Raw genomic sequence first — 72,089 nt, 5'->3', positions numbered from 1 at the left:
TGCCAAAGAACATGACTAAACTTCACAAAAATATACATCATACATAATACAACTTGGTAATCATATATTTTTATTTTTCCAATCTCACACATTCCTAAATTCAACGTGCAACATGCAATACTTTTTCAAAGAAAATCCTTTTTCTTCCTACATATCATGCTAGGTTATTCCAATAATCTTATGCAATCTAGTTTCAAAAATGTGTTACTTGCACAATATAAGATATATTTTTAATATTGTTATCACAAGCTAAGAATAGATTTTTTTAGGCTCTCATAACCTAGTGGAAAAGTCAATCATCAATTAACTACCTCAATAGATAACTAAAATTCACATATTTCTTGCTTCACACATGCAAATAAATAAATACTTAATTTTTACTTAATTTTTAAGTGTGATCCAAACAATGTGTATATGATGCAATGACAAAAAATTAATCAATTTATGCAATCATACCTATTTGAGGTACTCAATTTACCAATCATTTCAAACATATTTTCATTTTGACAATTTTTAAAAGAATGTACGGTCAATCAAAAGGCATGACATACACAAGGAGCATCCTAAACTTTAATTTTATAACTAACCATAATAGGGAGACTCAACAATCAGTCCAAGGGGCCACTACATAGGAACACACATTAAGCTTGGTTGACTTATAGTTTGTACAACCTAGGGTAATGACTAAGCATGGTGAAATCAAGTCCCTAGTGCTGAACATAGAGCTTTGATACCATATGTAAGGACCCACCCACAAAAAAAGTGTCATATCAACAATCTTCATAAAACACAAAAAGTTCTACAAAAGTCAAGGTTATTTTGAATATGGACTAAACAAAAATTATAATTTTTATTCATTTTAAAAGAAATATAGATAGTTGGTATGAAAAAAAGATAAAGCGACAAGTTATGAGTTCAAAATAAAAATTTATCAAGATTTATGAACCTAATATACCAAAGAAACTATCAATTAGTTACCAAAATACCAAGATTAATTGAACATGACGACCTAGCTAATAGGAGCTCTAGAACCTACTCAAGAACACAAGAAGGCAAGAATATTGTAGGAGTTCTTTACCACCCTACCAAGAAACTATTAATATTCCCCAAAATATTTCCTAGAATGAAAGATACCTAACCCAACAATTAGGAAGTCTGAACAAGAAAAACTATGAGCAAATAATGAAGTTGTGCAAGTTATAAATCATATCCAAACACTAGAAAGTGTCATCATGATGATTAAGAATAATTATGAAAAATGAAAATAACTTCATTTTCAAGATAGAATGTAACCAGTTAAAGTCCTTAGTCCAATTCATATAGTATACTTCAAGAAATACAACAAATCATTAAGTTAAAGTTTCAACACTTGGATTTGGCATAGGAAAGTATACCCAAGAAAAAATATGCACATAGATTTGGCCAAATCATTTTAATACCATATTTATAATAGCAAGTAGAGTGAAAATAAAATCATCACTTCTAACCTTCCCTATCTTGTCCAAATTTGGTACCCCCATTGAAAGGTAAGTTTCCAAAGTAAAATGAAAAGAATTTAATGCAATAGGAAGAATGGTATGTTCTTCAAAAAATAGACTCCCTTATATATATTCTATCAATTTTTCCACATTGAACATGATAGGGAACATCACTTCACATCAAAGGACTAGCAACATAAAACATGCCCTAACCACCTCAAGATCAAACGAAATCTCAAAATTAAGTTTCACAATTTTTCTTTCAAAGTCCAAAAAGTAAATACCAAAACCAATAGAATTAAAAGAAAAAAAGGGTCATACTAGATAGATGATAGAAACTTTAGTGGCCTTCATCACTTCAAAGTTCATGAAAACTTAAAAATAACATAATCAATGGAAATCCAATTCAGGTAAAATAGAATGACTCTCACTTGTCACCAAAAGGGAGTAAGTTCTACGCACTACCTTGCATCCAAGAACCACTAAAGAACATGACCAAACTTCACAAAAACATACATCATGCACAATATAACTTGATAATCATATCTTTTTATTTTTCCAATCTCATGCATTCCTAAATGCAACATGCAACATGCACTACTTTTTCAAAGCAAATATGTGTTCTTCCTACATAGATCATGCTAGGTTATTACAAGAATTTTATGCAATCTAGTTTCAAAATTCTTGCACCAGATATGCAACATGTGACACTTGCACAATATAAGATATATTTTCATTGTTATCACAAGCTAAGACTAGAATATTTTTGGCTCTCATAACATGTTGCAAAATTCAAATATCAATTAACTACCTCATTAGATAATAAAAAATTCAAACATTTCTTGCTTCACACATGCAAAGAAACAAGTACTTAATCTTTAAGTGCGATATAAACAATGTGCATATGATGCAATCACAAAATTTTAATCAATTTATGAAATCATACCAATTTGAGGTACTCAATTTACCAATCATTTCAGAAATATTCCCATTTTGACAATTTTTAAAAGAAGGTAAGGTCAATAAATAAACATGACATACACAAGGAACATCCTATCCTTTCATGTCAAAACTAACCATAATAGGGAGACTAAAAAATCAATCCAAGGAACCACTACATACAAACACACATTAAGCTTGGTTGACTTAAAATTTGTACAACCTAGGGTAATGACTAAGAATAGTGAACTCAAGGCCTAAGTGTGGAGCATAGAGCTTTGATACCATATGTAAGGACCTGCCCAAAAAAAAAGTGCCATATCAAAAATCTCAATAAAACATGATAAACTTTACAGAAGTCAAGGTCATTTTGAATATTAACTAATCAAAAATTATAATTTCCACTAATTTTAAAAGAAATATATACTTGGTATGAAAAAAGATAAAGTATCAAGCTTAAATTTAAAATAATAGTTTATCAAGATTTATGAACCTAATATACCAAAGAAACCATCAACCGATTACCAAAATACCAAGATATTATGAACATGACGACGTAGCTGACAGGAGCTCCAAAACTTTCTCAAGAATACAAAAGGGTGAGACTATTATAGTAGTGTTTTACCACCCTACCATGAAGCTAGTAAGCTTCCCTAGAATCTTTCCTATCATGAAGATACCTAACCCAACAATAAGGAAGTCTAAACAAGAAAAACTATGAGCAATAATGGAATTGTACAAGTTATAAATCATATCCAAATACTAGAAATTGTCATCATAATGATCAAGCATAATTATGAAAAATAAAAATAACTTCATTCAAGATAGAATGTAACCATTTAAAGTCATGAGACCAACTCACATAGTATTGCTTCAAGAAATGCAACTAAACATTAAATTAAAGTTTCAACACTTAGAAGGAATCAAAGAATTCCTATGTCCTAAATATTATGTAAAACCAATAAAATCTAACATTTCTAATAGTCCACAAACATCCATTTAGTCCTAATAAATTTACATGTAATATTTGGTTCACATAATCTTTTAATTTAGGCTAGTAATTGTATATACTACTTTAGTATGTTAGAAACACTAAATTAAAACAATCAAAAAGCATTTGCATACTAATTTAACATAACTTCATAAGAGACAAAGTGAAGTCCTCAAATGAGAATATGAGCCATGGATAGGCTCTTTCAATGAGGATGATCAGTTGATGTAGAGGTGTGTCTAATAGCTAAGATGGCTTGATTATGTATGTATGCTCAAATGCTCAAATGGGCTTCAATGGAGGATTTTTGATAGAGTTTGGTGAATGGATTTGATGTAAAAAAAATGGCTTGGGAGAGGATTCCTTAAATAGGCAAAGGGCTTGAGGGATCAAGGGCTAGGATGCAAGGATGGGAGAAAGCTTATGGAAGGTTTAGATTGAATGAGAGGAGAGCACGTGGATTGTGCTTCTTTACAGCCAATCAAAGAGTGACACATGTCACAGGATCATTGGTTAGAGCAAGAGGGGTTGAGGGGTCAACAAAGGAGGCTCAAATCTCATAAAGACCCTCATAATGGCTTGTAAGAGCAATGAATGGGCTTGTAAGAGTCATTTATGGCTTTGTGGGCTTCATAAAGTTTTATGGTTGGGATATTTGTGAGAGAGTTGAGATATTTTGACTTGGGTTAGATTAAGAAAGTCTTAAGCTTGACTTAGGAATGTGCAAATGACTAAGGTTTGGATTAGGCTTGGGTTAAGATTAGATTAGGCTTGTTAGAGATGGGCAAGTGGATGGCATTTAATGAAGGTGGGTGAAGGAGGAGATATTTGTTGGCTTTGACTTGGGTTAGCAAGTCTTAACCCATGTTTAGGGAATGTGACAAGGTTAGGAGGGGATTTAGGATTAGGATTAAAGATAAGGATTGACATCTTTTAGAAGACTCTAGGCTTTGGATGAGGATGAAGACTTTCTAGAAGAGTTTAGAACTTCCTAGGATGAGGATAAAAAATGTTTTTTAGAAAATAAATAAAGTTTTATTTATTTCAAGGGTTTGGGTAGAGGAGATATTTATTAAAACATTTTTAATAAACATGAGGATTAATATTTAATCTTAATTAAATATTTTTAGTTGGGATTAGGGATAGGAAATGATGGGATTAGCCTTTAATCTAAATTAAAGAAGGATTAGAAGATTTTGGAAGAGGTTAGTGGTCTTAAGGAAATTGGCCAAGTTTTGGGCAAAAAAAAAAAATTATTTATTTTGGGATTTTTGGTCAATTTATTAATTAAATAATTAATAAATATGGAAATAATGTTTAAATAATATTTAAACATTTTTGGGAGGGATTCCTTAATTAAATATTTTTAATTAAGATAAAGGGATTTAATGGCATAAAAATAAAATAATTAATTAATTAATTAATGATGATGTCATCAGGGACTTTTTCAGAAAATAAAAATATTTTATTTTCTAAAGGATTTTTAGGTGTCTACATTTTGCCCCTCTTTGATGTGATGCCGCAAGTGGCATGACATCAAAGATAAGAAAATAAGATGCCCAAGGCTAGAGCAAAAGAGGAGAGAATGGACTGTGAGATGCCCCCTCAAGAAGGCAATGAGGAGAGAAAGCGAGGCTTGATAGCTTGTTGAAAAGTACAAAAATTTAGGAGGAGCAAGGAGACTCAGATTGGCAAAGAGAAGGGGCTAAATTAGCTCAAACTCTCACTACGGGAGAATGATAAAGGGAGAATCAGAGGCACAAGAGGAAGCAAGCTTAAGACTTTAGGGAAGGTGGAGGATGAAGGAGCGGAGCGCTATAAAAAGGAATCTAGGATAGGGAGAAGGATGAGGGGATTATAAAGCTAATGCAACAAGATTTCAAAGAGTCAAATTGGTGGAAGATGGGTTTCAGAGATCCCTAGGACTAGGATTGTGGATCTCGAAAGATGAGGCTTGGTGGATTGATTGGATTGGTGGATCCCTAAGACTAGAATTATGGATCCCTAAAGCTAAAAGTGAAGATTGATTCAAAGAGATACTGATGCATGAGCTGGGGTAGGAGAGACAGATGCTGGATATGGATGGGGGATAATGGAGATGAAGGGAATCTGTTGAAGCTTTTGGAGCAGGGGGATACTTCAAAGAGAAGTACCACCATGTAGTTGAGCACTAGATTTTCTATAGGACTATGGGTTAATTGCCAAGGTTACCAAGAACATCAAGGCCGTGTCACCAACCATCCAAAGGACTGACAGACTAACTCGAAACAAACACACAAGGATTGCCCCAGCATCACACATGGAACTTGGAGGAAATAGCGTGGAACCGACACTGGGTAACCCACAAGAAAAAAAGAAACAAATGAAAGACTTGATCAAAACCGTACGCTCAGAGTTCCCCATTTGTAGCATACCATGATATGGAAGATTGTGGCAACCTTGAGGAGGGAACAAAAAGATTGTTTGGAAAAGATATGTCAAAACCCAAAAGGGAAGATTCCAAATCAAAAGAAAGCAAAAATCCAAAAGAGACCCATTTGCCAATGAGATGGGTAGGACGAGGTTCCAATGGACCAAGATCAGACATGAGGAAAGCTATATCCTGCAAGGATCTATCGGAGAGCACCTAAGCTAGTGGATTTGGATTAGTGATGCGTCTGGCAAGCTAAACTAAGAAGGATAACACTTTGGTGGTAGGAGATCTAGCTAAAGGATGCATTGGAATAGCTAACCAAGAGTTGTGTGATGTGTGCAAGATGCTGATCAAGGATGAATTGACACAAAAGCTAGATAGATACAATGGTACTAAGCTAAAGAGGATGTACAAGCTGATAGACCAAGATATGTTACAAATGTACAAGGTTGTTTTGGACAAGATTGGATATACAAGCTATGATACAAGTGTTGGATACAAGATTATTTACAAGCTATACAGGAGCACCGAATGATAAGATAGTGGGATGCCTCAAGTTGGTGCAAGATGTAGAAGCTAAGGATGAGGTGATAGCGGAAGATATGGATTTGGTAGGATGCATCCAATGATGATGATAGATGTGCGACCAAGGATGGGAACAATGCTAAGGTTGGTGGTAGCTGAGCTGATAGATGGTGCTAGAGTGAATGGCTAATGAGGGGATGACATTGGATTTGCATGAGGATAGCCTAGAGTGAGATACCAATGACAAGGAAGGATGGACAAGACAAGATCTCCAAGGAATACAGTGTCCCCAGTCAAAAGATGACATGCAGAAGGAGGGCTTATGATGGATGTGATAGGATTGAAGCTAGGATGGAAAAGCTGAAGGCGTTAGGGAGATGGATGATAGCGGGGATGATGGGGTGAGGTTGTAGAAGATAAGAGGATAGTGATAGATAAAAGCTGGAGGATGAAAGATAGGTGGATAAATTAGAAGATGGAGCTGGATGGGGTGAGGTTGCAGAAGATAAGTGGATAGTGATAGATAAAAGCTGGAGGATGAAAGATAGGTGGATAAATTGGAAGATGGAGCTGGATGGCAAGATGTGACCAAAAGCATGAGGATTATAGGCTAAGCTGGGGATGGTTGGATTATGCACCATGCTTGTTTGCCAAGTTTTCATCATGGTACTTGTCCAAGGTGCTTGAATTGCCAAGTTTTCACTAGTGGACACTTTATTTTTCTTTATTTTTTTGACTTTTTGACTTTGGACTTAGCTGGAATGATTTTGGCTTTTTTCAGCTATTTTTGGCTTTTTTCGGATTTTTCACTAGCTGTTGGAATGTTTAATTTTGTTGCTAGCTATTGGTACATCAGATGTGTGATTTATGCAATAGATCAGATTAGATGGGATTGATGGTAGGAGATGGAGTGATGAAAAGGCTGGAAAGGAGCATGAGATGGGGATGCTTGCAGGATCAACATTGGCACATGTTGGGACGAGTGTGAAAAGAGCATATGGGGGATAGATGGTAGATGTTGGCTTGATCGAGGATTTATGGAAGCGCGCTTGGGGATATAGGCACCCAAGATGGAGTTAGGAGATGGGGGACATGAGTCACTAGATGGGGGATTAGCAATGGTGGATGCCATTATGCATTGGGTTTCAACTTTTTTCTTTGGGATCCACATGGTTCTAGATTTTCTTTTCATATGCTTTTGCATTGTTTTGCATTCTTTGATTGGATTTTACATTTTTGGAGTATGTCTTTTAGAATAGACATATGATTGCCTAGGATGTGGATTTTTAGCTTTATGCATTTTGAAGTTGGCATTCACATTGTTGTGGTAAGCTTTGGGAAGATGGTTAGGAGAAGCTTTGTGAGATGGAGAGGATATGGAAGAGCATGTACGGGGATGATGATGGATGATGTGCCCTGATATGTGCCTTTTTTGATCTTGCGTAGGAATGGAGGGAATAGGAGTTTTATGATGGCTGATAGGAGGATGGAGGATGGTAAATTTTGGGACATGGGGACCCAAAATGGATTTAGCAGATGAAGGGGGAATATGGTGAGTTGTTTTGGGTTGAAAAGATGGTGGAGGGTGGATGACATAAGATTTCTTGAAGGAGTGATGGGAGGCTAGCATGGTGGGCCTGGAGAGAGGCATGGTTTGGGGATGGCCTGTACCAACACTTTTAGATGGTGAGCCTTTGGATACATATCCAAGACCATGAAATTTTGGATTCTTTTGTGCAATAATAGTCTTTTTGATTCCTTGCTCTTGTGGTCCTAAACTTTAACCTTGATAATGCCATCGGTTGAGCATTTGAACGAGTTGACAAAACTTCTTGCTTGTAGAAAATGGTAGAAGTGCTTTATTAGATGTACTGCAATGGGGAGATATTGTTCTAAATTCTTCTGCTGAGAGGGGGCCACCATGGATGAATGTAAGTGAACCAAGAGAGTAGATTATAGATGGTGGAATGGCTTGGATAGGTGGTAAGATGGAAGCATGGAGCGGAGGAGATGGTAGGATAGGATCTTGATTTAGCTGATGGGATGACAAGATATCCTGCAGTAGAGGAGGTATGGCTTGAGGTTTTGAAGATGGAGGGGATGGTGACTACACTATGAATGGAAGACATGGTACGATGATATCTTCATTTATGCTTTGGGGGATGTCAACATGCTTTTGGGCAAGATCTTGATAGGATTGGATTGGAGTGGATGGTGCAATAGGAGGTGAAGGGATGGATTTTTCAAAGGCAGTGGATGGATAGATGGGAGATTCGGTAGTCAAGATGGGTGAGTAGAAGATGGATACATAAGGGTCATTACGAGAGATTTGGGAAATGCTTGGAGGTAATGTGGATAGGATTTGGAGGGATTTGATAGGTGGTGGGATTTTGATGCTTGCGGGAAGTGGAAGGATTTTAAGAAATTTGATAGATGGTATGGGGATGATAACTATGGGAGATGGAGGTGATATTATAGATGGGGAAGCTTCATTATTGACTACTTCACATGGTTGGATTAGATGACATGGCTTATCGACTATCAGAGGCAGCCTTTCTTGTATTTCCTCTAGCAAATTCCTAGGAGACTCGTGTGTCAGAGGTGGAGGTGGTGGATTGATAGGAATAGTTGGGGTGATGGGGGTGGAAGATTGGAAGCTTGGTTGATTGGGTGATGGAGGAGAAGCTAGGATATGAGATGGCATGACTAGATAGTTTAGAGGAATGCTTGGATTTCACGGGATGGTTGGCGGAAGGCATCTAAGGCTCTGAAGATACCTGTCATAATCAACAAGATTTTCATCATCATTGGAATAGGAGGTAGTGGGAGAAAGGACAATGTGACCAAACTCATCATGATAGGGTTGGGATTTCATGTTTTGATGATGAGTTGGATGGGGATGGGGTCTTGCATATGGATGAACATGAAAGCTCATGGTTGGATTTGGATTAAGCGCAAATTTTGGATTGGCTGATGAAAGATTTCCTAGGGAGAGTCAAAGCTACATGAAAAACCTAAGGAGGATTGGTTGGAGATTTTTGGCTTTCCTATGGATGGAAGACGTCAAGGGTATGCTGTCAAAAAGTGAGAATTTGTCTTTCCTATGTGCAGGATTGGTGTCTTTTGGTGTCAACTTGAGGATAGAAAAATGATCCTATGGGCATGATATGAGATTGACCACTTGTGGATCCCAACCTTTAGCTTAAGGTGATGAGGGATGACAAGTGACAAGGCTAGATTACCCTAGACAAAGCTCTGTCAAAGGGATAACCTTGGGGAGAGTGAGGGATTTGGATAGATTGATTGGATAGCAAACTCTGGTAGAGTAACAACAATTCCTTAAAGGCTTGGGTGATTTTGGATTGGGTTGCTAGCTGGCTGGGGGGATGATTTGGATGTATTTTGGATTTGGTATTGTTCTAAAGAAAAGAACTAGATAGATTTGGTTGCGGCGGGGGAGCTTGGATGATTTTCTAATAAGGCAGTGACTACGCTAAGTATGGCTTGAGCTAGGAGATTTCCACTTTTCTGGAATTTTGACCAAAGTTGGAAAACATTCATTCAAAAGCTATGAAAAAACAAGAAGACAAAAGTTTGGAGCAAGCATGTCAAACACACCAACATCCTAGGAAGCTTTCTACAAGGATGAAATTTGGTTTAGATAGGGAGTCCTCGATATATGCAAGGTACGTGAGGCCCAAATCCATAGATGAAACCAAAAAGATGTCACACAGCTGAGAGGAGTGGTAACCCACTTCTCCTCTTTCACTTCTCAAGGGTATAAAGTTCCTTGAGGCTTAGCCCGAGTGATAGAATTTTGATCCCAAGAGAGGTGTCTTTGGATTCACCTCCCGATCTTTATACTCCGCCAGAATGCTGGAGTTGAGGTCATCCCAAGGGGTAATGAAATCTCCAAGCAGGCCTCCTAAAAGTTAAGACAAGATTTTGGATCCTAATCTTATGCACCTAAGATGACCTCTAAAGACGACAAGGGGAGAGAAGACTTGGATGATCTTGGGCTAAAATATAGATAACATGAGGTGTAAATTAGTCTTTGGAGAGATAATAAAAGGTTTAGGCCATATGAAATTGATTCCAATTTCCTCCCTAAAAAATTTTCCATTCCAAGGGAGTATCATGAATGTCTCCTTTTGGTTCTTGCTTATCACCCATGGGACATAAGTAGCTTGATCTAGACAATAAGGAAGTTGCTACCAAAAATAAAAATATAGATTGGGTCAAAGAACTTCATTAACTATTGGATCTGCTCCTACAACAATGACACTAGTACAATTCAAGCACCCTAGTAACTCCATGCTTGATCTCACACAGTAAGAGGATGCAAAGGACTTTATGATTTTCATTTTTACCCATCTATTGGATGAGCTTCTATGTACTAACACCTTCAAGGTTAAATATATTAAGGTGGCACATTTTCATACTTTCCCTAATAATCTGGCTCTTAGGGACAATGGAAGAGAATCTTTGATTTGACCACCCTATTTTAAAATAAATTTTAGAATATATTTTGCACTCCCCCCTTTCTTTGATCAATGTAATAGAAATTATATGGGGAATCACATCCTATTTATTTTTGCATCAAATTTCTCCCAAAATTATTGTTACCTAAAAAAACCCATTTATTATCCACTATTGCATGAAAAATAGAGAAGAAATAGTGTTGTGATACTGCTATCTATTGGATACAATTGTTCTATTATGTGTTGTCTTTGATGTTACACAAATGCCATATCAGTTATCAAACTACAAAGTCTACTGAGCTCAGTTGGTCAGCAAAGAAAACTACAGAGTCTACCAAGCTTAGTTGGTTAGCAAAGAAAATTCCAAAGTCTACCGAGCATTCCTGAAAGTTACTCTATGGAAACAATTTCTACCGAGCTAACTCCAGCGTTGAAGGATTTTTTGGCTGAATTCAGTGTTAATCGAGCTCGCAAGGTTAACAAGGGAAATTCAATGTTTACTGAGTTCACTCAATCTCTAAAGGATTTTGCAGAGTTCACAATGTTCACTGAGCTTCAGTTGGTTAACACCAAAAATCATTTTTGGAGCAATATTTACCGAGCAGGGTCAGCCAATGATGGATTTCATTGTTTTGGGAAATAAAATTTAAATGTTTTATCTAATGAGTGTAGCCGACTGATGTAATGATTATTGGTAATTGCAACTTGTAAATGAGCTGACTTAACAATTTGTAATGTATAAATAAAAGGTCAAGTTATGAATTATAAAGTATGGATGAGTGTAATGAGCGAGCATGCAAGTGTATTGAAGAGGAAAGTGTGAGTGAATTTTGAAGAAGGATCAAATATCCTTGAGGAGTAGTAAAGTTGTATTCGATCAAAAGAGGATTTGGTAAAGTAGAACAAAGATCTGTATTAGCAATTCAGTTGCATCTCATTCAAGTCAATTCCTTGTTATTTTCTCACCATTGTAGCAGTGATTTCTAAATCTCTTAATAGAGTTGGTCTAACAGTGATTTTGTAAATCCTATAACAAGGTGATAGTTCTATTGAATTGTTCTAAATCCTCTAGCAAGGCCACTCCTAGTAGTGTGATTAAATCCTTTAACAAGGTCACACCTAACAATGTGTTTTGTAACCTTAAAAAGGGTTGGCTCCTAACAAGGCTCACTTCAAAAGAGTAAAAATTAGTAGCTAGTTAGTTGATGGTTTTTCCCATATTGGGTTTTTACATTAAATCTGGTTTCTCATGTGTTCATGTTATTTCTTTTATGCATGCATGTTAATTATTGTGAATGTTTAAGATCTATTAAAGATAACATACACTACATCTACCGAGTTACAACATTTTTCTATATAGCTACCAAGTGACAACAATAACTAGTTTTATAAGACATCTAAGGGATCTATGGATTTGTTTTTGTGGTAACTGATTCACCTCCCCCCACCCCCCCATTAGTTACTCCATCTATATTTCCAACAATTGGTATCATAGAATTTGGTGCTTGTAGGAAGGATTTCAAAGATCTATGCTAAAGATCAAGATGTCTTACAAGAGGGAAATTCCAAAACTTAACAAGGATAACTTTTCAACATGGCAAGGTCTCATGAGACTCCATTTGGCTTCCATTGGAGATACAAGATTAAAATACCTAGATCAAGAATATGTAACTCCTTCTGGTACATTATCTATCAATGACATTTCCAAGAAGAAGACTCATAACACCACGATGATAGACATTGCATCTGCCTTAAGCTATGAAGAATTTGATGATATCAAGGACTAAAAAACTGCCTTTGAAATGTGGAACAAGCTAAAAGATATCTATGGAGGTGATGACAATGTGAGGAGAGCCAAAGTAGAAAATCTAAGAGGACAATTTGATCAGATGAGGATGGGAGAGGATGAGAACATTGCTCAATATGTTGAGAGAGTCAAAGCAAGGGCCAGTGCAATTAAAGCTTCTAGAGGAGATATCAAAGAGGAAATAGTTGTAAGTAAAGTTCTTAGAACATTTCTTTCCATTTATGCAACTAGAGTTTCTAAAATTCAAGAAAGAAGATGTGAAGCAAATCATAAGATAAATTTAGAGGCCATAGTAGGAAGATTAATTGCATTTGAGCTAGATAACTATGACAACTATGTTCAAGCTTCCAAGAACATTGAATCAACATTTGAAGCCAAGCTTTCACTCAAAGAAAAAGGGAAAAAGATAAAGGATTCTCAATCAAAAAGTGAAGAAGAATCAAAACAGAGTTCTGACGGTGATCTTGAGGTGGTTAAAGCTCTACTTGCAAGGAAATATTCTAGAGGCAAAGGAAAATACAAAGGTAAAGTTTCTCTAATCTATTTTTCATGTGAGGAAATTGGTCATATTGCTACTAGGTGCCCAAACAAGAAAAACAAGGATGAGAAGAAAGGTCACAAGTGTAATGGTCAGAAAGAATTCAAATCATTTAAGGACAAAGGTAGAAAAACATGTTTCATGGCTAAGGATTCTAATAATAGTGAAGATAAAATTGTTTACATTGTTGTGAAAGATGAATCTGATAATGATGAGGAAGATAAGATGATACTTATCTCTCATGTAAACAAAAATGATACATGGATCATAGACAGTGGTTGTTCACATCATATGATTGCTGACAAAACAAAGTTTGAACATTTTGAAGACTATGATGGTGGTAGTGTGAGGTTTGGTAATAACGAGCCTTGTTGCAAAAAAGGAAGAGGAAGAATCTCACTAACCAAAGAACTTGTATGTGATAATGCCTATTGGGTTGAAGGATTGAAACACAATCTGTTGAGTGTGGCGCAACTAATCAATATTGGATTCAAGGTGGAATTCATGCATGGAAAAGTAAGACTATTAGATGACAAAGGAAAGATGATTGGATCAGGCATACAGACAAAAGGTAACTTGTTTTATCTTGAATTTAGTGAATGTTCATGTTTTATTGTTCAAGTTGAAGAAAGTTGGTTATGGAATAGAAGGTTATGTCATGTGAATTTTGATAACCTAGTGAAAATAAGAAATTTCAGGAAAGTAAGAGGTATTCCTAGTATAAAGAAACCTGATGTTGGTCTATGCAAGAATTGTCAGATTGGTAAGATGGGAAAGACTAGTTTTAAAAGTAAAAACTATCAGTTTGAAGAAATTTTAGAAATTGTGATTATTGATTTGTGTGGACCTATTGGAATTGAGAGCTATACTGGACAAAATTTTTTCATTCTTTTTGTTGATGATTACTCTAGAATGATGACTATCATGTATCTGAGAGAAGTCAGAAGCATTTGAGAAGTTCAAATGGTATTTGGCTAGAGTAGAAAAGGAAACAAGGAAAAGACTGAAATGTTTGAGATCAAACAAAGGTGGTGAATTCAACAACTTTTTCATTGAAAGAGGAATCAAAAGATAGGTATCAGCTCCTAGAACTCTCAAGTAGAATGGAATAGTTGAAAGGAGGAATAGATCTATCATGGATTGTGCAAGAACTCTAATGATTGAAAAGAAGATTGCTATCAAATACTGGAAGGAAGCTATCAGCATTGCAGTTCATACCTTGAACAAAGTATAGTTGAAGAAGGACTCGTTCAAGACTCCCTATGAGTTATGGTATGGCTATATTCAGAATGGTTTTTAGAGAACTAATGATAACAGTAGCTTGTATATCAAGGAAGGACCAGATAACAAGATTGTTTTGGTAGAAATATTTGTGGTTGATACTTTGTCTACAAGAAATGATGATCAATGCAAAGAATTTTCTGAACAAATGAATAAGGAATTTGAGATGTCTATGTTTGGTGAGATCAAATTCTTTGTTGGTCTTCAAATTCAGCAGAAAAAAATGGTATCTACATCACTTAATCAAAGTACATCAAGGATATACTCAAGAAGTATGGTATGGAAGATTGTAAACCAGTTGGAACTCCCATGTGTACTGGACTAAAGCTTACCAAGGATGATGAATCAAAAGAGGTAGACTAGACCTTATATAGATCAGTGATTGGAAAGTTGTAGTATGTAGTTCATACAAGGCTTGATATTGCTCTTGTAGTTAGTATAGTAGCAAGATTTTCAAAAAAACCCAAAGAGAATCACATGATGGCAATTAAGAGGATCTTGAGATACTTGAAAGGAACTAAAGATTATGGTCTATGGTATAAACATGGAGGAAATTTGGACTTGAAAGTGTTTACTAATGCTGATTGGGCCGAAAACATTGATGAAAAAAAGAGTACAAGTGGTGGAGCATTCTTTCTTGGAAAGAGGTTGGTTTCTTAGACAAGTAAAAAGAAAAATTGTACATCCCAATCTACAACAAAAGCAGAGTATGTTGCAGTAGCAATAAACTGTTGAAATATTGTTTGGTTTAAACAATTATTGGAAGGCATGAAGGTTGAGATCAAAGAACCAGTTGTTATGTTTTGTGATAATACAAGTGCAATCAACATATCCAAGAACCCAGTGATGCATTCCAAAACTAAGCACATTACAATAAAGTATCACTTTGTCAGAGAATTGGTACATGATAAGGAGATTAGATTGGAATATGTCCATACAAAGGAACAAATTGCTGACATATTCACTAAGCCATTACCTAAGGATGCATTCTTGTATCTAAGAGGTAAGTTAGGGGTTATTCCCCTAGCTGAAGCTCACTAAAATAAAGTTTAGTGATGCATCAATAGGAACCAAGTTGAAGATCTATTAGTTGATGTAGCATAGTCATGGGAACATTGCATATGAATTAGTACTCATGGTACATTATTACTCATTTGGTATGTGTTGTCTTTGGCATGTGTTGTCAAAGAGGGAAAGTGTACTGTCATATCTTTTTGAACTTTGAATTTTTTTGTGGAGAGGTTGTTGTTTAGAAAAGAAGCTATGTAATTCCTTCACAGAGGGAGATTACTACATAGAAAAGTTTGTGGCATAAAATCTAAGAGGGAAAAATGTTCTATCAGAAAAGATTTGTTTTCAAATTTCATCTGCTATGACATGTTGTGTTTCCATCAATGCCAAAGAGAGAGATTGTTGGATACAATTGTTCAATTGTGTGTTGTCTTTGATGTTACACAAATGTCATATTAGTTATCAAACTATGGATTCTACCAAGCTCAGTTGGTTAGAAAAGAAAACTACAGAGTCTACCAAGCTTAGTTGGTCAACAAAGTAAATTCTAGAGTCTACCGAGGATTCTTGAAAGTTACTCTATGGAAATAGTTTCTCCCGAGCTAACTCGAGCATCAAAGGATCTTGTGGCTAAATTAAGTGTTAATTGAGCTCACAAGGTTAACAAGGGAAATTTAGTATTTACCAAGTTCACTTAGTCTCCAAAGGATTTTGTAGAGTTTGCAGTGTTCACCGAGCTTTAGTTGGTTAACACTAGAAATCGTTTCTGGGGCAGTATTTATCAAGCAGGGTCACCCAATGAAGGATTTCATTGTTTTGGGAAATAAAGTTTAAATTTTTTATGTAATGATTGTAGCTGACTAATGTAATGATTATTGGTAATTGCAACTTGTAAATGAGCTGACTTGACAATTTGTAAGGTATAAATAAAAGGTCAAGTTATGAATTCTAAAGTATGGATTAGTGTAATGAGTGAGCATGCAAGTCTATTGAAGAGGAAAGTGTGAGAAAATTTTGAAGAAGGATTAGATATCCTTGAGGAGCAGAAAAGTTGTATTCATCTACTAAAGTAGAACAAAGATCTTTATCAACAATTTAGTTGCATCTCATTCAAGTCAATTTCTTGTTACTTTCTCACCATTATAGTAGTGATTTCTAAATCTCTTAATAGAGTTGGTCTAACAGCCATTTTGTAAATCCTCTAACAAAGGTGACAATTCTATTGAATTGTTCTAAATTCCTCTAGCAAGGCCACTCCTAATAGGGTGATTAAATCCTTTAACAAGGTCACACCTAACAGTGTGTTTTGTAACCTTTAACAGGGTTGGCTCCTAACAGGGCTCACTTTAGAAGAGTGAAAATTAGTAGCTAGTTACTTAGTGGTTTTTCCCATATTGGGTTTCCATGTCAAATCTGGTGTCTCATGTGTTCATGTTATTTCTTTTATGCATGCATGTTAATTACTATGAATGTTTAAGGTTTGTTAAAGATAACATACACTACATCTACCAAGTTACAACATTTTTTTGTATAGCTACCAAGTGACAATAGTAACTAGTTTTATAAGACATCTAAGGAATCTGTGGATTTTTTTTTTGTGGTAACTGATTCACGCCCCCCCACCCAGTTACTCCATCTATATTTCCAACACTATTAGGATTTAACTGTGTGGTTTTTGAGTCAAACTCATTGACCCATGTTTGATGAGTAGTGATTCAACATGAATCCATCTCTCATTAGAATAAATGGAACACTTAGCACTCATTGGATCCAGGTGAAGCTCAAAAGGGTGAAGCACTGAGACTTCGTGTTGAAATTATCAATATCACAATTAAATTAACACAATTAAAACCTCATAGCAATATCACAATTTGACTTTATGTGGAAATTATCTCCTACTTATCAACAAATAGTGTTCTTTCATTATTTAATATTTGTGGATGATATACTTTTATTCCTTCTCCTTGAATTGAAATCGATGAATCTAAACTTAATCAGATTTAATTATTTATTATTTTACTTCTCATCAAAATTGATAAAGAAAAAGGTTCTCAAGTGGAAGTAAAATTGTTGTTTTATTCAGGTAAGAAAAATGGGTTGTGATTGCCTTCATGAGTGTTCCCACTTCTGCTACACAATGGGACACATTTCCTTTAAAATTCTACATCTCCTCTGAGTGTATATAATGCCTCCTCCATTGTTGCACATGATATGCCTTTCCTTTGAAAGTCCACATCTCCTCTAAATGTGTTTAATGCCCCATAGAGTGTTGTAGAAACAATAATCACCGATATGTTTGCACATGAGATGTCCATCCTCTAAAATTACACATCTCCTATGAGTGTGACTAACACCTCCTATGAGTGTGACTAACACCTCCTCAATTGCTCAACAAATTATATTCAAATCATACACCCCCCTTGCCACTCCTTGGAAGGACAATCATGATGGCAAGCCTCCTCTCCTCTTTTGGGAAACAAATAAGTCAAGCCCCTTTTCTAATCAAGGACAAAGCTACCAAGCCCTAGCTTTATAGGAATGGAAATATTTGTTTCTCATATAATAATAATCTCTGAGTGAGAAACTAGCTCAAGATGATAGATGTCTTCCTGCCTCTATTGCTACCAACCTCATGTAGAGTTGTTTATTACAAACTATTAATTTTATGACAGTATGAATCTTTAAATATATTATCTTTTATAACAAAGATATTTGTAAAACACTACAAGAAATATTCAATATATGTATAGTCATTTCCTAAAGATGGAAATATTGACACCAATTAGTGATAGATGAATACCATAACCAATCTCATAACTTCAAAGTACTACTACACTAATACATTAAAAATTATTTTAGCGTTAGTTATTCTAACCTTCCAGCAACACACAAGGAGGCATGTGTAAGGTACATAGGGTTGACTAATAAAACATGTGAAGGAGCCACCCTTTATGACATCCTAATCTCTATCTCTCCTTTTGTTTCATTGTAGTGTGTAGCGAACCATTTATTACAAATAATGGTCATGGCATAGGAATCCACCAAGCTGGGTATTAAAAAACAAAGAGATCTTTGTCTCACATTATAAGAATCATCACCTTCTCTTGTCGGTGTTGGTGCTAATGAACAAGGGGAAATGATTTAGATATTGCTTAATTTCTCTTTGTTAATGTTGTTGTATTCTACCATTTTTGCTTTAGTAGGGAATTGTAAGACAACATCCAATGAAATGTACTTGAACTACTTACAACATCTCCAACATCGATTTTGATCAAATGCCACATTGATCACAAAGAAAGATATCAATTCCAAAACTTCACATGTGGTTGAAGTGACAGTTGTCTATGTGCAACTCACATAGACAAGAATATGATCTACTCTTTCATAAAAACGGGTCTCGAGACCAAAATTTCTCTCTAATACCAAATAACTAAACAAATGCAACTAATTCAAGAGAATTCAAAAATAGATGTATTCAAATTTACATTTGATGATCATTATGTTAATTAGCATGGGCTACAGAAAACCATTATTATGGTATAATAAGTTTTTATGAGAAAGAAACTTCACATACCTAATGAACATTGTTTATTAATCTAAACTATGTAACTAGCCTAAACTAATGTAAAACTCCAAGAAACTCAAAAGCTACTCTAAAGTTTTACAATGGGTCATGTGGAAACTTTAGGTAGCATTATTTTATCCATTGAGGTTTGTTCTAAGATTATAGAAGCTTTTCATGTTATACATCTCTCTAATCATTTTTCATGTTCTTTTAGAAGATTAATCATGGTTACATCAATACAAAATAGTTAGTTTTATTGTGTACTTATGTCTAAAAAAATTCATGGAAACTACTTTATCAATATCCAAAATTTGACTTTCAACAATTTAGTACTGAGGACACCACATAGGTAACATAGTAAAATGTTCAATATATTGATTGTGGGACAAACAACATACAATCCCAATTATGGATACATAGAGCTCTTTGAGTTTCACATAACAACACAAAGCATCTATGACACTATAATAGATCATGTGCCTTCTCTTATAAGAATCAAGGCTATGTTTCATCTTCTCACCTAAATGTCACATGCAATCTTGCCTCTTGTCAAGATAATTAACAAGGGATGCAAGCACCAGAGTTCTTGCCTTTATTGTGGTTGGTATTGTTCTATGAGTTGAGTCAAGATTTACATTTAATTGTGAACTTGGAATAGATGTTAGATGCCATTAAGGGCTTCAATTGAGGACTTTCAATTCACAAAGACCAACTTCGTCAAATTTATTTTTAGAAGTTCTAAGATTCTATTAATGTCAATATAGATTGCATAATTTAACTTTATAAAGTCATTTTAATTTTCTTTGAAAGTTTTCTAAGTTTTTTGAACAAATCCAATTTTTAAATATGTTTCAAAGAAAACTAACTCTAGTTTAAACTACATATTTAAGAATGGTATTGTGTATACAATAGTGGCATGTAAGACAGGAAAAATTAGTATTTTATGTTCTCCCAACTGAAATCAATATTTGAAATGAGGGGATGATAGATAGAAGAATGAATATATTTCAATTTAAAAACAAAACAAAATAAATTAAACAATCAATTAAAAGTAATATTTTAATTTATTAAATAACAAAATATTTATTAAATTGAATGTTAACTAATAGTTAAAGTCTTGACTAAATAAAATTTAAGAAATTAAAATCATAATATACTCAAAATTGTTGTGGCAATGAATATGTTGAATAGGTTGCAAGAAAGTATAACCACCTAAATTTACAATCAGGCGAAGTCATTTTTTATGATAATTATACATTATAATTTTTTTTCAAATATATCATGAATCTATAGTCAGTTGAAAGGAATTAACAATTAATTATGATCAAAAGAAGTGTAATTAACATGAAATGATTGATTCTTAAAGACATTGTAGTGTAGTATAATTATTTTATTAAGGTCAATAGAAAATCCCACTAAATTCATCAGTATAGTTACAAATATCAAAATGTGGTCATTCAAAGAGTGTTGATTGTGTCACCAATTTCATCTACTATGAACAATTATTTTCCTAGAATAAATACATAAGTTTAAGCAGATTTGTATTTCAATATATTAAAATTTATCACTCCAAGCTTTAAAACATAATTTTAAATAAATGTGAAGACCATTCTTTCTATCTTGAACTTGCATCTTACAATCATGCTAATTAAATTCAAATCTCATGAATTTACATCTAAGAATGAAAGCACTAAAAATCTTACTAACTTAAAGAAAAATGTGACGTACATCCCATAGTCAAATTCATTTTGCTTTTTGGAAGGTTTTTACATAGTTGATTGTATTCCAACCAAAGAAATTAGAAATGCATATTCATAGATTACATGGAGGTTCCAACTTCAGGAATCTTGAATTAAAATTACAATACTCTGAGATATGTCAGTTATCTAGTATGCACTTTAATGTGCTAGCATTAATCTTATTTGCATCTTTACATATTTATGCTGGCAACAAATCAATTCACTTCACATTTGAATGGTGATTTATTAACCAAGCAGAGAAGAAAAACATTACAAAAGAGAAGAACATGTGATGTTGTTCCTCATGTGACCACGTGCACATTTCTACTTGTTGGCCTGGATAACATTAGACTTGGTTACATACGCCTTCAACTTCTATTTCTAGTCCACATGCCCTCCCTTTGTGTCTACACTTGTGCAAAAAAAATTCAACAGGTCCTTAATGTGCTACATGACGTGTTGCCCTTTGTCACCTTTGCTAAATGATGGTGTTCATAGAGACATGCTATGGTTGAGTCTGTAGAATATATAAGCACGATCCATTTTTTTTTACTACCTTTTCTGATTTTTTGGTAGCTTTAGCTACTTCACTTGAATAGTTTGTGTATTGATCAACTCTACTTCAGTAATTGCAAGTTCTGCATGTCTGGGGAACCTTTTAATTTAGTGCTAGACATCCATCGAAAAGCTTTCTGTACCACCTTCAAGGGTGTTCTGCATTATGGTTTTCTCCTTGTCCCTCTTGGATTTTTGGGTTCAGAAGTTCTTCCTTCCTCTTGCTTTGGAGATGATGAAGGTTCACCCTATTTTGGGACTTTTGGAGGCTTTTTTAATGATTCTTCCTCATGTTCTTTTTTCATGATTCTTGTTCTTGTTCTTTTTTCTAATGAAATTTGAATAAAGATTTTATTTTTAAATTAAGGAATATAAAGGTGGAGGGATAAAAGAATTTTTCGGCCATGCCAATAGCAATTCCTTCAAAGACAGAATGAAAGAAAAGTGCCAATATCAACAATAAATTGTCTACTATAGATGTTGAACCAATCAATGCAGTTTTCACTTCCTACAATGTTTCAAATGATTTTTTTGTAAATAAATAAAATTTCAAACATCAATGAGCTCTAATTCGTTGGTGTAGTTATTAAATTAAAGATGTTATTGAGAGATGGGTACTATTTTGTGTCTATATCCAATTGACTTGAAAGCTCAATGTTGTGTCTCTATCATGTGCAGTGGATTACCCTTCATGACCGATTGTTGGCAATGGGATAATTTATTTTTTCTTTGATTTCTTGGCATAAATCCAAGTGACAACAAGATCTCCCAACATAGTAAACAGACACCCTGCAGTGCAGAGAAAGAATGTAAATAAAAATTTTCCATCAAATATTTGAAAGTCTCTGCAGAATCCCTCAAGAAATGCATTAAAGTCATCCCCAAGAAAACCCTCCCTACAAATTGAGTACCCAAAAAAAGAAACATCTAATTCCATGTGAAAAAATAAGGAGATATTCCTCTGAAAAAGTTGCCAAAGGAGACAATGATCAAACACCATATTTTAACCAAATGTAAAGATTTTTCTCTTAAGTTGGGCTTCACATTATCATCATTGTTGCCACCATCTAAGTCTCCTTATAAGGTGAAAGTTTTGAATGTGCAAGATAAAACAACAAATGAATATACAATTAAAGAAGAGAAATAAAGGACACCAAATTTATCTTGGTTCACCAAAAATGTACAATTAAAGAAGAGAAATAAATGACACTAGATTTATCTTGGTTCACCATAAATGTGGCTATGTCTAAACTGCAGAGTATTATATCAATATAAAATACTTGTAAAAATGAGTAGGAGCAGCATATAAATAATCTCCAATAACATTACAATTGAAAAGTCTCATGAAATGAAGAGACACAATATATGAAGGGAAAAACATCCATGACTATTAGCCTTCACATATCAACAAACTCCCACCTAAAGGACAACCAATGCTGCAACTCATCACCCAATACCCTACTCAAAAGATGATTCATCTTTTCTTCACAAGTCCAAGAGAAGTTCTAGCACATTCAAACTTCATGAATATCGGCCAAATTGATCTTGGTGCCAATTTTGAAAACTTTTAACTTTCCCTCTTCAATTGCATGATGAGAAAAGTGACCATGTGTATCAACATTCTTGGAGTGATGTTGTGATGAGTGATTATGTGTCATGAAGATCACATTGCGGCTATCACAAAATAGATTATATTCACTTTGATGAAATTTCAAGTCATCAAGCAAACACTCAAGCCAAATCATTTCCCTTGCACCTTCAAAAAGAGCCAAATACTCAACCTCAAATGAAGAAAGAAAAATGAAATCTTGCAACTTTAAAGCCCAATTGATCACATCTCTAGCAAACATGAAGGTGTAACCAGTGGTAGACCTTCATTTATCCAAGTCACCAACAAGATCAGAATCAATGTAACCTTGCAGTTGAACCTTATTTCCTCCAAAACATAATACACAATTTGAAGTGCATTTTAGATATCTTAGTATCCATTTCACGACTTCTCAATGAGATTTTATGGGATTCCTCATGAACCTACTCACAACTCCCACTGCATGAGCAATGTTAGGGTGGGTAGAAACCATGGCATACATAATGCTACCAATTGTTGATTTATAAGGAATTCTGTATGGATTCATTTTCTTCTTGTGTTTTTTGGCACAATTCTAAACTTAACCGAAAATGACCAACAAGTGGGAGCAATTTTTGCATCAGCCATGCCAAATCTCTCAACAACTTTGTCAATGTATTATTTTTGAGACAATGTGATTTCCCTCTTTTTCTATCCATTGTGGTTGTTATACCAAGAATCTTCTTAGCTGCCCCTAAGTCTCTCATTGAAAATTTTCTTGTCAATTTTTATTTTAACTCGTTAACTAATCTCTTATTTGTGCCAGTCATTAACATGTCATTGGCATGAAGAAGAAAAATAACAAACTTACCACTAAAAAATTTCTTGACGTAGATGCATGGATCTGATTCACATCTTGTGAAATTGTGTTCAATCATGAAGTGATCAAATTTTATATAACATTGTCTTGGGGCTTGCTTGAGGTCATACAAGGTTTGATTTAATCTACAATAAGATGTCCTTGTCCCTTCTTCATGAACCCTTGGCTGCTCCATATACAGTTCCTCTTCTACATCACCATGTAGGAATGCAGTCTTCACATCAAGTTGTTCCAACTCAAGATCCCATGTTGTTGTTAATCCCAAAATAGTTTAGATAGTTATCATTTTAACAACCGATGAGAAGATCTCATTGAAATTTATGCCCTTTTCATGATCAAGCCCCTTTACGACCAATCTAGCCTTGAAGCATTTTTTGCCTTCCACTTCTTCTTTTAGCCTGTATGACCACTTGTTTCTAAGTGGTCTTTGATTCAAAGGAAGAGAAACTAAATCCCAAGTTTGATTCTTGAGTAAAGAATCCATCTCCTCATGCATCGCAGTTTTCCATTGCATGCTATTTGGATTCTTGAGTGTGGCTTTATATGTTATTGGTCTTCAAAACTATGAAACTAGAATTGAAAACTTTGCCTCTTCCGCAAAAACTTGCAACACTAATGGCTGCATACAATGGTGCTTGGAACAATCACTGCTTCAACAGGTCAAAACCAATAAACTTCAAACTTATAGAATGATAGGAAGAAGCACGTGCAACTGCAAGCATGAGAACGATTCCTTCTGTCTCTGCAATGACTAATCTGCTGATCAACTTTTTCCTTCTTTCCTTGCTCTGCAACTTCTAAGCTCTTTAACTTCTTCTACTTCTGCTGGTCGAATGGAATAGAACATTCCTTTTTATCTTCTACCAAAAATGTTTTCCCCCTCTTTTCAAAATTTGAAAAACTCACCTACCTGTATTAATTTTTTTGTTTATTCTGCAATCCGTCAGGGGTGGTAGGTGGGTGTTTGGCTCCAGGGGTAAGACAATGACCACATTAAATTCCAACACTCCCCCTTTGTCCTGAGCCAAACAAAAAACAAGGATCACAGATGATCCACATCAACTACACCAAGACACTCTCTTAGGTGTACAAAAGTTCCAATGCCTAATGTCTTTGTAAATATGTCTGCTAGTTGCTGCTCAGACCTGCAAAATTCCATCTTGATATCCTCATTCTCCACCAACTCTCTGATGAAGTGATATCTGATTTTTATATGCTTGCTTCTCCCGTGGAAGACTAGATTCTTGGACAATGCAATTGATGAGATGTTGTCACAATAAATATTGGTTCCATCCTCTTGTCTTTCATTCAAAATCCTTCTTAACCAAATAGCTTGACATGCTGCTACATTTGCTGCTATGTATTCAGCCTCTACTATAGATTGAGCAACAATAGGTTGCTTCTTGGATGCCCATGAAATTACACCCGATCCCATATGAAACATGAATCTGGAAGTGATCTTCCTATCATATAAACTTCTAGCCCAATCACTATCAGTATAACTTACCAACTTGAATTCATTTGATGTAGTATACAAAATTCCAGATCCCTTGGTACCTTTCACATACCTTAAGATCCTTTTTCCCGCTTGCCAATGGGAATCTTTTAGTGTTTTCATAAATCTAGAAATCAAACTTACTGCATGCATTAGGTCTAGTTGAGTTGCACTTAAGTACATTAAACTTTCAACCATACTCTTGTATAGTGTTGGATCCACTCGTTCGCTATTGTCTTCTTTGCTCAACTTCAGACCTACTGCTGTTGGTGTGGGGGCTGCCTTACTGGTCTGCATTTTAAATCTCTCCAAGATCTTCCCTACACATTTTTCTTGAGAGATGAAGATGCCATCATGCATTTGTTTTACTTCTATGCCTAGAAATTATTTCAAGAGACCTAGGTTTGCCATCCCAAATTCATTTTTCATGGCCTCTTTGAACTCACCAATTAGAGCCTTGTCATTACCAGTAAAAATCAAATCATCTACATACAAGATAATAATTACCACATTTCCATTTGCTGCCTTGATGTAGAGACTAGGCTCACCATTGCTTTTGCTAAAGCCATTGTTCATTAAATATGAGTCAATCCTATTGTACCATGCCCTTGGAGCTTGCTTTAGCCCATAAAGAGATCTTTTCAATCTATATACTTTTTTCTCTTCACCTACAACTTCATAACCAGGTAGCTTCTCCACATATACTTCTTCTTTCAATATACCATTTAGGAAGGCAGACTTCACATCCATTTGAAATACCTTCCCTTTGTGCTGAGCTGCAATTGCTATGACAACACACACGGTTTCCATTTCCCATGTTCACATCAACCACATTTTCTTGTCCTGACTCATCATTTTGCTTCATCTAAAGATTAAAATTAAACGTTGAAGAGAAAATAGGTTGTCCTCGAGCCCCATGCCCATCTACCATGTCTGTGCATTCCATGAACGACTGACATTTATTTTTGGTAGGTAAGATTTTGAGTTTGGACATTGAGGGGGAAAATATGATTAAAAGGAAATGTTTTGAGATTGATTATTCAAAGTGTGTGTGATCAAGTAGATCAGAGAGAAGTTACAGAGCAGAGAAGAGAAGGAAGAAGAAAGAAGTTTGTGCCTGCAATTGCACATGTTTCCCCTATTCACTCTGTAAGTTTGTCATTCTTGGATTCAACCTGTTGAAGCAGTGATTTCTTCAAGCACCATTGTATGCAGCCATTAGTGTTGCAAGTTTAAGTTTATTGAAGTTTGAAGTTTTACTAGTTTAGGGTTATTTTAGGGTTTTTCTGGTTGAAGTTGAATGCTCCTAGATTTTTTAATAGTTTAAATCTCAGTTGAATAGTAAAGAAAATGGGCATACTTGAATCCATTACTCTTCCTTTGTTTATTGCATTTGACAAGTTTTGTCTGAAAGGTTAAAGCTTAGCTCTCTAGTTTTAATGGTGAAAGCATTCACATTAGAATTTTTTCTAAGTTATAAATTTTAGTTGGAGCCAAGCTCACTCAGCATCCATTGGTGCCGAGCATTTCCATTGTTGTTGAGCATTTCTTTTGAGTGTCGAGCTAACTTGGCACCTACTGCATTTTCTTTTGTGTGCCGAGCTCACTCAGCACCTGTTGCTTGTCACTCGACACCTTCAAGTGCTGATAAAATTGCCACTCAACACCTTCATGTGCCAAGCAAATTGCCACTCAGCACCTTTATGTGCCGAGAAAAACTGGCACTCAACAATAGTTTGTGCCAAGAAAATTTTTATGTTTAGGGTTGTGATTTTTTTGAAGTTGATTTATATTACTCACATGGTATCAGATCTTTGAGGCCCCACATCCATAGTGAGTTAGGGCAAAGTTTTTTCTTGGGATATTTGACATGGCAGTAGATATAGGAAAGATATGGCAGCAACCACTATCCTTCAATGGACAAAATTATGATACATGGGCAAAGAAGATGAAAACCATTATGGTTGCAAATGATTTATGGGAGTTTGTTATAAATGGGTTCAACGATGTGACAGACCCAACTCAATATGATGTCCTCACAAATGCACAAAAGACTCATTTGAAAGAGTCAAGGAGAAAAGATGCAAAGGCATTAAGTTTGATTGAAGCAGCAATGACAGAGACAATATTCCCCAAGATTGTAGTAGGAAATTATGCAAAAGAAGCATGGGATATCCTTGAGACAAACTTCAAGGGGATTGATAAAGTTCGTAATGTAAAGCTACAGAACATAAGGAGGGAGTTTGAGAACCTTCAGATGAAGGAAAATGAATCAGTTCCAGACTTTAGTTCAAGGACCTCCAATGTGATTAACTAATTGAAGTCAAATGGAGAAGAATATCAAGAGTAGAGGATAGTGGAAAAGATATTGAAGATTTTACCTCATAAATATGACAATTTGGTCATGATCATAGAAGAGGCAAAAGACCTCACTATTTTGACAATGGATGAGCTAATGGGTACACTTCAAACCCATGAGCATAGGATCAATAGATTTGCATCTTCTTCTTCCCAAGAGCAAGCATTCAAGGCTCAATAAAATCCAAGAGGAAGGAGGAGAGGAAGAAATGGCTCAAGCAGAAACTCTAGAGGCAGAGGCTGAGGTAATGGAGGACAAAAGAATGATGCAACAGAAAGCTCGGGAAGAGCAGATGGAGCAAGTAGCTCGCAAAATACCTCATGAGGAGGTAAGAAAAACTACAACTCAAATAGAAGTAATGTAAAATGCTACTACTGTCATAAATATGGGCATTATGCAAATGAATGCTGGAAGAAGCAAAATGATCAGTCAGGAAAAGAAAATGTGGCTGATGTGAACATGGGAAGTGGAAACAATGACACTACTTTCATCATGTGTAATTTTGGTGAAGAAGGAAGCCCTGAGGTTTGGTACCTCGATAGTGGATGTAGCAACCACATGAGTGGTAATGAAACCTTGTTTTCATTCATTAACAAGAGTTTCAAATTAGAAATTAACATGGGTAACAATGGAACCCTACTAGTTGTTGGCAAAGGATCTATTATGGTCTGCACCAAGAAAGGTGAGAAGAAGGAAATACAAAATGTGTATTTTGCCCCTAGTATGAAGCACAATTTGATGAGCATTGGTCAGCTCGTTCAAAATGGATACAAAGTGTTGATGGAGAACAATAGGTGTGTCATTCAAGAAAAGGATGGGAGTAAGAACTTACTTGCAGCAGTTCAAATGACAAAGAACAGAATATTTCCCTTGAGGATAGAGACATGTTTTCCATACCAAGTTGGTGTTACACCTCCCACACAATCAGCTCTAAGGAGTGTGATTGAAGACCCCTCATGGCTATGGCACCTCAGGTATGGTCATCTTGGCTATGCTAGTTTGAATTTGTTATCAAATAAAAGAATGGTAGATGGTTTGCCACGTATAGGAAATTCATGTGACAAGTATGAAGCTTGTATTTTGGATAAGCAACATAGGCTTCCCTTTAATTCTAGAAATTCTAGGAGGGCCAAATATCCATTAGAATTAGTGTATAATGACCTAGTTGGTCCTATGCAAGTTACTTCCATTGGGGGGAGTACTTATTTTATGACATTTATAGATAATTTCAGTCGTAGGACATGGGTGTATTTCTTAAAGAACAAATCTGACGCATTTGATAAATTTGTAGAATTTAAAGCCCAAGCTGAAAGAGAATGTGGACACTATATCAAAGTCCTAAGATCAAATAGAGGAGGGGAGTATACCTCCAATTCTTTTATAAATTTTTGCAGGAAACATGGCATAAAGAAAGAGCTCATAGGCAGCTATATACCACAGCAGAATGGAGTGGCTGAAAGAAAGAACAAGACCATTGTTGAAATGGCAAGGAACATGATGAAAGAGAAAGGTATCCCAACTGAATTTTGGGGAGAGGTTGTGGCAATAGCAGTTTACCTAATAAATAGGTGTCCTACAAAGGCAGTCTATGATAGAATTTCAATGAAAGCATGGTCACGAGGAAGATAGACAGTTGAACACCTAAGGGTGTTTGGATGTGTTGCATATGCACATGTGCCTAAAGAGCAAAGGCAAAAATTGGATGACAAAGGTGTGAAGTGCATCTTCACAGGGTACAACTTAGAATCAAAGGCATACAGATTGTATGACCCATTGAACAACAAGATGACTCTCTCAAGAGATGTAGAATTTCTTGAAAATCAATCTTGGTATGGTCCAACTGATGAGTCACTGAGCACTTCAAATAAAGTATCAATTATGAGTGAAGAGGATGTTGATGAACAAGAAGAAGAAGGAGAAAATAGAAGAAAAGGCAAGCAACCTTAGTCATTTTTGAGCTCCTCTAGGCATGATCGAGTGTCAGTGCCAAGTAACAATGAAGACCGAGCTAGTCAGCAAAGCAGCAGCAATGAAGATTCTGATCCCACACTCTCCTTCCTGTTACCAAGAAAGACCAAGAGTCTTAGGGAGATATACCAAGATGAAAGGTATGAAGATTATGATGAGAGTGTTAATTTTGCATTATTTTCTCATAGTGATCCAATATATTTTGAAGAAGCTATTAAGGAGAAGAAATGGTGTAAGGCTATGAATGAGGAAATAGATGCTATAGAAAGGAATGAGACATGGGAGCTAACTAAATTGCCTCCAAAGAAGCAAGTGATTGGAGTGAAATGGGTCTATAAGACCAAATGCAATGTTGAAGGCAAGATTGATAGGCATAAGGCAAGGCTGGTAGTCAAAGGCTAAAAATAGCAGTATGGAAGAGAATATGATGAGACATATGCCCCTGTTGCAAGAATGGAAACCGTGTGTGCTATCATAGCAATTGTAGCTCAGCACAAATGGAAGGTATTTCAAATGGATATGAAGTTTGCCTTCCTAAATGTTATATTGAAAGAAGAAGTATATGTGGAGCAGCTACATGGTTATGAAGTTGCAGGTGAAGAGAACAAAATATATAGATTGAAAAGAGCTCTTTATGGGCTCAAGCAAGCTCCAAGGGCATGGTACAGTAGGATTGACTCATATTTGATGAGCAATGACTTTAGCAAAAGCAATGGTGAGCCCACTCTTTACATCATGGCAGCATATGGTAATGTATTTATTGTTGTCTTGTATGTAGATGACTTAATTTTTATTGGTAATGACAAGGCTCTAATTGGTGAGTTTAAAGAGGCCATGAAAAGTGAATTTGAGATGATAGACCTAGGTCTCTTGAAATACTTTCTAGGAATAGAAGTAAAACAAATGCATGATGGCATCTTCATCTCTCAAGAAAAATATGCAGGGCAGATCTTGGAGAGATTTAAAATGTAGAATAGTAAAGCAACCCCCACACCAACAACAATAGGTCTGAATTTGAGCAAGGAAGACTCTAGCAATAGAGTGAATCCAACATTATACAAGAGTATGGTTGGAAGTTTAATGTATTTGACTGCAACTCGGCCAGACCTAATGCATGCAGTAAGTCTAATTTTCAGATTTATGGAAACACCAAAGGATTCCCATTGGCAAGTGGGAAAGAGGATCCTACGGTATGTGAAAGGTACCAAGGGATTTGAAATTTTGTATATTGCAAATGATGATTTCAAGTTGGTAGAATACATAGATAGTGATTGGGCTGAAAGTTTAGATGATAGGAAGAGCACTTTCAGATATATGTTTCATATGGGATTGGGTGCAATTTCATGGGCATCCAAGAAGCAACCTATTGTTGCTCAATCTACAGTAGAGGCTGAATACATAGTAGCAAATGCAGGAGCATGTCAAGCTATTTGGTTAAGAAGGATTTTGAATGATTTGAATGAAAGGCAAGAGGATGGAACCACAATTTATTGTGACAACATCTCATCAATTGCATTGTCTAAGAATCTAGTCTTCCATGGGAGAAGCAAGCATATAAAGATTAGATATCACTTCATTAGAGAATTGGTGGAGAATAGGGATATCAAGATGAAATTTTGCAAGTTTGAGCAGTAGCTAGCAGACATTTTCACAAAGCCATTAGGCATTGAAACTTTTGTACACCTAAGAGTGTCTTGGTGTAGTTGATTTGGATCAGAAATGATCTTTGTTTATGGGTCTCAAGACAAAGGGGGAGTGTTGGAAAAATTAAACATTGAAGAGCCAGCAAGTTGTCCTCGAGCCCCACGCCCATCTACCCTGTCTATGCATTCCATGAACAACTGGCATTTATTTTTGGTAGGTGAGATTTTGAATTTGGACATTGATGGGGAAAATATGACAAAAAGGGAATGTTTTGAGATTGATTATTCAAAGTGTGTATGATCAAGAAAATCAAAGAGAAGTTGTAGAGTAGAGCAGAGAAGGAAGAAGGAAAGAAGTTTGTGCTTATAGTTGCACATGTTTCTCCTATTCACTCTATAAGTTTGTCATTGTTGGATTCGACCTGTTGAAGTAGTGATTGCTCCAGGCACCATTGTATGCAGCCATTAGTGTTGCAAGTTTAAGTTTATTGAAGTTTGAAGTTTTACCAGTTTAGAGTTATTTTAGAGTTTTTCTGGTTGAAGCCAAATGCTCCCAAATTTTGTAATAGTTTAAATCTTAGTTGAATAGTAAAGAAAATAGGCATACTTGAATCTATTGCTCTTCTTTTGTTCATTGCATTTGACAAGTTTTGTTTGAAAGGTTAAAGCTTGGCTCTCTGGTTTTAATGGTGAAAGCATTTACGTTAGAATTTTTTCTAAGTTATAAATTTTAGTTGGAGCCGAGCTCACTTGGCATCCATTGGTGCTGAGCATTTCCATTGTTGCTGAGCATTTCTTTTGAGTGTCGAGCTAACTTGACACCTACTACATTTTCTTTTGTGTGTCGAGCTCACTCAGCACCTGTTGCCTGTCACTCAACACCTTCAAGTGCTGAGAAAGTTTGTGCCGAGAAATTTTTTAGGTTTAGGTTCGTGAGTTTTTGAAGTTGATTTATATTACTCACAAAAAGAAGCTCATAATCTGAAAATTTAGTTGGAATTCTTCTCTCTAATGGATTTCCTTAATTGAGGCTCTGACAATTTTGTTATTGAGATCATTGTTATGTTTGTAAAGTCTTCTATCACTGTTTGTGCAATTTTCTCCACAAATGTATTCTTCATAGGCTCCACCATGGGGACTTCTCTCCAAGATGATGCTTTGTTGTTAACAAGATGTGGTTTTGACTACAAGCCAATTGTGCTCTCTCATCGAGTCTCATCACAACTAACATGCATACCCATTTCGGGTGGATTGGCAATGTGATTTTGAACTCCACTGAGTGTCCCATGATGGAATCTATCATTGACCAGATGCGTTGGGTAGAGATGAGACAATGTGTGGAATGCTTCGTGCAAGTGTCATAAGGAACCTTCTTATCATAGATTATTCTTGGTGGATAGAGCACCATGCAGATTTACTAGTATGACCTCCATGTGAGTTTTAGATAGAATGTCATGTAAGTGGATTGCCGGTGACTGTCTTTAGTCTCACTTTGATCTGAGACATCGTAGCTTGGAAGGATTTTATGTGGTAGAACATTTGGATGTTCATGCATTTGTCGGTGAGTGTGAGGAGGAACTATCTTGGACAGAGTACATTTATGGTGTCTGAGATCCTGCAGACTAACGATGTCTTGATGAATAGAGTCTTGATGTCTGTCAGCTTTCTTAGGGCTGCGGTGAATGGAGTGCTCGGGTTCATTAAAAAGAGGCCAATCATGCTCTTTGTAATCAGTCACAAAGCCTTGTGTCTATTGTAAATTTCCAACATCCTCATCGTGGAAGGAAGTATAATGTCTTCCAAAATATTCATCATTATTGTCACTACTAGTATTAGTAGCTTCACCTAATTGTGATAATGAATGAATTGGAGCTAAGACAAAGGTAGTACTGTAAGAAATGGTAGTAGGAACTAATTGTAGTTTTGTTCCAATGTGTCTTTGAGCAGAGATTGGCACGTACTCTTTTTCTGATAATTCCTGAGTTTGTAGAGCTAGAAATGTTTTTTCATTGAAAATGATGTATGTACTTTGAATGACCTTCTTCTCCACTAGATCCCAAATTCTGAACCCAAATTGGTCTTCTCTATAATCAATGAAGATGTATTTTTCTTATTTAAAATCTAGCTTGCTTCTCTTTTCTTTAGGCACATGTACATAGGCTTCACATCCAAAGACTCAAACATGAGAGTATGAGACTCATCTTCCTTACCATTCCTCTTCTAGAATTCCTAAATTTAATCTTGAAGGAGTACTCTAATTGATTAGATACACTATTGTGTTACATGCTTCAGCCCAAAATTGCATTTGAAAGCATACACCAAGCTTTCTCAAGTATTGTCCTATTAAGCCTTTCCGCTGCCCCATTTTCTTGAGGGGTATAAGGGACAACTTTCACCCTTCGAATACCATTATCTACACAATAATTGTCAAACTCCAATGAACAAAACTCACCTTCATTATCCATTTTCAAGCATTTAATCTTGTGACCTCTTTGGTTTTCAACAAGAGCTTTGAAAACTTTTAAATTTTGAAAAAACTTTAGATTTATTTGCCATCATGTATATCCAAAATTTCCTAGTACAATTATCAAGGAAAGTAACAAAATATTTAGCACCTCCTAAGGAACTTACCTTGACAGGACCAAAGAAATCCAAGTGCACAAGTTCCAATGGTTTTTCCTTCATGTCATGCCCATCTTTCAAGAAGCTGACCCACTTTTGCTTGCCATAAAGGAAATGTTCACAAAACTTAAAGTTTGTTGATTGGAGCCCTGGTAGTTGATCTCTTTTAAGCATTACCTCAAGGCCTTTCTTGCTTATGTGGCCTAATCTTTGATGCCAAAGTTTTGCATCAATGCCCACAACTATCATAGTAGCACCTACTTCGGTAAGCTTTTCAAAGAGATAAAGACTACCAACTTTATTGCCCTTGGCAATAATCCTCGAAGCCTTGGTGACTTTCCAAGTATCTGGATGAAAGAATGGATGAGATCCTTGTGCAAAGAGTTGACTAACACAAATTAAATATCACCTCAACTTGGGAACATGGAAAAAATCCTTTAACACAAATTTAAAATCCAGCTTGCTTCTCTTTTCTTTAGGCACATGTACATAGGCTTCACACCCAAAGACTCAAACATGAGAGTATGAGACTCGTCTTCCTTACCATTCCTCTTCCAGAATTCCAAAATTTAATCTTGAAGGACTCTGATTGATTAGATACATGGCCATGTTACATGCTTCAGCCCAAAATTCAATTTGAAAGCATACACCAAGCTTTCTCAAGTATTGTCCTATTAAGCCTTTCCGCTGCCCCATTTTCTTGAGGTGTGTAAGGGACAAATTTCACCCTTCACATACCATTATTTGCACAATAATTGTCAAACTCCAATGAACAAAAATCACCTCCATTATCTATTTTTAAGCATTTAATCTTGTGATCTCTTTGGTTTTCAACAAGAGCTTTGAAAAATTTAAATTTTGAAAAAACTTTAGATTTATTTGCCATCATGTATATCCAAACTTTCCTAGTACAATTATCAAGGAAAGCAACAAAATATTTAGCACCTCCTAAGGAACTTACCTCAACAAGACCAAAGGCATCCAAGTGCAACAACTCCAATGGTTTTGCCTTAATGTTATGCCCATCTTTCAAGAAGTTGACCCACTTTTGCTTGCCATAAAGGCAATGTTCACAAAAATTCAAGTTTGTTGATTGGAGACCTAATAGTTGATCTCTTTTGAGCATTACCTCAAGGCCTTACTTGCTCATGTGGCCTAATCTTTGATGCCAAAGTGTTGCATCATTTCCCACGACTGTCATAACAGTACCTACTTCGGTGGGCTTTCCTTGAACCCTTGGTGACTTTCCAAGTATCTAGATGAAAGAATGGATGAGATCCTTGTGCAAAGAGTTGACTAACACATTAAAAATTGCCTCAACTTGGGAAGATGGAAAACATCCTTTAACAACCATTGTCCTGCATCTTCTAGTTGTAACAAAATGCCACGTTTGCCAACTATTTCACAAAATTTGTTGCCTCCAAGAAATACCTCTCCAAATTATCCCTCATGATAAGTTGTGAAATGATTCATACATGAAGTGGCATGGAAGAAGGCTCTGAAATCTATCACCCAAGAATTTGATTTTGTGTCGCTTGTAGAAAGAATTAAAATAGTTTCATCTTTCTCATAGATTGTATTTTCTTCAATATTCCTTACTTTTTCTTTTGCCTTCTTGTAAGCTTGACAATTTCATTTTGAATGGCCAAGCTTACCATAAAACCGACACTCTCCATTCCTACCTCTTAACCTTGATCAATTGGGTGATCTAGATTTCCTTTGATTGTAGTGATTGTTACCTCTATGATGACTTCTTCCACTTCACTCGATGCTGACCATGGTGAGAGCATCACCGGGTGAGGAGTCTTTGTTACTCCTTCTCATTTCTTCACTTAGTAAAGTGGAAACAACTTCATTGTAGACCAATTTTTTCTTCATGGAGTTTGAAGTTCTTACTATTGTAACTATGAGATCCCAACTATCAAGTAAGGAACACAACAAGATGATGGCTTTGGCTTTGTCATCTTGAGTCATACCAAAAAAGGTTGCTTGACATAATAGAGCATTCAAATCATTTAGATGATTTGACATCAACTCCCTTCCTAATTTTCAGTTTGGAGAGCTTCTTCATGATGTAGATTTTATTTGTAGTCGACATTGTTTGATACATACTTTGAAGTTTGTCCCAAACTTCTTTTGTTGTCTTTTCATTCAAGAAATTTTGCGATAGTGAGAGAAAGATTGATGCCATCGCATTCTCATCAATCTTTTCCCAACCTCCATTCAACATTGCAATTGGTTTTTTAGACTTTCCTTTGATTGTGACTGGTAAGTCTTGCTTAGCCAGCAAAGAGCCCATATGCACCTTCCCTAGGTGGAAGTTCTTGCTTGTGAATTTCTCCACTTTTGCATCCTCCATCTTTCTAGAAATTCAACACCAATTTCCAGTCTTCATATTTTTTGGTTTGATATCAATTGAAAGGTTTGAATACATGAGAGAAAACAATAGATGAATTTCCAATTAAAGAAGAGAAATAAACAACACCAGATTTATCATGGTTCCCACAAATGTGGCTATGTCTAGACTACAAAGTACTGTATTAATATAAAATATATGTACAAATGAGTAGGAGCAATATATAAATAAGCTCCAATAACATTACAATTGAAAAATCTCATGAAACGAAGAGACACAATATATGGAGAGAAAAATATCCATTACTGTTGGCCTTCACACATCAACATAGGGAAATGAATTAAAGGGAGTGAAGAGAATGAGCAGAGGGCTATAAGTTAGGGCATACATATATGGTATTCGTAGGTGTGTTGTATAGATGAGTGAGGAGTTTGCATCTGAGCTGCAACTTAGTGCTATGAGGAAGTCATCCAAAAAATATTAGTGCCACAAATTGTGTTCTTCAAATGAAAGGGTTACAATTTTCTTGGTCATAATTGATGGTGCAATTTTTTGTGGTTTCAAAGGGTACACTAACTATTTCTACACATATTTTCTATCAAGCCTAGGTAAGCATGGGGTGAATGCATGAGAGGAAGGAATATTTTTCAACGTGGGCAACATGACCCTAGTTTTAGTATTTTGAAGTTCCAGTGTGCTTTCTTCTATCTTTCTTCGGCCTGGTAGCTTCTAGATTTTTTTAGTAGAAGCTTTACTACACATTTAATGATAAAAAATCATAGATTGGAATTTCCTTCTAATTTTTGTTTGAAATTTTGATTTTTCACTTTGTCTTTTTTATGTGGAGCTACTAGAAGTTCAAACAAGTCATATTATTATAATTTTTTAAATATATAAAAAATAACAACCTTATGTAATAGACTTTGGAAATTAATTAATTCTACAATTCTATTGGTTGAAGTAAATGAATTATATGCACTTAACAATTGCATAAGTACCATGCCTTCAATAGAAACTAATAATGTATAACACTTAAATTTTGTTACACTCAGACATATTAATAGAACAATTAATCCAACACATAAATACGAAACGATTTCTTAGAATACTTATGAAATACCATTAAATAAAAAATGAAGCCCACTAGAGGAAGGCAATCTAAAATTAATTGGTTATCCAAATATTAGAGGTAATACTAAATTTTGGTACAAGTGAGATTAAGGGATAATAATGAGAAGTGCATCAAGGACAATTGAGTTTTTAACTTTTGCAAAACTATTCAAATGGTCAATTAATGATTGCAAATTAAATGCATTTGAGATAAATGTAGAAGTTAAAACAAGAGATGCAAGTGTCATAGTTCCTGCCAAATGCATAATGGTTGTAGTGTTGTGCATTGAAAAAATAAAAAGTAGAAATAAGATGAAAAAAAAAAAATTTAGAGAAGTAAGAAAAAAACTAATAGATGTGCATATGAACATGGAGTAGTGATTCTATTGCTAGTTAATAGCCAAATGCACGGGGACTTCATGCCACTGGGCTAGCCACAACGTTGTTTGAGGGTTGGCCACTAAAATTTATAGGTTCTTTTAAGAAACTCAAAAGACTACATCGATAGAAGTGCATTGCAGTGACAAAGGAGTAATGAAAAAGTTGTTGGAGCTTGTGTGATTCTTTTGTTGAGCTACGCATATCCAAAAAAAAGCCATTATTATTTGTATCTTAAAGACACATTAAAATGAGAGTTAAAGAGATATATTCCTCGTAATAGTTAAAAAAGAAGGAAGATGGAGATTTATATATATGAAGACATATTGAAAAGAGAGATAATGATAATAGAGATTTACAGATAGAAATGAAGGATACATAGAGATTTAAAAGAAAGAGAATGATATGTTATTATAGGGACAATGAATAGAGATAGTTGGAAGAGAATTTTTTTTTAAAAAGATTAAGGAATATGTTATTTTAATAAATATTTTAATACCAATTCTAAAATTTAGATAAATCAATTAAGTATTTGTTTCTATATTTTCCAATATAATTTTAAATTTTAAATTTTAAAATATAAATTGTTGACTACTTGATCCAAACCAACAAAAAAGTTAGTAAGTTTGAAGAATAATATTAGTTTTACAAATTTTAAAATGCGAAAAAAAATTAAAACAAGATTGAAAAAAAAAGCTAGTTAAACATATAGTGTGAAAAAAGTTAGCATTTATCATTAATAAAAGTAAGGAACAATAGAAAAATGATAAATATATTTAAAATAGAAAATATAAAACATTAAAAAACTAAATTTAAATTTTTTTGTAACAGAATTTATAAATGTTTTTAGTTAAAATTTATCAAATCATTATATTCTTAAAATATACTTTTGGTATCAATTAATTTAATTATAATTTAGAACAAAAAAAATTATTTTAAAATTAAAATAAAATAATTTTAAATTATTATGAAGAAAAAATTAAGTAAATGTATTTTTAAATGATATGATAATTAGTTTTTTAGTAAGATTTTAAATAAACTTAAACAAAAAAATAACCTCGATTGATATATTTACAATCTTTGATAAGAAAAATGATTTAGTTAGTATTGATTAGGTGTGCATTTATGTTTTAGGTAGTGCGGTGGAAGATAATTGTGAAAAAGATAGAGTTATCATTAACGCATGTCATTATTGTTGGAAAAATATGTGTATTTTTGTTAAGAAAAATTGATTTTTCTTTTTACAAAAAAAGTATGGACAGAATCAACACAAAATGTCATTTATAAAATAAGGGGAAATGAAAAATAGATATACACATTGTAAGTTTCATATAAACTTTTAAATTCGTTGATTTGATTGGTTAATATAAATAGATTTAAATTCGTTGATTTGATTGGTTAATATAAATAGACAATTGCATTCAATGAATGCCATAGTATTCTACCTTGGCAGTAACTAAAAAGAATGAGTTTAGACCCATATAAGTTCAAGGATTGCTCCCCACAAAGCAATAAATTTGTAGATAAGTGGGAGAAAATCTGTACCGACAACGAAAAGTCTAGATGCTCGTGAATAGAAGAAAGTCGACTTCTCCGGAACATTCTGGCGGTTTATCTCCCTTTGGTTCTAAGAAGAAGCAGCTAAAGAACTCGGGAAGTTTCTACTCCGCTCCTTAAAATTCCTTTCTTCTTGTTTTATTTCACAGCGGTTGAGTGCCTTTTTGTTCTCTTCTGAAAAGGATTGCAAAAGAGAGAGCAATACATATTCCAGCAGAGTTTTTAAGATTTTCGGATCGCAAATTAAGTTTTAGATCGAAATGGCGGTTTCTAAAGGTCTGTTCTTCTGCATTCTGGTGATGGTAATGCAAGCAAATATGCGATGCGATGCTTTCATTCCAATTTTACGCAGAGATCTCGTCCCTCGCTGGAACCCTTTGGATGATCTGTGGCAGGTGGATCCCTTCAAGATTTTAGAAGAAAATCCCCTGTCCACGGTCGGCGAAGGCATGGACGGCCGGGTGTCCTTAACCAGAGTGAACTGGAAGGAGACTCCCGAAGCACACATTATTACACTAGATGTTCCAGGTAAAGCTCTTCATTTTGATGACGAATATGAGTAAATGATATTGGAGGCTGTTTTTTCTGAAATATTGTATGATTTGTAGAAAGATGTAAAGCTTTTCATTTCATAAAATTTGCTGCTAGTTTGTCTGAATCTCTGAATATTTATAATGAAAATAGAATGTAGATACAGTAGAATGTTTGAGAAAAAAATTGGACTAGTTTGTAGACATTTTTTACAATTTGTGTACATTTCGTATTCTTATCAATATCTTAAAAAACTTGTATCAATTTATTCAATATTTTAGATCAGAGAACGAAAAGATTTCATAGTTCATTTAATTGGGTCTGTTATTGTTCAAGCCCTCCCATTTCCGCTAGCTATACATAATCTGTCGTGAAAATAAATTGATTAAAAAGCCCGGTCAATTTGACAATAGGTCTATTTTTGTTTAATCCCTTCCACATCTGCTCGTTCTCCATAGCTAGTCTTGAAAATAAATTGATGAAAATCTGTTATACTTGATAACAGGTCTCTTAATGTTTAAGCTCTTCGTCAAAATAAATTGATCATTTTTCATCAATATTACAAAGAATTCATGTTTAAAATAAAAATAAAAAATGGCCAATAATATTGATCAGAGAACAAAAACGTTCCACAGATCGCTGAGATAACAAGTCTGTTGTTGTTGGAGACCTTCCATTTAACGCTCGTTCTCCATAATCAGACAAGAAAATAAGTCGATGAAAACCTGTTTATATTTTATTACGGATCTGTTAATATTATTTAAGCTCTTCCATTTCTGATCGTACTCCAGGATTCTTCATGAAAATAAACTGATGTTAACCTGTGAAACTTGCAGGGATAAAGAAAGAGGATATCAAAATAGAGGTGGAGGGGGACGTGGTGACTGTGAGCGGGGAGAGTAAGAGGGAGCAGAAAGAGGAGTCTGACAAGTGGCATCGGGTGGAAAGAGTAGAGGGGAAGTTTCTTCGGCGGTTCAGATTGGCGGACGGTCAGATGGAGGGAATAAAGGCTAGCCTTGACAATGGAGTGCTCACTGTAAATGTGCCCAAGCTCCCTAAGAAGGTAGTGGAGCCCAAGGCCATTCCTATCACTGTTACAGACCAGGCCTGCATTGAAGGCGCTGACAACACATGTAAAGCGTAAAGTGTTCATTCTACAGTTGCCGTAGTAAATAAAATAAAACGTAACAGTCCATATATGTAAGCCTTGGTTTTGTGATTGCTGCCGACATGTCTAAAGGTGTTTCTTTGCGTCTTGATTGCAGCATTTACTTTAAAGAGACGTTGTTCTGTCTCTGGATTTTGAAATGTTCTAGAAGATCGCTTTTTAGTTATTTATGTGATTTTACAACAATGTTTGGAATGTGTGTAATTTTAGTTCCTCTTGATAAGTAAGAGACTATTGTTTTCATCTTTTCTTCGGTGCATGTGACAAACACTTAATCTATGGTTTTGTTTATTTATATTATGTTATTTTTAATTTCTGATTGGTGGAAGCCATTTTTTCAAGTGATCTTTTTATTTTATCAATCAAGCTTTAAGTAGCAATGCAAAAATAATTCACATGGTGAGTATGTGTTTTCATATCTGGTATATATACATTGATAGGTGAAAATAATAGATCATGGTTAGACTAAAGGGGATATATTTGGCATACATAAATAGATATGTGATAATTGAGCACAATCACATTGTGGACGATTAAATATATATACAAAAGTATTATAGAAAAAAGAATGAAATGGAGCAAAGTAAGTGACACTTAATCAAGCACCCATTATTAAGAAAGATAACCTACAATAGTGTTGTACAAAAGCATATACACAAAAAAAAAGGGTAAACAAAAAAAAAAGGGTAAATTTGGCCCATCTCAATATGTGAATGAAAACGCTTTCAATGACAAAAGGAAAATAGTTGAGTCAATTGTTTGGTATACATACATTGATAGGTGGAAATAATAGATCATGATTAGACTAAAGCAGATATATTTGACATACATACATTGATATGTGGTAATTGAGCACGATCACATTGTGGACGATTAAATATATATACAAAAGTACTATAGTAAAAATAATGAAATGGAGCAAAGTAAGTAACACTTAATCTAGTGCCCATTATTAAGAAAGAAAACCTACAATAGTGTACAAAAGCATATAAACAAAAAAAAAAGGGTAAATATGGCCCATCTCAATATGTGAATGAAAACTCTTTCAGTGACAAAAGGAAAATAGTTGAGTAATCGTGGAAAGACAACATAATTTATATTCAAAACCCAAATATGTGCAAATTAAACAAATGGGTACTAGATGCCGAAGGAGCAAAGGCAAGAGTTCTTTTAAAGTAAGTGCTACAACAAAAGAAAAAGTAATACGATTTTTGCAAAAAAGGAGAAGAATGAAATGTTTTTAGTGATGTACTCACAACAAAAGTATCATTTAAACGAAAAATATGTATTGGACACCAAAAATAGGTTTGAAGTTCTTAAAATCATGGGTTTAGACAACAAATATCAACTCCAGCATGAGGAAAATTGGGTAGAAGATAAAGGAGTAGTGACAAAATCCTTGTGGAATGCTAAGACTAGCTATAGGAACAACAATGAAGCCTCCAAATACATTGATAATAAGTAACTATTATAGTGAAAATTGATGGATAAAATGCAAAATTTGGAAGTTTTTGTCTTCTAGAACGAACCTAAAGAAAAGGACCCAAAACTCAGAGATTGGTTGTATAAATTATGTGGATAACAAGTATGCATGTTTCCCTTTTCTAATCATTTGATTTACTTTCATTTAAGAATATAGAAATTAAAGATGGACTCATTTTCGGATTAGTATGTTTTTAAGGTTATAGTGTAAAGTTCTTCCATTAGGTGCCAAACATGCAAAATTTGGAAGTTTTTGTCTTCTAAAACGAACCTAAAGCAAAGGACCCAAAACTTAGAGATTGGTTGTATAAATTATGTGGATAACAAGTATGTATGTTTCCCTTTTCTAACCATTTGATTTACTTACATTTAAGAATATAGAAATTAAAGATGGACTTAATTTCAGATTAGTATGTTTTTTAGGTTATAAAGTTCTTCCATTGGGTGCCAAACATGCAAAATTTGAAAGTTTTTGTCTTCTAGAACAAACCTAAAGTAAAGGACCCAAAACTCAGAGATTGGTTGTATAAATTATGTGGATAACAAGTATGTATGTTTCCCTTTTCAAATCATTTGATTTACTTACATTTAAGAATATAGAAATTAAAGATGGACTTGTTTTCGGATTAGTATGTTTTTTAGGGTATAAGTTTAAAGTTCTTCCATTGGGTGCCAAACTTTAATGAAAATGTGGTGAAATCCTTAACAATACCTACTTGGGTTGAGAGTAAAGAAATTCTAGTAAAATACATTAACTTTCATACTCTGTAAAGAATAGGAACCTTCTTTATCGAGGAATTCTTAGGTATAGAAGCCAATTACACAACTTCTAAAGGAATTAAACTTTTGATTAATCTAAAATTTGAACACCAAAAGCTCAAACAAAGTGATAGAGAAACTAAACCCTAAGGATCAATTGAATAAAAATGTACGGAGTTCCCCAAAACTTATCAATAATACCAAACATGCTTGGAAAGTTTGATATATAAACTAGATTAGGAAATGGAGGAAGGGGAAATTAGAGAGAAGATAGGAACAATAAAGAGTGTCCAAGTAGCAATTGCTCTCCTTGTGAAGAAGATGTTTAAGACATCACTTAAAAAGGAGAAAACAAAGAGAATATTCAGGACAATGAAGAGGAAGAACTATTATGTGGTTTAGTAGAGAATGGGATGGAAACAACTAAGAATGATTGATGTTGTCCAAATAGTTCAGCAAGAGTATATTAAGATAAAGATGTTGGAGCAATGTGAAAATTGTATAAAAATATATATATTTTTGGAAGACAGAAGAGAAAATATCAGACTACATAGCAAGTTGATAAAGGACATAATGGGGTGAGGCCACAATAATGGTTCCCACTTTCCATCACAAAGAAATTAGATCGAAACCCCCTTCTTTTGAAGCCCCCAAAATACTTTTTTTTTATAACAAATTTATTAAATTTTCCATCAAATTTTTTCCTTCTAAGTGCTCAAACAAGGGCTAAATAGGTATATTTTTTAAAAATAAATATCCCAAATTGTTCTACTATGAATAAGTTTTCCAATGACTATATGCTTTTAATATAAATTGTGTTTATTGTGATGTTTTATTTGTAATTTTATTAAATAGAGGTTGTTTGGCCATTTCACAAGTCTCTATTTGAAGCTTCAAGAAAAATAGAAAATGAAAGAAAAATATGTTTGAAAAATATGTGCTACAAAGGTGTATGTGTTACCTTTCTAGCAAAACAAGAAAAATAATATTTTGATTTAGAAAAATTAAATTATACTGATAAAAATCAACCTATATTTAATTTGTTGTTAATGTCAAATGAATAGAATCTTCATTTTGTATATGAAATTGAATGAAACCAACTAAATTCGATGTTACAAAATAGCCTTGAAATAATTTTGTCATTATCATTTTTTTATATGTTATGGTGATCAAAACAACCATCACTCTTTAAAAAAGCTAATTTTTCATAAATACCACTTCTCGAAGGAAGGAAAAAAAAAAGGACTTCAATCACTTCGAATAAAAATTTAAAAAGAATGTTATAAAGGAGAAAGAAAATTCTACAAATCACTAGTTCACATCATCTTCAAATTTTTTCTAGTTTTTTTAGTAATATGCATCTGAAAGTGAATATTTATTTTTTGAAATCTCTCTTTTAGTGTCAAAGTTGGCCAAAAAATGGGAACCATTATTGTGGCATGACCCAATGTTGATACATGATGACTTTTGTGATCAACTCATTTAATGGGAAAAGGCCCATAACCTTCACATAGACCTAAAGGATGAGGTCAAATCTAGAAACGTCACTAATGGAGGGCACAATCTATGAAAGCCAAAAGATAGGAGATGGCCAACTAGGCATAAATATAATATCAAGGATAGATAATCATATTCTATTTTCTAACAAATAAATCTTTAGAGAGAATCTAACAAAGCCTCTGAAACAAACATTGTATGATAGTAATGATACCAATTTTGAGCCAAGAATGGACAAGGCTTTATCTTTATCAAAACATCTCTCACGGAAAAATTTACTAGAGAAATAGGAAGGTATAAATATAAAGATATTAGAAATACCAAGCACCTAGCAGCCCAAAAAGGTACAAATGAAAACAATTTAAAAAGGGGGAATCAGATGTTAAATTAGGTGAAAAACTAATCTCCCAAGAACACCTGCATGCATAACCCTGTCACATGGATGAAGCAAAGAACAGAGGCAAGGAAAAACCAAGGAGGCCAAAAAGCCAGATCCATCTTATGGACATGCAAAGATCAATATGTCATATAATCCAATAAGTGAATGATTAAAATACAAAGAGGTGAATCCTTATAAAGGAATCACGAAACTCGAAAAGGGAAACTAAAGCCTAAAAAAGCTAGGGTTGCACAATATAATTAATAAAATATTAATTATATGCATCTACAAGATAGCTTAAGCAAACTAGAGTAATAGACAACTTAATTAATTAAATCAAAGTGATTTAATTAATAAGTTAGAACAAATAATTACTCTAACACCCCCCCTTAAGCGAAGCTTGGGAGGAAGCTAACCTAGCACAGCTATGAAAGAGAATTGGGTCCCGACAACAAGGCCAGATCAGGTACCCAATCACAACAAAATCTCTATAAAGAGGAGAAATAGAGAAAACCACATGGGGAAAACCCTACTCCAAAAAGAGATAGCAAAGAATGTTCCAGAACAAGGAACAAAGGGATCAGAAGAGAATCATTAAAGCATGAAGAACCGCAAAACTCTATCAAAATGCTGATCTGTAGAACTTCCATGGAAATAGAAGGCACGAACCATCAACCAAAGGAACCTCCATGGAAATAGAAGGCACGAACCATCAACCAAAGAAGCATAGAACAAAAATATAACCTCTCCTTAAGGCAGGTGAGGTGACAAGTAGCTGAAAAGATGGGCCAAGAATCTCCTACAACACAGGAGCCAAACACATCGAGAGTGAGGTACAAAACACCAATAAAGGCACGTGTCATCGACACTGCATGAGGAATTAGAGAAAGAGGGTCTATAAGCGGCAAACAACTATCCCCCCATGGCACTTTATAAAATAGTGCGACACTTTATCTCAGTGCGTTGCATAAAGATGCTTATAATGAATATCAACAATGATCAGAAAAAACATAAGGCTGAAACAACAGAAGGTAGAGCCCAAAACGAAGCAACTGAAGCAACAAAATCGATCTCTGGACCTGAAACAAACAGAATATCAACCAGAATGCTAAAATGCAAAAGACTGAATAGGATGTGCTTGGAACAGAATCTGGAACAACAACCAGCATCACTGGAAAGAGCACAGAAAGAGCTTTCCAGCGATATAAAGAAGTCCAAAATCGAAGATCGGAAGCTCAAGATACGCCTCCCGGAGTGCAAAATAGAATATCCAGCTTTGACTGCCAAAACAGGCAACCAAACTACATCAAAATCCAAAAACACCTATACTAGCATCTCCGTCTCGGAACCAGCTTTCCGACGCATTTTTCGGATTGAAAAAATACGTCCGTATACTCAAGTTACGGAGAAAAAACCTCCAAGGCCTCTGAAAATGCAAAAAATTAATTTTTTTTTTAATAAAAAAAATAATAAAAAAACAAAAAAACTTTAAGAAATCCCTCCACCGCCGGCGGAGCGGCGGCCAGGCGGCGGGAGGGAGGAGGGCTGCCGTGGGGTGGAGCTACGGCGGTGCCATGGCAGGAGCCGCTGCGGGCCGCTGGCGGACCGCCAGCAGTAACTGCTAGCGGTTTCTGCTAGCGGTGACCACAGCAGTTAACCGCTAGCGGTTCCGCTACGGCTTATTAACTGCTGCGGCTAAAACTGCCGCAAAAACAAATTTTTTTGCAATTTTTTTAAATTTTTGTCTCGAATTGCGTGCAGAGGCCGTACGGCCTTGTACGGCAAAATAAATTTGCGGTATCCAAAATGAACAAATTTTATATGGATTCTGGAGTTTTTGGGCGCTCTGAGCGCAACGGTGATGTCCGATGCGATGCGATGCTTTCATTCCAATTTTACGCAGAGATCTCGTCCCTCGCTGGAACCCTTTGGATGATCTGTGGCAGGTGGATCCCTTCAAGATTTTAGAAGAAAATCCCCTGTCCACGGTGGGCGAAGGCATGGACGGCCGGGTGTCCTTAACCAGAGTGAACTGGAAGGAGACTCCCGAAGCACACATTATTACACTAGATGTTCCAGGTAAAGCTCTTCATTTTGATGACGAATATGAGTAAATGATATTGGAGGCTGTTTTTCCTGAAATATTGTATGATGTGTAGAAAGATGTAAAGCTTTTCATTTCATAAAATTTGCTGCTAGTTTGTCTGAATCTCTGAATATTTATAATGAAAATAGAATGGAGATACAGTAGAATGTTTGAGAAAAAAATTGGACTAATTTGTAGACATTTTTTTACAATTTGTGTACGTTTCGTATTCTTATCAATGTCTTAAAGAATTTGTATCAATTTATTCAATATTTTAGATCAGAGAACGAAAAGATTTCATAGTTCATTTAATTAGGTCTATTATTGTTCATGCCCTCCCATTTCCGCTAGCTCTACATAATCTGTCGTGAAAACAAATTGATTAAAAAGCCTGGTCAATTTGACAATAGGTCTATTTTTGTTTAATCCCTTCCACATCTGCTCGTTCTCCATAGCCAGTCTTGAAAATAAATTGATGAAAATCTGTTATACTTGATAACAGGTCTCTTAATGTTTAAGCTCTTCGTCAAAATAAATTGATCATTTTTCATCAATATTACAAAGAATTCATGTTTAAAATAAAAATAAAAAATGGCCAATAATATTGATCATAGAACAAAAACGTTCCATAGATCGCTGAGATAACAAGTCTGTTGTTGTTGGAGACCTTCCATTTAACGCTCGTTCTCCATAATCAGACAAGAAAATAAATCGATGAAAACCTGTTTATATTTTATTACAGATTTGTTAATATTATTTAAGCTCTTCCATTTCTGATCGTACTCCAGGATTCTTCATGAAAATAAACTGATGTTAACCTGTGAAACTTGCAGGGATAAAGAAAGAGGATATCAAAATAGAGGTGGAGGGGGACGTGGTGACTGTGAGCGGGGAGAGTAAGAGGGAGCAGAAAGAGGAGTCTGACAAGTGGCATCGGGTGGAAAGAGTAGAGGGGAAGTTTCTTCGGCGGTTCAGATTGGCGGACGGTCAGATGGAGGGAATAAAGGCTAGCCTTGACAATGGAGTGCTCACTGTAAATGTGCCCAAGCTCCCTAAGAAGGTAGTGGAGCCCAAGGCCATTCCTATCACTGTTACAGACCAGGCCTGCATTGAGGGCGCTGACAACACATGTAAAGCGTAAAGTGTTCATTCTACAGTTGCCGTAGTAAATAAAACGTAATATATGTAAGCCTTGGTTTTGTGATTGCTGCCGACATGTCTAAAGGTGGTTTCTTTGCGTCTTGATTGCAGCATTCACTTTAAAAGACGTTGTTCTCTGTCTCTGGATTTTGAAATGTTCCAGTAAATTGCTTTTTAGTTGTTTATGTGTTTTTACAACAATGTTCGGAATGTGTGTAATTTTAGTTTCTCTTGATAAGAGACTATTATTTTCATCTTTTCTTTGGTGGATGACAAACACTTGATCTATGGTTTTGTTTATTTGATTATATTGAGTGAATTTGTATTATGTTATTTTTAATTTCTGATTGGTGGAAGCTATTTTTTCAAGTGATCTTTTTATTTTATCAATTAACAAATCTTATAAAATTACATGTTGCTTTCAGTGGCAATGCAAAAATAATTCGTGTGGAGAGTATGTGCTTTCACATTTGGCATACATACATTGATAGGTGGAAATAATAGATTGTAGTCAAATTGTGGACAATTAAACATACACATTTATTATCGATTGAAAAAGGAGACACATTTGACATACATACATTGATACGTGGAAATAATTGAGCATGATCAAACTCTAGACGATTAAAGAAAAAAGAATGGAATGGAGCAAAGTAAGCGACACTTAATCAAGCACCCATTTTAAAGAAAGAAACCCTACAATAGTGTACAAAGGCATATAAACAAAAAAAAAAAGGGTAAATTTGGCCCATCTCAATATGTGAATGAAAACTCTTTCAATGATAAAAGGAAAATAGTGGAGTCAATCGTGGAAAGGCAACATAATTTCCATTCAAATACCAAATATGTGCAAATCAAACAAATGGGGGAACCATATGCGGAAATTGCAAAGGCAAGAGATTTTTTAAGATAATTGCTACAAGGAAAAAAGAAAGTAATATAATTTTTGCAAAAAGCAGAAGAACGAAGGAATGTTTAACGGTGTATTCACAACAAAAGCATCATTTAAACACAAAATATGTATTAGACACTAAAAATAGGTTAAGTTCTTAAAATCATGGGTTCAGACAACAAATATCAACTCCAACATAGGGAAAATCAGGTAGAAGATAAAGGAGTAGCGACAAAACCCTCATGGAATGCTAAGACTAACTATAGGATCAACAATGAAGTCTCCAATACATTGATAATAAGTAACTATTACAGCAAAAATTGATGGATGGAATGCAAAATTTGGGAGTTTGTCTTCTAGAATGGACCTAAAGCAAAGGACCCAAAACTCATAGATTGGTTGTATAAATTATGTGGATAATAAGTATATATCCCTTTTCTAATTGTTTGATTTACTTACATTGTAAGAATATAGAAATTAAAGATGTGCTCATTTTTGGATTAGTATGTTTTTCATAAAGGTTATAGTGTAAAGTTTTTCCATTGGGTGCCAAACTTTAATGAAAATATGGTAAAATCCTTAACAATGCCTACTTGGGTTGAGGGTAAAGAAATTCTAGTAGAACACATTAACTTTCATACTCTACAAAGAATAGGATCCTTTATTGGGGAATTATTAGGTATAGAAGCCAATTACACAACTTCTAATGGAATTAAACTTTTGATTAATCTAGAATTTGAACACCAAGAGCTCAAACAAAGTGATAGACAAACTAAACCCTAAGGATCAACTGAATAAAAATGTAGAGAGTTCCCCAAAATTGATCAATAATAACAAACAAAGGGATTTTTTGGAAAGTTTGATATATAAACTAAACAAGGAAATAGAGGAAGGGGAAATTAGACAAAAGATAGGAACAACAGAGTGTCCAAGTAGCAACCGCTCTCCTTGTGAAGAAGATGTGTAAGACATCACTAAAGGAGTAAACAAAGAGAATCTTAAAGACAATGAAGAGGAAGAACTATTATGTGGTTTAGTAGAGAAGGGGATGGAAAAAATGAAGAATGATCAATGTTGTCCAAATAGTTCAGCAAGAGTAGATAAGACAAAGATGTTGGAGCAATGTGAAAAATGTATAAAACAAAATATATTTTTGGAAGACAAAAGATTAAACATCATACTACATAGCAAGTTGATAAACGACATAATGGGGTGAGGTCACAATAATAGTTCCCACTTTCCATCATGAAGAAATCAGATCAAAACGCCCTTCATTTGAAATCTTTTTACAAATTTATTAAATTTTTTTGTTGAATTTTGCCTTTCTAAGTGCTCAAACAAGGGCTAAATAGGTTTATTTAAAAAAAAAATATATACCAAATTTTTCTATTATGAATAAGCTTTCCAATTAGTATGCTTTTAATATAAATTGTGTTTATTGTGATGTTTTATTTGTAATTTTATTAAATATAGGTTGGTTGGCCATTTCACAAGTCTTTATTAAAAGCTTCAGGAAAAATAGAAAATGAGAGAAAAAAATGTTTGAAAAATATGTGGTACAAAAGCATGTGTGTTACCTTTCTAGCAAAATAAGACAAATAATATTTTGATTTAGACAAAATAAATTATACTGATAAAAATCAACCTATAATTTATCGTTAATGTCACTTTACTAATGAATAGAATCTTCATTTTTTTACGAAATTGAAGCAAACCAAATAAAGTTGATGTTACAATTCTAGCCTTGAAATAATTTTGTCATTATCATTTTTTAAAAATGTTATGGTGATCAAAACAACCATCACTCTTTAAAAACGCTAATTTTTCATATATGCCACTTCTCGAAGGAGAAAAAAATGGACTTCCAACATTTCGAATAAAAATTAAAAAAAATTGTTACATAGTAGAAAGAAAATACTACAAATCACTAGTTTACATCATCTTCAAAAATTTTACAGTTTTTTAGTAATACACATTTCAAAGTGAATATTTATTTTTAAAATTTTCTCTTTTAGTGTCAAAGTTGGCCAAAAAATGGGAACCATTATTGTGACATGACCCAATGTTGATACATAATGACACTTGTAATCAACTCATTTAATGGGAAAATGCCCATAACCTTCACATAGAGCTGAAGGATCAACTTATGGAGAATGATATGAGGTCAAATCTAGAAACATCACCAATGGAGGGTACAGTCAGTGAAAGCCAAAAGATAGGAGATGGATAGCTAGGCATAAATATAATTTCAAGGATAGATAATCATATTCTATTTTCTAACAAATAAATCTTTAGAGATAATCTGATAGAGCCTCTGAAGCAGACATTGTATGGCAGTAATGATACCAATTTTGAGCCAAGAATTGACAAGGATTCATCTTTATAAAAACATCTGTCACTTGAAAATTTACTAGATCAAGAGGAAGGTATAAATATAAAGATATTAGAAATACCAAGCACCTAGCAGCCCAAAAAGGTGCAAATGAAAACAATTTAAAGGGGGGGAATCAAAAACTTGTCTAAAATAGAAAAGGTAAGAAAGGAAAGTATAAAATATAAAAGACCAAAAAAGAGAAAATAACCTTTGTTAGATCATGATATTAGTATAGAAGAAATCAATCCTTTATTAGAAAATGTAGATATGGAGGATGGGGGAAAAGAAAATTAGGAAATAGAAAGACAATGAAATAGTGAGAATACTATTTTAATTAAGGAAAAATCAAAAAAGAATTGGAAGCTATATAAGTTCTGGAAAACACCAATAGGAGGTCGTCATTCTTTCAAAGAAGAAAATATGCTTGGCAAGAAGCTAGGTATAGAAGGGAAAAAGGAGAAAAAGTGTACTTCTAATCTTGAAAAGAATGAATTTAGAACAAAAGATGTTCATAATCAATTGATGGAAGTTGAGGAAATAACATTGAACATAGCTAGTATAACGGATTGACTTGTTTCTCCTATTCCTTTGGATAAAGTTGACTTAGATGAAGAAAAATTCCATGAGGATCTTGGCACTAAAGAACAAGATGAAGAAAGTGAAGAAGTTATGAGAGAGAAAAGATGGTTGGTTAAAAGAATCATGGAATTGGATAAGGAAGAATTTGAATAGGACTAAGAGAATAATAAAGAAAAATACAAGTTAGCATATAACAAGGGAAATAGTGAATCAATATCAGATAGAAACAAAGACTTAAGAACTTCTATTGGAATAGGGGAAGATAAATAATAAAATATAATAATATAAAATAAAAGGGTATATGCAAGATTATGGTGTGCCAAAAAGTGGTGATGTGAAAAAAATGTTTGAAAATATCTAAAAGCGTTCCAAAATCCACTCTGACTTTTTTCCACCCATCTTGATACCAAAGTTAAAAAGTTAGGACTAAGCCTTTTCGGGTATTCGATCAGTAATTGGGTATTTGATTTCATATCGGATACTTGATATTATATCTTGTATCTGATATGAAATCGGATACTCGAAACCTATAACATATTTTTTGCATTGCATTTCTTTTGGCTTGAGTGTTGACCTCTATTCAGGTATCGAATTTTGGAACAGCTATACGATAAGGGTAAAAAAAATTTAATGTTATGAATGAATATTATTAAAAATCAAGTTGTTTTTAATAGAAATTATGTTTTTCAAATTAATAGGTATGGCTGACCCAAATGATGATATTGAGGCAGGAAACAATGTTCCTCAAAACCCTCCACCAAATGATCCAGTGCCCCCTCAAAATCGTCCATCAAATGATCCCATACCCCCTCAAATTGAAGATTTGATATTTGGAAATCTCCCCAAATTGAGGGTTTTGCGAACCACATATAACACTATACCCGCATTGGCTCCAATGTTATCTACATTAAACACCATAGTGGATAATATTAAAACACTTACCAATGAAAAAAACACTGCTCTTCCCTGGCATGACCAAATGCATGCCATGTTTGATGATGGGTTGGACTATGATGAGGTTGTGGCCCTAAATATAACTAAAGATTATATGGTTAGCCTTTTTTCAAACCCAAAAATTGGTAAACAAGTAGAACGCACAAAGTCTAAACTATCAATTAAATGGTGCAAAAATGAGGCTATGTGTGCGAACTTTTGGGATCATTGGTGGATGATTTTTGACATCCCTCCACATAAAAATTTAGAGGTACCATTTTATTTCATTAGAAAATTATATGCCAAATTTTTGTTGGGCCTCAAGGTGAACTATTGGAGCATGAGGCCCAACATGGGTGTAGGAGGAGGAGCTCCTCAAGATAGACCATTTTCCCAGTAGAAGAACGCTGACACTTTTGTCCCCCCTACTAATATTTTCCCCCCTCCTCTAGTGCATCATCTTGATATCATTGCAGAGGCTAGCTCTTAGACTATTAGAGCGATCCATAGATTGAGTGCAAAGGCTATGTGTGCGAACTTTTGGGATTGTTGGTGGATGGTTTTTGACATCCCTCCACACAACAATTTAGAGGTGTCATTTTATTACATTAGAAAGTTATATGTTGAATTTGTGTTGGGCCTCAAGGTGAACTATTGGAGCATGAGGCCCAACATGGGTGTAGGAGGAGGAGCTCCTCAGGATAGACCCTTTACCCAGAAGAAGAAAGCTGACACTTTTGTCCCCCCTACTGATGTCTACCCCCCTCCTCCAGTGCAGCATCCTGATATCATTGCAGAGGCTAGCTCTTAGACTATTAGAGTGATCCATAGATTGAGTAGCCTATTGATATCCTAGGCTAGGTCAGTGTTGCCTCCCTGTGTTGATGATGCTAGTGTGAGTTTATCATCGACGAGCTCATCACATGTTTGTGTGCCCTATACTTGCATAATGTGCAAGAATATTTGGCTGGGTCCCATTGCTGATCTTTTTGAGTATCAATTTGTATTTGAGGAGGATATACGAGGCACATACAAAGGCTACACACCTTGACATGAGAGAGGAGGGGCATGTAGAGGCATGGAATCCTTTTGTGTCAATATGTGTATACATTTATTTGTTACAACATATGTGATTTAAAGTTAATCTTTATAATAGAGTAATTTTATTTTTTAACTCATACTGACTTATACATGTATGTGATCTTCATTCATTTTTAGTTGATGATTGAGGAGAAGCTCAGACAAGTTGATAATTTCATGCTCTTGGCTATTTCATTTGGCCTTAAGACATCTATAGTATATTATGTTGTGTTCTCATTGTTATTTCTATTTGATATTTGAGCATATATGGTTTCTAATCTTTGTTTTCTCTTGCAGGTATCACATGTCAATGGGGGGCAGAGTGTCGGGGATGAGGCACAACCCATTGAAAAGGGAAAGGTAATTAGGTGCTTTTAAAGTGATTAAATATCGATGCATTCTTGTAAAAATTTTGTGGTAATGAAATTTAATTACATTCTTTATTAAATAGGGCATGGCTACTGGTATTGAGTTAGAGGCAGATTCCACATCGTAGACCCTTTGGCATTTTCATTAGCAGTGAGAGCCCCCTCTTATGTATAAGTATCATTTATTCTTTGTTTTCCTTATTTTCATAAATAAATTCAAAAGTGATTTCTGTGATATTAACAACTAGTATTTTGTATCTCATAGGAAACACCTAGTGCTCATGAGGTTGGATGCTAGAGTTTTGTATCTTTTCTAACATAGACATTATATCTAGAGGAGGAGTCAACATAGGTAATTTGTAGTTTGAATTCTTGATTATATGTTATAAATTTAGCATGCTATGAATTATAATGTTATATTTTTTAAGTTGTAGATTAATTTGAGAAACATACTTGAACATACACAGGCCACAATCAATGAGGTAATTCAATGTTAGATACATAGAATCATTTAAATTTAGTAGTCTAACTTTGGCTTCTTCTTTTTTTTAAATGTAGGAGGCATATGATCCACCTAATGCGGCGAAGAGGTTGCATTTTGATCATCCACCAATAACATAGGATAGTATAGTTTTCATAAGATGCATAATGAGACATTTTGAGATGGCATATGCCACATTATATACAGAAACATTGATATTATACACATTTTGATGGCATGATCAGCCACATTTTGTATATGGATCTATGTATTTTGATATATATATTTGTGTAATTTGTCTATGGATACATGAACTTTGATATATATTTGTGTAATTTGTCTATGGATACATGTATTTTGATATATATTTTTGTCATTTATTTGCACAATGATATATATATATATATATATATATATTTAGTATAGTATTGTTCAATTTATCGTGGATCATGTGTATTTTTCATGTTTATGGAATGTCATTCATTTTGATCATGTTTGCTATATTTGATTCAAATGCAATAATTTGTGAATAAAATTTTAACAACCTTTATTATCAATGTTTTATGCAATTTTTAATTTGAAATGCTATCATATATGTTTAATTTGAAATAATATCTGCAATCCCTTAAGATGTCAGTATGGTTCACCTGCACAAATGCACTTAGAGCACCTTGTAAATGAGATAGGTAATTGTAAGCCTTAGCATGACCATCTTGTAGCATTCAACATTTCATCGATAGCCCCCATGAGCTCCGAGTTACAACCCTTGGAAGATTGACCTCAAAACACACTTAGAGCACCTTGGAGACTCTTCAATTTGGGATGGCCGAATGATGGAAACTCTCTGTGGCTAGAACAAGGGTGTCACTAGGGTTCATCCACCCATCCAGAGCTAATTGCACTAATGACTCAATACCAAGATCAGTAGTTTCAAAGTTATGTTGTGATGCACCTATGAACTGAGGCACACTGTGAATTTTGGCATCGAGCGAGATCATTGTGTCGAATCTAAATGGAATATGATCTGTCAAAAATGAGATATTTTATTTTAGGCCTTGACATGACCATCCTATAGCATTTGGCATTTCATCAATAGCCCCCATGAGCTCTGAGTTACGACCCTCAAAAGATTGACCTCGAAACACACTTAGAGCACCTTGGAGACTTCGATACAGGGTGGCCACAAATGATGGAGGCTCTTCACGGTCAGAACAAGGGTGTTAGTAGGGTTCACCCACCCATCCAAAGCTAATGGTTCTGATGATTCGATGCCAAGATTAGTGGCTTCAAAGCTACGCTGTGATGCACCTATGAATTGAGGTACACTAAGAGTTTTGGCATCGAGGGAGATCATTGCACTAAATCCAAATAGAATGTGATCTCTCAAAAATGAGATAGGTTATTTTAGGCCTTGCCATGACCATCTTGTGGAATTTGATGTTTCACTGATATCCCTCGTGAGCTCCAAGTTACGACCAGGTTGGAAGGTTGACCTCAAAATGCTCTTAGAGCACCTTGGAGACTCTTCGATATGGGGTCGCTGCAAACGATGAAAGCTCTTTTTGGTTAGAACAAGGATGTCACTAGGGTTAATCCACCCATCTAGAGCTAATGATGTTGATAATTTGATTCCAAGATTAGCATTTTCAAAGTTATGTTGTGACGCACCTATGAACTAAGGCACACTACGAGTTTTGGCATCGAGCGAGATCAATGTGTTGAATCAAAATGGAATGTGATCTCTAAAAAATGAGATAGGTTATTATAGGCCTCAACATAACTATCTTGTATCATTTTACATTTCATCAATATCCCTTACGAGCTCCAAGTTACAATCCTTGGAAGATCAACCTCAAAACACACTTAGAGTACCTTGGAGACTCTTCAGTATAGGGTGGCCACGAACGATGGAGGCTTTCCACAACCAGAAAAAGGGTGTCACTAGGGTTCAACTACCCATCTAGAGCTAATGGCATTGATGATTTGATGCCAAGATTAGCAGTTTCAAAGTTACGCTATGATGCACCTATGAATTGAGGCACACTGCAAGTTTTGGCATTGAGGGAGATTGTTGTGTTGAATCCAAATGGAATATGATCTCTTGAAGATGAGATAGGTTATTTTATGCCTTAACATTACCATCTTGTAGCATTTGACCTTTCATTGATACCCCTCACGAGCTTTGAGTTATGAACCTCAGAAGATTGACCTTAAAACACAATTAGAGCACCTTGGAGACTCTTCAGTACGAGGTGGCCATGAATGATGGAGGCTCTCCATGGAAAAAACAAGGGTTTTACTAGAGTTCACCCACCCATCTAGAGCTAATAGCACTGACAATTCAATGCCAAGATTAGCAGTTTCAAAGTTACGTTGTGATGCACCTATGAACTATGGCACACTACAACTTTTGGCATCGAGCGAGATTTTTGTGTTGAATCCAAACAAAATGTGATCTCTTGAAAATAGGATAGGTTATTTTAGGCCTTAGCATGAACATCTTGTTCATTCAATGTTTCATCGATAGCCCTCATGAGCTTTGATTTACGACTCTCAGAAGATTGACCTCAAAATGCACTTAGAACACTTTGGAGACTCTTTGGTATAGGGTGGCTGCAAATGATGGAGGCTCTCCACAACTAGAACAAGCGTGTCACTAGGTTTCACCCACCCATTCAGAGCTAATGATATTGATGATTTGATGCCAAGATCAACAATTTCAAAGTTACATTGTGATGCACCTATGAAGTAAGGCACACTATGAGTTTTGACATCGAGCAAGATCACTGTGTCGAATCCAAATGGAATGGGGTAAAAGCATAGATCTGTATCACCATTTAGGATACCAAAACTTGTTTTAGTTAAATCCCATTTCTCTATCAAAACTCATTTTTTAAAAAAATTTAAAAACACCCTTTAATAGATCTCACCTTCAATATCATCATTATATAAATTTTTGAGGGTTTTGATAAGTTAAAATATGTTATAATTTCAAAATATTATAAGTCAATATTTCAACATTCTAGAAGATGCTCCCTCAAAAAAGTAATAAAAATAGTAAATCATATCAAAAAAATAAAAAAATTATATTTATCTCTAGAGGAGAGAGTCATTTTCATGAATATGTAAAAAAAATTTAGGGATGTGTAGATTTGATGGGGAAGTATTGACGGGAGGAAAAAATGTTGGATTCTAATAAGGTCGATCTTGAGTACTTATAATAAAGAAAATATACACCAAAAATAATTAATTAATTATTTTTTCCCTAGTTATACATGTCATCTATAAGATATTTTGAAATTAGAACAAAAAAAGATGATTTGCATATACTTGTTTGACGAGAACTACACCCTATATTTTTTACAGTTAAAAAAGAGACTTCAAAATAAAAGAAAATGAATAAATTCTGACTCAAAAAATTATAAATATTATAGGCATAACTTTCATCCAATTCTACACATTTCATTAGTTTACATCATCTTCAAATTCTAAACACAAATACTATTTTTTTGTCATTAATGTTGAAATGTCGCATTCTGATATCCCATTTCTTTATAAAAGGTGACACAAGTTTGTGCTTTTACCCAATGTGATCTCTCAAAAATGAGATAGGTTATTTTAAGCCTTAGCATGATCATCTTGTAGCATTCAACCTTTCATTGATAGCCTTCACAAGCTTTGAGTGACAACCCTCAGAAGATCAACCTTGAAATGCACTTAGAGCACCTTGGAGACTCTTTGGTATGGGGTGACCAAAAATGATGGAGGCTCTCTGTGGCCAAAAAAAGGGCGTAACTAGGGTTCACCCACCCATACAAAGCTAATGGTGCTGATGATTTGATGCTAAGATCAACGGTTTCAAAGTTACGTTGTGATGCACCTATGAACTGAGGCACACTACTACTTTTGTCATCGAGCGAGATCATTGTGTGGAATCCAAACAAAATGTGATCTCTTGAAAATAAGATAGATTATTTTAGGCATCAACATGAACATATTTTTCATTCGACATTTCATTGATAGCCCTCACTAGCTTTGAGTTATGACCCTCGAAAGATTGACCTCGAAATGCACTTAGAGTACCTTGGAGACTCTTTAGTATGGGGTGGCCACGAATGATGGAGGCTCTCCATGGCTAGAACAAGGGTGTCACTAGGGTTCACCAACCTATCTAGAGCTAATGGCACTAATGATTTGATACCAAGATCAACAATTTCAATGTTATGTTGTGATGCACCTATGAACTGAGGTACACTATGAGTTTTTGCATCGAGCAAGATCGTTGTGTCAAATCCAAATGGAATGTGATCTCTCAAAAATGATAGAGGTTATTTTAGGCCTTGGTATGGCCATCTTTTAGCATTCAATGCTTCATCAATAGCCCTCACGAGCTCTAAGTTATGACACTCAAAAGATCGACCTCAAAATGCACTTAGACCACCTTGGAGATTCTTTGGTACAGGGTGCCCACGAATGATGGAGGCTCTTTGTGGCTGGAGCAAGGGTGTCACTAGGGTTTAGTCACCTATCCGAAGCTAATGGCACTAATGATTTGATGCCAAGATTAGCGATTTCAAAGTTATGCTTTGATGCACCTATGAACTGAGGCACACTGCAAGTTTTGGCACCGAGAAAGATCATTGTGCCAAATCCAAAAGGAATGTGATCTCTTGAAAATGAGATAGATTATTTTAGGCCTTGGCATGACAGTTGTAGCATTTGACATTTCATCAATAGCCCTCACAAGCTCCGAGTTACAACCCTTGGAAGATCAAACTTGAAACACACTTAGAGAACCTTGGAGACTCATTGGTACGAGGTGGCCATGAACAATGGAGGCTCTCAATAGCCAAAACAAGGGTGTCACTAGGGTTCACCTGCTCATCTAGAGCTAATGGCAATAACAATTCGATGCCAAAATCAGCAGTTTCAACGTTACACTATGATGCACCTATGAATTGAGGCATTGAGTGAGATTGTTGTGTTGAATCCAAATAGAATGTGATCTCTCAAAAATGAGATAGGTTATTTTAGGCCTTGGTATGACCGTCCTATAGCAATTGATGAGGCTAATTATTGCCTCTATTTTGTGATAGTTTTAAAACACTTTGTTAATACTCTGTTTCACTTTCATCAAGACATTTGTGGATCTATGTTTACCTAAACCAATGATTAACCTATGGATAGATAGTATGTCATCTTTTGCCAATATCATATACATGATGCAGTATTTCATATAATTATCTATGTATTGTAACTAACCTATTAGCAATGAAGTTGAAAGATGATTGGAAGAAATCAAAGATGAGTGCCAATAGTATTCAAGGAGAAAAGAATGTTGAGGTGTAGCCATGGTAGAGGAAATTCATAACAGTTCCAAAGGACATGGCAACGAGTATGAAGGAGCTATGAAGACTTACTGCATTCTCTGCATTTATTCCTATGGCGAGCGGATGTTTAGAATTTATTATTCTCGCCTTAAACCATTACCTCTTCTTCTTGCCTTAAGTTGTTATCTTCCTTCTTTCTCTCCTACAGATAGCTAGGTTGTTTACTTTTCTATTTTGAAATAAGTGTCAATCTCTTATATATAGGAATCGAACCAAGTGTGTTAGTTTAGTTAGAAGAAAAGAGTTTATGAGAACAGACTGTTAACTTTTATAGTGAATTGTGATTTTACCATTCTATGTGTTGTTTCCATGTAATGAATTTTTGAAATGTAATGAAATAGTTTTTGGCTTCTATCCTATGTTAGTAGTTTAGTTGAAGCCAACCAAGGGGGCCCACTTTGAAGGTGGATTAGATTAGGATAGTATAGATTTATTTCCAAGTATTTTTAGTATTGTAAGTAGAAGTTGTAAGTTCCTTCATGTAGCATCACACTTCGTGAATGTTCATGTAGTATATGTGAGAACAATTATAGTGGATGAACTAAGTTGGAATATTTGTTAGCCTTTCATTATATTTCTAGTATTCATAGAGTTAAGTGTGTTAGCTTCTTGTAGTAATAGTGTAAGTTCTTTTCCTTGTATTTTACTTTCCCACAACATAAGCTTAGTGACTCATTAAGAGACCTAGTGCACATACTGTGCAACCATTTCAAGTATACGTCCTTGGGTTGACAAGATTAAATGCACCTCATAGTGGGAAAAATAGTCTTTAGTTTGAATATATTATTCCTAAACATGGCCTAGAGCATGACTGTGATACACCTATTGTGAGGCAGACCATTTTTGGCACCATGGTCGGGGATGGTGTCAAGCTAGGAGTATTCTTGAGTCATAGTTCTTAGATAAAGTTTTTTAGAAATTTCTAGTTTTGAATCTTCTTTCACCATTGTGAAAATTTTAATTGCATGCATCGAAGAGGAAGATGATGAGATGAATATGGCAGATTTCTTCCACGGGAGTTTGTTAATTTGAACAAAGAAATTGAAGAAGAAGAAGTTGAGTTGCCTTTTGAAGATGCAAGCCCTATTTTTCCCACAACATCATCATCAAGAGCTGAAGCAATAGATACAAGTGGTCTTCAACCTTTTATTGAAGTTTTGGCCAGTTTTCTTGATAACACTATTCTAAATCCACCAGTTGTTAATCATCCAGTACCCAATGTCCCTTTTTAGAAACAACCTCATAATCTAATACCTCTAGTAATGACACAACCTACTTTTCCATTTCCTCTCCCAAGCCTTATAAATACTGATAATCTCAAGAATATACTTGCAAGTGCCCTTCCAAATTTCTATGGTCTTGCAACCAAAGACCCTGATACTTTCTTGTTTGAGTTTGACATGCTTTTTCCTAATTTTGACTACAATACTGATGCCCATAAGCTTAAATTATTTCCAGCAACATTGAAAGAATTAGCTCTATGATATTTCATGGGCTTAGGAGCTAATGCAATAGGAAGTTGGGATGAAATCAAACTCTATTTCTCGATAAACACAAAAAGTATTGCAAAGCATTTGGTTCAAGAGGAGATGATGTCTTTAGGATATCTCATAAGGAGGAAGAAATATTGGAAGACTATGTTTCACATTTCTTATATATATTGCAGAAGAACCCTCAACATGTGTTGTTTGAGGATTCACAAAAGCTAGTATTTCTAAGAGGTGTGAATGATAACTGTCTAGAAGCACTAGACCTGATGGCTAGTGGTGATGTGTATCAAGCTTCCTAGGAAGACCTCAAGAAGATCTATCAAAACTATTCAAGGTCAACCATGAAGAAAGGCAAAGGACCTTGTTCCACAGTCACTAAACGAATCAGCCAAGGTATTTCAAACCTCAAGATATCTAACCTATTGTTAGATTTCAAACAAGACATCATTAATGATGTCGCTACACATCTTGACACAATTACTGCAAAGAAGAAGTATGCAGAAGCTAGGTTACAACTAGCTGAGTACCGCCCTCATTGCTAGAAGAAAAAGAAGGATTGCCAATATAAATTGGTTGCAAGCATGGAGAACTAGCATCTTCAAATTGAGTACCTCAAGATAGATGGAGATGATGAGCAAGTATTTTTTGTTGTGCAATTCCAACCATGGGCCCAACATCAAGGTATGCCTCAGGACCCTTTGCAAAATTCAAATTCATATGGTAATAAATGGAAAAATTGTAATCCCCAAGGTCCTCCACAATATCAACCTAATTGGAGTAATGTTTGGCAAAAAAACTTGCAACAGCCCCAATGGCCTCAGAATTCCCAACCACCCTAGCCTAACCAATAGAGTAACCAATGGTAGAACCAATAGAACTACTAGCAAAACTAGCAGAACTAATGGCAACCACCCCAAGGGAATTGGCAGTCTACGAACCAATGGAGGGGATCTCAATAGTGGCCTAACGAAAATACTAGTACTCCACAATTACCACCTCCAGTTCAACAACCTACTCTAATGCCACCACTTGCAAATCCTAGACCTCAAAAGTAGACACAGTTACCTGCACAACCTTAGCCAAACCAAAATAGCCAATAGCCACAGCAACCTATGTATAGTGTTGATGCTCAGCAATATCTTGCTTAAGCTTTGGGTGTTGCAGATATACATCTGAGATCTGGTACAACTTTACCAACACCTAAATTGCCTCTTATAACTGAAATACTAGACCCTCCTATAGCATTAGAACCCTCAGTTGCTAAAAAAATTGACCCAACAAATGTTACCATGTCAACCCAAGCTCAATCAATAGTGAAACCTCCTTTTCTAGAAAAGTTTATACAAAGAAAACTTATACAAGCAAAGGAACAACCTTTTGATATTGTTGATCAGTTGAAGAACATGCATGTCCAAATACCCTTGTTCCAAGCCATTAAAGATGTTCCAATCTATGGAAAAGCCATTAGAGATGCTTTCCTGAAGAAGCCTGGAAGGAAAAAAAAAGAGGACCCCACCATAGTCCATGTTGTGGGACAATTGACTGACATCATGTTAGAGAAATTGATCACACCAAAATATTCTGATCCAGGAAGTCTAGTAGTGAATGTCAATATAAATGGTCAGTTTGTTAAAAATGCTTTAATAGATCTTGTTGCTACTATAAACATCATGACCAAGGACACTATGAAGAAATTAAAAATAGAAGGACTAAGGGCTACCCCAACAATTTTGCAACTTGCAGATAGTTCTACTATCACCCCTGATGGGATGATAGAAAACATAGTTGTAACCTTAGATTCTCTAGAGTATCCTACAGACTTCATGATTTTAGCCCCCAAAGTTAATCTATCTAGTTATCCTGTCATCCTAGGTCGACCATGGTTAGCCACAGCTGATGCAAATATAAGTTGTAGATCAGGGAATATGACCATATCAAATGGCCAAGCAACAAAAACATTTGATTTATATCCTCCAGCATAACCATTACGAAATTTGAGCACATCTGCTTGGCTAGATTTAGGGGATGAAGAAGAAGAGTTAAATTCTATAGTACAACTCATGATGTTACATAGACAATCCTTTCTAAAACTACAAGGGGAAGATTCAGTACTTCAGAGTATCCTTATTAATAGTTGTGTAGTAGAAAAAGATGTATCTGAAAGTTCTATATTGGAATTAATCACATATGAAAAATGTGATAAGAATTGTACTTTGCTCAAAGAACCTGATGTTCTTCATCCATTCTTATCATGTGAATTAGAAGCAAGTCGAATCTCTAAAGCTGCTATGATAGAGTCAACCACTACTGTTGAACTCACTAAAGGTCATAATCTCCATGTTAATCCCAAATTAACACCCACATAGATGGAACAGTTAAAAGAGTTGCTTCAAAGGTATGAAAAGGCCTTTGCATGGGACTATAGTGATATGAAAGGGTTGAGTCCTACACTGTGCACCCATAGGATATACATCAATGAAGGTTGTCTACCACTCCATCAACCCCAAAGAAGGATAAATCTAAGCCTTAGAGAGAGTTAAAATGGAATTGTATAAATTGCTTGATGCTAGTTTTATTTATCCTATATCTGATAGTAGATGGGTGTCACCCCTAGTCATAGTGCCTAAAAAGGGAGGAAAATGGAGAATTTTTGTAGATTACAGAGAATTGAACAAGGCCACCAAAAAGGATCACTTTCCTTTACCATTTATAGACCAAGTTCTGGACACTCTAGCTGGAAAGAAATATTTTTCTTTTCTAGATGAGTATAGTGGTTATAGCCAAATCAGTATTGCTCTTGAAGATCAAGACAAAACCATATTTACATGCCCATGGGGTACTTTTGCATACTATTTTTTACCATTTGGTCTATGTAATGCTCATACAACATTCCAATGAGCCGTTACTAGCATTTTTGTTGATATATCACATGATTGTATGGAAATATATATGGATGAGTTCACAACATTTGGAGTCACTTTTGAGAAAGCAATGTTGAATCTTGAAAAGGTTTTGGTAAGGTGTCAAGAACATAATTTGGCACTTAATAGTGAAAAGTGTTCCATGCTCATTTAGGAAGGTGTGGTACTTGGTCATTTCATATCAGCTATAGGAATACAAGTGGATCCAACTAAGATAGAGGTAATTCAAACATTGCCCATACCTACAAAATCAAAAGATGTAAGATCTTTTCTAGGTCATGATAGATATTACAGACATTTTATAAGACATTTTAGCAAAATAGCTAGTCTCTTGTATAAGTTACTCACAAAAGAAACTAAGAATATGATGAAGCCTTCTTGTGGCTTAAGAAACTTCTAACTACAACCCCAATTTTACAAGGCCTTGATTGGAATTTACCTTTTCATATATATACAGATGCCTCTAATTATGTCATAGGTGCAGTTCTAGCACAACAATCCCAAAACCTTGAAAATGCAATCTATTATATTAACAAGAGCCTTCATGCACCAGAATTAAACTACATAGTGATAGAAAAAGAACTGCTAGCAGTAGTTTATGCTCTCAACAAGTTTCAGCATTACATAACTAGCTATTCCATATTTGTTCATATTGATCATGCAACAATTAAATATCTCATGAATAAACCTGCTATAACCGACAGATTAACAAGATGGTTACTGTTGTTGTAAGAATTTGATATAACTATTGTTGATAGGCCAGGAAAAGCCAATGTTGTAGCTGTACAACTAGATCTTAGTGTGCAAGGAACATTAACATTAAAGAAAATATTCACAAACTAAAACTAAATTCACATATAAGCTTAGACAAAGAAAACAAACAAGAAATGCAAACCTCAAAAGAGAAAACACTTCATTGCTTCCTTGATTTTTGTAGATGTGTCCTTTGATGTGGATGTATGCTCAAGTGCTCAAAATGGCTTCAATGGAGATGGATAATGGAAAATTGGTAGCTTTGTGAGCTCTCAATTTGGCATTATAAGGGTATGGGTATGGATTTTGGCTCTCAAAAGGGCATGATAACTTTACTCAAATGATTGTGATAAAATGGCTTGGGATGGGATTCAATTTATAGGCTAAGGGCTTGAGGGATGGAGGGCTAAGATGCAAGGAGAGATGAAGACTTAAGGAGGGCTAAGATGCACTCAAAGGAGAGCACATGGATTGTGCTTGTTTAGCACCAATGAGAAGGTGACACTTGTCACAAGGAGGATGAGTGTGAGAGGAAAGGATAAGGGGTTGGTTAAAGGCATGATGAGTGAGGTTGAGTATGGAAGAGGGATGTAAGAGTCATGAGTGGGCTTGTAAGAGTCTTTTATGGTTTGTAAGAGCACTCATGGCTTGGTGGTTGGGATATTTTGGAGAGGGGACTTTGATTTGGTGTAGGAAAGTGTTAAACTTGTTTAGCGAATGTGACAAAATTAGGGGGTGGATTAGGCTTGGGTTTAGGATTAGATTAAGGATGTTAGAGATGTGCAAGTGCATGGCATTAATGAGGTTGGGTGAGTTAGTGGCTAAGCTAGGTTAGTATGGGTGGATGGGGTGGATTAGGCTAAATGGAGGATTAGGGATAGGTTAGGGGTTTTTAGATTTGAGGATTTTATTTATCAAATAGATTTACTTAATAAATGGGGATTTTTTGAATTAGATAGAAGAATAGGATTTAATTGATAAATAATAGGTTATTTGATTTATCAATTAGGACTATAGATGATTAATTAAATTAATTAGCTAGGGGATGGTAAAAGATTAATTAAATAGGAATTTAATTAATGATGCCTTTAGAGATAACTAAATAGGATTACTAAAGCGGTGTAATCAAATTTAGGTGTCTATAGTAGCTGATTATTTATCAAGAATCCATCATGATGATACTAACACTACTTTGGTAGATGATGCTTTTGCAAATGAGCATTTAATTCATATTGTTGTTCAAACTCCATGGTATGTAGACATTGCTAATTACATTGCAATTAATAAAATACTAGAACATTTTTCTTACAAGGAAAAGAAGTTGCTTGTAGAGAAAAGTTTTCATTTCTCCTAGATAGAAAATCTCTTGTTTTACACTGGACCTGATCAAGTTATGAGAAGATGTGTGAGAGAGGATGAGAGATATGATATTCTACATGTATGTCATAATGAACCATGTGGATGACACTTTGCAGCAAAAGCAATAGCCTTGAAAATCTTGACAACTGGTTATTATTGGCCTACACTTTACAGAGATGCAGCTAACTATACATGGAAGTGTGATAAGTGTCAAAGGATGGGCCGACCAACAAGAATAGATGAAATGCCTCTTAACCCTCAAATGATGTTAACACCATTTAACAAATGGGGCATGGACTTCATTTGTCTAATTGATCCTCCATCTAAAGGGGAAGTCATATATTCTTGTGTGCACTAATTACCTGACAAAATGGGTTGAAGTCAAAGCTATGAAGCATGATTGTGATGAAAAAGTTGAAGAATTTCTATATGAAGAAATTTTTACCCACTATGGTGTACCTAAAGAGCTAGTCACTGACCAAGGTGTGCAATTTACCTCTAATCTGATCTCAAAGTTGATGAAACAATATAGCATCAAACACAAAAAATCTAGTCCTTGTCACCCTCAAGCTAATGGACAAGCAGAGGTCACAAACCATGAGCCAGAGAACATCCTAATGAAAAAAGTTCATCTACATCGTAAGGATTGGACCAGTAGATTACAAAAAGTTGTTTGGGCTTACGAAACAACATGGAAGACTACTACAGGATTCACACCATTTGAGTTCTTGTATGGAAAGGTAGTAATGCTCCCCATTGAATTTGAACATAAAACTTTGAGAACTGTAATGGAGCTAGAAATTGAACTTCCTGTAGCACAAAGAGAACATCTTCTACATCTTAACTCTCTAGATAAAATGTAAAAAATTGCTTTGGAATGCATTGAAATTATATAGAAACAAAGGAAACAATGGCATGACTCTCATATTATTAGTAAACAATTTCAAGTTGGTGACTTGGCACTACTATATGATTCCAGATTTAAAGACATGCCAGGCAAGTTGCAGACAAGATAGCTAGGTCCATATGAAATTAGTCATGTCTTTGATAATGGAGTTGTACAACTAACTACCATTGATCCAGTACCTTTCAAATTATTAGTCAATGGTCATGAACTCAAGTTATATAAACATCCCCAAACAAAAGAGGACTTACTACAGTAGTTCTAGCAGCCAAATTCAAATACAAACAAGGTAACTCTTCCTGCAGCCAAAGGTGTCAACCTTCTGCGTGCCGCTCTTCAACATTAATTTCTTTGCACATACTCATAATAAAAAATTTATGTCCATATAAATTTCACTTTCTCATTCACTTTCTCATTCCATCTCATCTCTTTACCTTCCACCCATCCACCTCATCTCATTTCTTTATCTTCCATCCACCCACTTTCCACATCATCAATTTCTCAGTTCTCAATAAACCTTGCGAGATGCTGACAGATGTTGCCACTGCTGATATCACTTCTACCACCTTTTTTGTATGTGTGATGATCACTTAACAGGTATAAGATTTTCAAATTTTAATTCATTTATAGTTTGCATATTTTGTTAATTATATTTAATACTACATTCTTTATATTATGGTGATGTTATGTTAGTTTTCTACCCTGTACAAAGTCTAACAAGTGTGGACACTTGTCCTTATTTCATAAGGGTCAGGGAAGGTTACTAAAACCCAATGACTACATTTATTCATAAAGATTTTTCCAAATATTCATATTTCCTTAAGTACACAAGTGGCTAGGTGTCATACCCCTTATTTTTGAATCATTTTATTGTCAAGTTGTGATATGACTTGTGTTTAAATTTTAAGTGATCTGAACCCCATTTTTGGATGATTTTCACACACTTCCATGATTTACTCTCATTAAAGCTATATTATTGCTCATAACGAATAGTTATGGCATTAATTATCTGTCAAATGAAATGTGAAATGGTATGTAAAACAACAGTTGAAGCTTGAATTTGTAAGGGGGGAAACAATGAAGTAGTGTAGATAGTGAAGTGTTAAAGGAGAATGGGTGGACAATTGTCGAGGAGAGAACTAGTGGAGCATACCATTTTTCTCTTAGATGTAGAAGTTGTGAGGAGGTTTGATGCATGCGGATGGTTAGGGTACTTTTTAAGTTTGACTACATATGATGAAGAAGCAGCCACAGAATTCACAAGGATGTTTGATGGAGGGGAAGCTTTTGTATGGAGCTTAACAATGGTTGCTATAGAGGAACATATGGCAGAAGTTACAGGGTTACTGGTGATAGAACATTATCCCAACACTCATGATGCAAGGTTGGCCAGAGCTCAATTTGTAGTACCAACTGACCCTCAAATGGACATTACCAAGCAAGGATATAAGAGAATGTCTCTTCTGCCACCATACAATGAACTAGCCATGCACATTATCATGTACCTCACATGCAAAGGCAAATTTTTATACTTACATGCACATCATTTAAAATTGCTAAGTTGTATAAGGCATAATCATCTAGTTAAGGTTCCCAATTTCTTGTACAATATGTTGTGTATTAGTGTAGAAGAAACTCAAAAAGGAAAAGACAATTTTATCACCCATCATGCCCTAATTAAATTACTTATAGAAATTTCACTTAGGGATGTTTCTCCCCTGTCATGGACAGAATTTTTCCAAGCCAAAACCTTACAACCCTAGGCTACCCTGCATGAACAACCTAGTGAGGAGAATGTAGTTCTCACTAATGAACCTGATGAACAGAGCACCCAAGAGGCTAAAGCCAAAAATGTGCAAAGTAATGTACAAGAAAACGTACAAGAAAATGTGCAAGAGATTGTTCCTTCACCTATTCAAGAAACCCATAAACCTACCTCTAGCCGAACATAGAGAAAATGAAAAGTAATCTTTGTTCTAGTAAAAGAAGAACCAAACCCTATAGTTGTGAGGCAAAAGAGAACTAAGAAGGGTCCTACAACATTTACTTCTATAGTAGAGACACCAAAAGGAAGAGAGAGGCAGAAGGCTATGATATTAGAAGAAACCCCTATAAGAAGAAGTCCTAGAATGAGAGGAAAAATTTCCAAAGAATCCCCCTCATCCAAGCCATCTACTAAAGAATCCCCTGTATAGATTGTTCCTAACCACTCTCCTCTTCACCCTGAAATTGAAAACATTCTTGAAAACCCTAACAAGGAATGTAGGGTTGAGGTTAATGAAAATTTAGATGATACCCCAATAGACCAACCAAGTACTTCGATCTAGAGGGATGAAACAATTCCTAAGCAAGTTGATCCAAACACTGCCCTAGTTCCCTATAAATCAATATGGTTTATTGATGTTGTAGAACAATTATGGAGGGAATAGAGAAAGAAGAAAAGAAACCATGAGGAAGATAGTGGTTCCATTACTCTACAGAAACTCCTTTTTCAGTTGTTTGGACAACATATGTTTGTTAAGGCCTTATGGGAAGAGGAGAGGAAAAGAATGAAGAAAGATATAATGTCTCTGAATGTAGAAATTATAGATTTAAAGGAGTAGTTGGCGAATCAAAAGCAAAGGATGGATCATGCCCTCAAATTGGCTGATCAAGCACTTGCCTGTAGACCGCTACCAAAATTTCATGCTCTCTATTTAAAAGAACAATTTATCTTGTTCCAACTCATGTTAACTCTTAATAATATCAATGCAGAGTTTAAATCAGCCCAGGAATTTTATGGCTTATATCAAACTTTGCCATCCTCGCAACACAATTTTCTTTGTGAATTATATGTGCATAATTTTGTTATCCCTTTAGAAACCCAATGGAACCCTTTACTTTATATAGGAGATATACATTTAAGAGCTTTGATGTTCTGGATGTCTAATAAAGAAAACTATGATAGACACTAAATAATTACAGAGATGAGTAAAGGACAAAACCCCTACCATTGAGAGTTGAAATCAAAAAACTAGAAGAAGTTTTTCAGGACTAGTTCAGGTTAACTTATGGGGATAAGAACAAGGGAGTAAGGGATAAGATCTTTGCTGCTAGAGCCAAGGCTTATGCTGATTATGAGAATTTTCCCTACTTTTCTTTCCAGAGAGCTATGACTAGTGCTAGAAGTAGATGGGCTAGATTACTTGAGTCACTTAAAAGGTTAGAGCCACATAGTCCCATCATCTTGGAAGCAGCCCTTCACCAAGCTCCAAAGTATCTAGAGCTAGGAAAATAGGCTAGACCTAAATTATGGTGCTCACTTACTATGCAACCTCCAATGCTCATGTGGCCTTTATATGACATTAATGCTGACAGACTTGGCAAGCTGTAGAAGGACAACAGAATTGGTTTGGGAAAGAACATGAGGTTTCTATTACACCTTCAAGAGTAGTAGGAAAGGAAGGGCAAAAGTGGGGGAGTTCAGGTCACTGACTAGGAAATGTCATGCTTGAGGACAAGCATCAGTTTGCCAGGGGGCAAATGATGAGGCTAATCATTGCCTCTATTTCATGATAATTTTTAAACACTTTCTTAATACTTTGTTCATTTTCATCAAGACATTTGTGGATCTATGTTTACCTAAACCAATGATTAACCTATGGGTAGATAGTATGTCATCTTTTGCCAATATCATATACATGATGCAGTATTTCATATAATTATCAAAATGTGCATTCTTATATTTGTATTTAATTTGAAAATGCTTATTTGCAATTATCTTTGTATTATAACTAACCTATTAGCAATGAAGCTGAAAGATGATTGGAAGAATTCAAAGATGAGCACCAATAACATTCAAGGAGAAAAGAATGCTAAGGTGTAGCCATGGTGGAGGAAAGTCATAATAGTTCCAAAGGACATGGCAGTAAGTATGGAGGAGCTATGAAGACTTACTTCATTCTCTACATTAATTCCTATAGTGAGTGGATGTTTGGACTTTATTATTCCTGCCTTAAGCCGTTACCTATTCTTCCCACCTTGAGTTGTTATATTCCTTCTTTCTCTCCTATGGAATTATAGCTAGGTTATTTATTTTTCTATTTTGGAATAAGTGTCGATCTCCTACATATAGGAATCAGACCAAGTGTGTTAGTTTAGTTAGAAGAAAAAAGTTTATGAGAACAGACTATTAACTTTTACAGTGAGTTGTGATTTTAATGTTCTATGTGTTGTTTCCATGTAATGAATTTTTGAAATGTAATGAAATAGTTTTTGGCTTCTAT

The 72,089-nt window shown here is 35.0% G+C and overlaps 2 protein-coding genes across 2 annotated transcripts; both read left to right on the top strand.

The window, feature by feature from the left end:
• Positions 1 to 39,340: 39,340 nt before the first annotated feature.
• LOC149533335 (16.9 kDa class I heat shock protein 1-like) lies at positions 39,341 to 41,205 on the top strand. The gene is made up of 2 exons (XM_089806273.1): positions 39,341 to 39,786; positions 40,626 to 41,205. Exons 1-2 carry the CDS (start codon positions 39,519 to 39,521, stop codon positions 40,931 to 40,933), a joined length of 576 nt encoding a protein of 191 aa, XP_089662399.1. The 5' UTR covers positions 39,341 to 39,518; the 3' UTR covers positions 40,934 to 41,205.
• Positions 41,206 to 46,914: 5,709 nt separating this feature from the next.
• Positions 46,915 to 48,335, top strand: LOC149533334 (16.9 kDa class I heat shock protein 1-like). The gene is made up of 2 exons (XM_089804111.1): positions 46,915 to 47,153; positions 47,994 to 48,335. Exons 1-2 carry the CDS (start codon positions 46,943 to 46,945, stop codon positions 48,299 to 48,301), a joined length of 519 nt encoding a protein of 172 aa, XP_089660237.1. The 5' UTR covers positions 46,915 to 46,942; the 3' UTR covers positions 48,302 to 48,335.
• Positions 48,336 to 72,089: the final 23,754 nt, after the last annotated feature.

Source organism: Cupressus sempervirens, chromosome 10 (genome assembly GCF_028749045.1).
Source record: "Cupressus sempervirens isolate cs-2001-9-10 chromosome 10, ASM2874904v1, whole genome shotgun sequence".
Lineage (NCBI taxonomy): Eukaryota > Viridiplantae > Streptophyta > Pinopsida > Cupressales > Cupressaceae > Cupressus > Cupressus sempervirens.
This window is presented reverse-complemented; position numbering and strand designations above follow the sequence as displayed.

Bases quoted from the DNA above. Each gene is read 5' to 3' on its own strand.
- LOC149533335 (XM_089806273.1), top strand. From the start codon at position 39,519: ATGGCGGTTTCTAAAGGTCTGTTCTTCTGCATTCTGGTGATGGTAATG. The intron at 39,787-40,625 runs GTAAAGCTCTTC...TGAAACTTGCAG, and splicing joins TATTACACTAGATGTTCCAG to GGATAAAGAAAGAGGATATC.
- LOC149533334 (XM_089804111.1), top strand. From the start codon at position 46,943: ATGCGATGCGATGCTTTCATTCCAATTTTACGCAGAGATCTCGTCCCT. The intron at 47,154-47,993 runs GTAAAGCTCTTC...TGAAACTTGCAG, and splicing joins TATTACACTAGATGTTCCAG to GGATAAAGAAAGAGGATATC.